General features: G+C 43.5%; 2 long non-coding RNA genes across 2 annotated transcripts; both read left to right on the forward strand.

Moving 5' to 3' along the window:
* Nucleotides 1–3,645: 3,645 nt before the first annotated feature.
* Nucleotides 3,646–39,058, forward strand: LOC140120410 (uncharacterized). Its single transcript, XR_011853770.1, has 4 exons — nucleotides 3,646–3,752; nucleotides 23,161–23,272; nucleotides 29,742–29,811; nucleotides 38,944–39,058. It is a non-coding gene; the product is annotated as an uncharacterized lncRNA (long non-coding RNA).
* Nucleotides 39,059–47,629: 8,571 nt separating this feature from the next.
* On the forward strand, nucleotides 47,630–50,903 carry LOC140120411 (uncharacterized). The gene is made up of 3 exons (XR_011853771.1): nucleotides 47,630–47,662; nucleotides 49,457–49,590; nucleotides 50,339–50,903. It is a non-coding gene; the product is annotated as an uncharacterized lncRNA (long non-coding RNA).
* Nucleotides 50,904–72,089: the final 21,186 nt, after the last annotated feature.

Genomic DNA, 72,089 nt, shown 5'->3' on the forward strand with positions numbered 1-72,089 from the left:
AGGGGCTCTACTGATCAGCTGTTTAAAGTCTTTTCCATGAGTATCTCCACCCATCATATGGCCTCTTTGTAGTATTCAAAGAAATGAAGCTGAGCTGCAATGCCAAACACCAACACTATACAATGAGCAGCGCTGTGCTTAGGAGAGTGTGAAAAGGTCTTTCAGTCTCTTCAAACAGATATGAATACAATATGTAATACCCCTATTAAAGAGATTTTCTATATATATATAAGGAACAAGAGAATGAATGGGTGTCTAGTTCCATCTCCTGATTCCTGCTTTCTTATGGTACTTCTGGATATCTGCACTTCGCCTGGGCAGAATTTCAACTTAAAGGAAAACCAGGCACCCTTTTTGATCCTCCGTGTCCCCACAGACAATAATATAGCTTAGTCCAAAACTTCTGCCATTAGTGGTTAAAACAATAACTTATATTAAAGTTTACCTGACTCCCTGCCAGCTTGTGTCCTGTGTCCCTGGGGAATGTTCAGCGCTAAGAAGCTCCTTCCCACCTAAAATGCTCATTTGTGAGTTTGGGAAAAAAAACTCTCCTCCTCCCAGTCACCTCATGCCACTGTATCTGCAAGAAGAGGAAGCAGAGGTGGGGCAAGAAGTGACTGGGAGGAGGAGTGCTGAACACTCCCCAGGGACACAGAACACAAGCTGGCTTGGAGCCAGGTAAACATATATCTATCATATATCTATCTATCTCATATTTATCTATCTATCCATCTATCTTTCTATCTCATATCTATCTCATATCTATCCCATATCTATCTATCTATCTCATATCTATCTATCTATCTATCTATCTATCTATTTCATATCTATCTATCTATCTATCTATCTATCTATCTCATATCTATCTATCTATCTATCTATCTCATATCTATCTATCTATCTCATATCTATCTATCTCATATCTATCTATCTATCTATCTATCTATCTATCTCATATCTATCTATCTATCTATCTATCTATCTATCTCATATCTATCTATCTCATATCTATCTATCTATCTCATATCTATCTATCTATCTCCTATCTATCTATCTATCTGTCTATCTATCTATCTCATATCTATCTATCTATCTATCTATCTATCTCATATCTATCTCATATCTATCTATCTATCTATCTATCTATCTATCTATCTATTTCATATCTATCTCATATCTATTTATCTTCTATCTCATATCTCTCTATCTATCTCATATCTATCTATCTATCTATCTATCTATCTCATATCTATCTATCTCATATCTATCTATCTCATATCTATCTATCTATCTATCTATCTATCTATCTATCTATCTATCTATCTATCTATTTCATATCTATCTATCTATTTATCTTCTATCTCATATCTATCTATCTATCTCATATCTATCTATCTATCTATCTATCTATCTCATATCTATCTCATATCTATCTCATATCTATCTATCTCATATCTATCTATCTATCTATCTATCTATCTATCTATCTATCTATCTATCTCATATCTATCTATCTATTTATCTTCTATCTCATATCTATCTATCTATCTCATATCTATCTATCCCATATCGATTTATCTCATATCTATCTATGTATCTATCTCTTGATCTCTCTTTCATATGTCTATCTCCATCAGACCTGGTAATATATTCTCTCATCGCACTCTACACATCCATTGACTCTCTGTATCTGAGCAGACATCTCGATTCCCAGGTGCAGGAATTCCTTCAGTCTGAGGATACTGAACGCGCTCAGGGCTATTTATCTCTGATGTGAATTAGAAGTGAACATTGATTTCCAGAGGGGAAGCGATCCACACATTATTTTTCTGAATAACTTTGACATGAAGATTTCTGAAGGACTGTCCTATGCAGCGGATAAAAATTAGACACCATTTAAAAAGGTGCTCCAAGACAAACCCTGGCGGCAGCGTGTAACGGGATGAAAGCCGGAGCCCTCAGCCAGACTGATGTGATATGTTCCTTTGTGTTTGCTCGTGGTTATCACAATACCCTATAGCATGGACGCTGCTTGTTTGTGTTTACCACTGCTAGTAACTGCCCCAAACCGACAAGCGGGGCAGACTCTGTGACCCTACTAATATTGTCTCCTCTGCCAAATATACACAAACATGAAGGACGACCGCGGGAAAGACTTCTTCTCTACTTTAAAGGAAATTGTTGTTAGTTTGTGGTACGAGAATACAATTTTTTTTTAAATAATTAGACAAGATATTGCAGTATTGAATAAAATATATTTTGGGTTACAGCTTAACCAATTACCGTAAGAAAGCAAATATACCCAATCCATTCCAAAATCTTATATTCAATGAACGCTTTCCAAAAAAAAAAATCATTCCCCTGTTCAGACCAGATTTTTGTGCCCCACCTTCCCAGATGTTCATTCTTCACCTCAGTTTTGGATGGTCATCTCATAATGTTTCATTGTATCTCATTATTTAACCGTAAGTTACACATTTTCAAATATCTCGTTAAGGATTCTTTTTGGTTAGGAATGGTTGAATGGGGCTCCTAAAATAATAAAAATGTTACCCTCTTAACCTTGATCCAATATTTATACCAAACTTCCACTTCCCGGTGTCCCCTGATGCACAGGTAGAGTTGAAGATCTACACTTAAGCTGATCAGTATCTATTAAAATTTAATGAAGAAACTAGGAAATGGTGGGTTGTGTCCAGTGGGTTGAAACCACTGTGCCATCCAACCGCTTGACTTTTGGCCACACACTAAGCGTACTATCCCTGGACCTCTCCAGTTTTCACCCTTTCACCCCTATACAGGGACCTGGACTCTGCTGTAGAGATATTACAAGGCCGCTACCTCTTGTGGTGTTTTCGGAATGGATAGCAGCTGATCCGGTGGGCACAGAGACAACGGTGTATAATACCGAGGGATTAGGCAAACAAATAGTCAGTAACAGTCCGTAGTCAGGGCAGGTGGCAAAATAGTAGAATCTAAAAACATGTGGAGGGTCATGGCAGGCAGCACAGGTTCATGAACAAGTTGGGGTCGAACACGGAGTATAAGTGGTCAGAGAGCAAAGTTGGGGTAAAACACAGGAAAGCTTTTGTGATACCAGTGATTCTGTATCAGAATATTTCATGTGAACTCAACCTTAAGGGGACCTACACACATAATAACAGGAATCACTCCCTTACTCTATGACTGACCTTCTGAGCATGTGTGACCACCAGCATGGGATTAGGTGGCCATTCTGGTAGGGTATTCAAAAACAAACCAGGAGGTTCCCTAACAAATGTGTAACAGCAATATTATGATTCCAGTAGGATAGCCATATATTTGAAACACTGATGTAGCATGGCCCCCCACATCAAATCTTGAACCCAGGTACGTATAAGTCATTTGCGGCCTTGATCGAATGAGCAATAAATGTTTTTTGGTTTTAATCATTTCGACTGTAGAAATTCTTATCTTCAAGTTGAAATATTTTCTTTTGTGTTTAATAAGCGAATCGTAGAGTGTTTACTAAAAAAACCATAATGGACTTGTACATGTCAACTTTGTAGAATGACCTGCATTAAGTTTTCTGAAATCAGGTAGATAAAGTTGCCAGTTTTTGTCTAAAAAATGCTAAAAGAGAAATTAGCCCCTTTGGACAGGGAAGAAGTACAAGCCCTGCGCTTCGAACAATCTCTTGCCTACTTGCCAGCCCTGTGCTAAACCGAAGGCGACAACTGGGCAGCAGTCCATACCCTGATTGGACAAAAAATGTAAGTACGTGGCTTTTCATTGTCAGAGCTGGGGGTCAGTGGACCCCCTGGAACACCGCGGGAGATGGTACTAGCCGACACCTGGGACCGGAATCTAAGTGGCACCTGGTCTTCACCAGGTCGTTCCACAGGGGCGACTAGCCCATGGTGGCAGCCAAGGTCGAGGTATAGAATCAGCATCCAGACTTGAGGTCAGGTACAGGCACAAAGTCAGGGCTGGCTCCAGAGATGCAAGGTCACAGGTCTGGTCCGAGATCACAACAGGAATTGAAGCGAAGAAGACGTTATGGGAAACCCGGAAGTGCCAGCGCCAATCAGTGGTGCGCTTGCCCGGCGCACGCTCCCTAGAGAGCGGGTATGCACGTGCGGCGTAGCCAGGACGGGTACAAGCTGGGGGACAGGGCAGGGCTGCTACGAAGAGGGTCACTGGTGTGCCTGCAATCCGAGGTATGGACCGCAGGGACTCCCGTGACATTCATGGAGCTAACTATTGTAGGTTAAAGTTGTTATCTGTTTTCAACACATTGCACATGTCACAGTTGAGGTCAGCCAATGATGTGCTGTAGGTGTAGAGGTCACGGCTAGGAATGAGCTTCAGATGAACCTTGAACAAAAGCTAGGTTTGGGTACCCAAACCCAAAAACACCACTAACACCCAAGTTTGTGTTGGCACCACCATTTACACGAGGATCCTTGCCCCCTGTGGTGTCAGTCTAGGGAAAATAGTGGTGTTCACACATCGCCCGATCTTAACTTCTGCCGGTGGCCAGCCAAATCTGAGCTTCTGGCTGATCAAAACCTGCCATTTTCAGCATGGACCTGAACATTAAAGCTCATCACTAGTCATTGCTGAGGTCAGTGATTGGTTGCATTGGTGACCTTCCTCAACATGCACAAATATTTTAGGACAAGAGTCTCTAACAAGAGCTTTAGGAGATAGCTACAGGCCTCTAGCGATAGAACAACAGAGGCACAAACTGGACAAACCCTTTAACCCACAATCACTTTAAATGCATCTAAGGATGGATATCCATTACAGTTTTCCTTACTTTTTCATGGATTTTGCAATTCAATGACTTTCTGATGCTTCTCGAGTCTGCAGACAACTGTAGGAGGGGGCTGCATGGAGGAGGAGGAGCAAGAATCCCAAGTGCAGCTCTTTCTCCCCTCTCACTGCACAAGTTCATAGGGAGAGAGAGAAGCTTCACTTAAAATAATATATTTCACAAACTTTTATATATAAAAAACTTTATTGACTGCTGCATTATAATCATTGTTTGAAAAAGAATTGGGCAAAATATTTCCGAATTAGTTTGGTAAGTAGCCATTTCCATCGTCGTGCCTATGCTTTTGATCACGACTGGTTTTTATTTGATTCCGAGGGTTTTGCTTTCACGTATTTCCCTAAGGAAAAATTAAGCACTTAGAATGATGAATTATGAAGCACTTCACATCATTATCACACCCCGGCTCTTTGTACTTAAGTCCATGTACATGTTAAATAAATCATAACATCCTGTCCTGCATGCGCTCTCATGGCTGGAGGAAGTAGGGGAATTTGTCACAGTCTCTATTCCCACTCTCACTACTCGTCAATGTGGAAACATTAGGAAATGACAGTGGAGCCGCGGTGCAGGCATACCGGGTAATGCAGCAGGTGAGACACTCTCAAGGCTTATTTTGGCTGCGGATAGATAGTTATTGGAGAAATATCAAAGTGCTACTCACTCTTTCTCAAGACTTCAAAGAAAAGCTGATACAAAGGGGAGGCAAAATATTAGCTCTCGAAATTGGGTTCGCCATGGGGTTTCATATGTGACACAAGAGTGATTAGGAGAAATGATTACATAAGTTCAGTGTTGAAGGGGTTGGACTAAGTTCGAAAAGGGATAATTGTAAAGGAACCAATCAGTGCATGGGCTGTGAAGCCAAGGTGTACATCCTCTGCTTTGTTACAGCCCCACCACTGGGAGCAGGGTTGATAAGTCTGATTTGTTTTTTCTTCTTTTAACTCGGTCAAGATAGCACTGATACAGGGGAAATTAGGGACAATATACCACTGATCCATAAGTGGATGGCTTAAAGCAAATCCGTCACCAGGAACGTAATTTTTAGCCGATCACAGGTTAAATAGTCTATGCTATGCTGATAAAAAATACTTTTGTCAACATTATGAAACATTTCAGTGCTTTATAAAACTTTATTTCACATTACCTGGCTCACTGCCAGCAGGTTTTGGTGAGTCCCAGAAAGAGGCTGCAGCATCCTTTGTGCTTGTGTCTCGGTCCTCTCCTCTACACTGTCAGGCTTGCGGGAAGTGGATCCACTGGACCACTGCAGACGATGACTCAAGCCACTACCTGGGACCGGAGTCTAAGTGGTACCCGGTTTTCACCAGAGCCCGCCGCAAAGCGGGTTAGACAAGCTGCGGCGTGGTACCACCAGGTCGTTCCTCAGGCGTGACTTGTCTGCAGTGGCGGCCAAGGTTGAGGTACAAGAACGGCAATCAATCTCGTGGTCAAAGTCCAGGCACAGGGTCAGGGCAGGCGGCAGAGATGCAATGTCAGAATCCAAACCGAGGTCAGCAACAGGAGGTCCAAGTAGAAGGGTAGGGGAACACAGAACTCACGACAGCAATACGGAGGGACACTGGTACACGGGAACATGGAGGGAGTCAGGCACGCAGGAGACACAGGAACGCAGGAGACACTGGAACGCAAGAGACACTGGAACGCAGGCAAATCGCAACAGAGCTTTCTCTAAGGCTGTGAGGCACAAAAGATCCGGCAAGAGTGTGAGGAAGGTGCATGGTTTTCAAAGGGGAAATGATCAGCCAGTGCACCAATTAGCGGTGCACTGGCCCTTTAAATTTCCTGAAGATACCGCACGCGCGCCCTAGGAGGCGGGGACGCGCGCGGCCGGAACCTGGCAGCGATTCCGGAGCGGGGAGAGGTGAGTCGCGCCGGCACCGCGCCTGTGAGGCTCGGGGGGCACGGGTGAGCCTGCGGCCCGCGATATGGGTCGCGGGACCACCCGTGACACACACCATCCCCCTGCCTCCCCTGCCTGCAGTATGCACATGACAGGAAGAGGGGAGGGGTGGAGGATAGCAAGAATGCATAAAGGAGACTGAGGCACAGGCTGCCAGGACTCACCACATGCTTCTGGCAGGGAGCCGGGTAATGTGAAATAAAGTTTTATAAAGTAGCGGTAGTATTCAGAATGTTGACAAAGGAAATTTTTAAATCTGCATAGCTTAGGCTATTGGAACCTGTCATCAGCTAAAATACTCCCTGGTATGTTACCTTTAAGGTACCCTAACCATCATAATAGGAGGATTCCCGTTCCTCAGTCAAAATGGAGTGACAGACCAGGCCTAAATGTAACTGCTCTATTCCAGGGCCAGTGCAGTTCTCAGCGATCCCACAGATGGAGGACTACTGATTGACCTATTATTCTATTACAATAAGTGGGGGTCTCAGAGGTTGGATCCCCCAAAATGTTTAAATTGCCCATACATGTCCCACAGATATTCCACCATGACCCCCACTTTCCCTACATACTCTTGCACATATTGTACATATTTAGGCAAATTTAATTGAAAGCTAACTAACCCACTAATATGTTTTTGGGTAAACCAGAGTAAATCTACAATCTCCATGAAAATGAAATATGAAATATGAAAAATGGTTTCATATTTCAGATTTGACTCTAGGACACTAGTGTTGTAGGACAACAGTGCTAACAACTACTGCCCTAGTGATGAGGTTAAAAAATAAAATATGCTTCTTGGTGTAAAAATACATTCAAAATATACAAATATTGACTATTAGACTATTAGAAGATGTCCCAAATCCAGAGTTACCGCAGTTTGATTAATGCAGTGTAATGCCTCATATTGCCTCCGGAGGCAATGAAGGGTATAGGAAAACTTGTAGCCAGGCTTGTCCAGCTGAAGACAACTTGGGGGTCATTTTCTAGGGGTCCGAATCGCGCATTCTTGTCGGGTTTACCGAATATTTCCGTTTTGTGCAAAATTGCCCCGGGATTTTGGCGCATGCACATCGGCACTCACATACACTGGGACGAAGAAGGTGAACTCCGGCGGACTTCAGCGCAGCAGCGCCACCTAGTGGATATCAGCGCACGACCTTAGTGAATCCCTGAAAGCTCCGAAATCAACATCGGAGAACGCGCCGTGGGATTGTGAATGGACCTGGTAAGTAATTCTGCCCCCTTGTGTTGATGTTATCATTGGGGGGCCCTTCAAACACAAAATCATTTTTCAGGCAGATGACCAATTTGGACAGTCTAGCTTTACAAAATGAGAAATGAGTTACTTGGCCAAATTTAGAGTTACTAGTCTCCAATGCCACTCTAACAGGCCTCCTTGTATAATGTATAACTTATAGCAGTGATGGCGAACCTTTTAGAGGCCGAGTGCCCAAACTGAAACCCAAAACCCTGCTTATTTATCGCGATGTGCCAACCAAAAATTAAAGCAGTAACTTATTGCTCCCTGTTCAACAACTTTCAATCATATTGGCCTCCTGAGGACAGCAACACAATAGAAAAATTTCATCATTTTAGCTTCTTTCCAGTTTCCCTCTGCACACAGAGAATCGTTGGGCCAGCAGGAGGTCCTTCAAAAATGATTCAACCCTGTCTAATTCTCCCTCTTCCTACAGTCCCAAGTAGCGAAGTCAGTATCAAAATATGACTGAAAGCAGCATCTTTTAAGTTGCTTGGAACTGCAGGAAGATTTTTTGAGTCTTGTCTGTTGTGCTGGGGCAATGGCCCGGGTGCCCACAGAAAGGGCTTTGAGTGCCGCCTCTGGCACCTGTGCCATAGGTTCGCCACCACTGACTTAGGATGGGTCTCTTCGTATGGTGAAGAGACATCCGGAAGGACTCTCTGTGGTCCTACACCCAGAGCTACTCCCTCAGGTTGAGCCCTGGTGCCAAGCTATAAAATGCAACTTACCAATGTCTTCCAATAGAGGGTACAGTGTGGAGCCAAACCCATATTAGCAATTTTTTACAGGAGCCCATTTATTAATACCACATTGAATGGGACAAGTGAATGTTTTCACCTGCAAGAACTTAAAAAATAAAATATTTTATCTCCCACTTTTCTCAGTATAACACATTGTAAATGTTTAGTTCACAATATCCTTCTGTTGTACCGAGGCATCCAGTTCTATAGCTGGCTTCGTATCTGCTGGCATCGCTAGGGAAGACAGAATATACCCACATGGAAGTCAAACAAGAAGAGAGATATTAGTATTTTCCTCAATAATTTCATTGCCAAATTGTAACAAAATCTGCATTGTATGACTACTCGGCTAAATAGGGAAGACTCATATCTGTTCCCCTCGCACAGACTTCAAGAGGTTGAACAAAATGTGTCATCTGTTACATCGCAATAGCAGCAGTTACTGTCAAAACTAAGAATAAAACATTCACAGAAGAGAGAAAAAAAGCAGTGCTAATATAATTATGCTTTAATCATCATTACAACAGAAGCCAAACCTTCGACTTATGTCTGAATATTGACGCAGAATGTGCGATACTGGATGTTCCATGTAAGACGTCTTCATATGTCCTTATAAAGGCAATTTTTGTAGGATCTGTTGGCTCGGTATTTTTTATTCCAGAACTACAACTCTTCTTTGACAGCTCGGTTTTTCCATTCCCATTCCATTTTGGCCATTCCTTATGCCCATAGTTAGATAAGATTTTGAGTAGAGATGTGCAGACCCAATGGTCCGGGATGGGGTTTCAAAGCCTGACCCGGATATATTGTCAATCCATCAAATTGACACACCTAGCGACTAGCCATGGCTATGATTGGCCAGGCGGATTTGATGGCTACTTAGATGACATCAATTTGCCGGATTGGCTGGTTGGCCGAACCTGAACCCGAGAATGAATGGAGGACTACTGCTTGACCTCTTATTCTAATCTGCTAAATGAGAGACTCAAAAGGTTGGAATCCCCCAAAACTTTCAAATTGCCCATAAGTGTCCTACAGATATTCCACCTTGACCCCTACTTTCTCTACATATTCTTGCACATATTGTACATATTTAGGCAAATTTAATTGAAAGCTAACTAACCCAGTAGTATTCTAATCAATTTGCCGGATTGGCTGTTTGGCCGAACCTGAACCCGACCATTGGGTCCGCTCATCTCTAATTTTGAGTCATCCACCCCAAAATCTTGTTATCTTATCATCTTATCTTATTCTCGGTCGGAGTTCCGAACACAGATAAAGAGGATTTTTCACCAGCTTCCTCAACCAAAACTATTTGCATCTTTTAGAGGGGAGAGATGAGGGATTTTTTTGCATTGGGAATTTTCTCTTTAGCCCTCACCATTCCCAAGAAATCACTATCAGTATTTTGGGACCTCTACTGTCACATAGGTGGAATCAGGTTGTCTCCTCCAGCAAAGGACCACCCATCTGACAGTAGAGAGCCTAATAATGGATAGGTTTAGTACCCAATATCCTAATTAGACTCTTAAAGGAAACCTACCATGAGGATTCTACTTTTAGAAGTAGATCTGATGGTAGATTCCTCCTGCCTGCCTATGCATTATCTGTAATTTAATAATCCTGGAATGTAACCATTGCTTGTAAAGCACTTTATTTTGGTAATATGTAAATGAACTGCAGAGGACATGTACTAGCTTGGTCCGGCACTGGGAGGCTACTCCACGCCCCATTAGTTTTTGCAGTTAATTTACATACTACTAAAATAAAGTTTTTAACAAGTTAGGTTACATTCCAGGATTATTAAATTACAGACGAGGGCAGAGGCAGGCAGGAGGAATCTACCATCATATCTGCATAAAGGTTTCCTTTAACTTGCAAATCGGTGGCCCTGGGTTGGAGTAGATGGCTTGGATCTGCTCAACTGTCGGTAGAGATCCAAAAATAGTTACCTTATTGCTCAGAAAGAGTGTGGACTAGAGAGACGATTTCAGAATTAGTGGTTCTGCACCCATTAAAGGATGCGTAGAGTAGTATTTGACAGAGGTGGTGAAAGGTTCTCTGGTGTGGTCACAGTGGTCTTGATGGAACTGAAGAATATAGATGTAGGGTAACTAGTAGAGATGAGCGAACACTAAAATGCTCGGGTACTCGTTATTCGAGACGAACTTTTCCCGATGCTCGAGTGCTCGTCTCGAATAACGAACCCCATTGAAGTCAATGGGAGACTCGAGCATTTTTCAAGGGGACCAAGGCTCTGCACAGGGAAGCTTGGCCAAACACCTGGGAACCTCAGAAAAGGATGGAAACACCACGGAAATGGACAGGAAACAGCAGGGGCAGCATGCATGGATGCCTCTGAGGCTGCATAATCGCAACATTATGCCAAAATTATGGGCAACAGCATGGCCATGACAGAGTGACAGAATGAAGCTAGATAGCATCTAAAACATCCAATAATTGACCCTGACACTATAGGGGACGGCATGCAGAGGCAGCGGCAGCAGGCTAGAGAGTGTCATGGCGACATACCCTAAATGGACTCAGGCTTCAAACCAATGGGTGGCAGAGAGGAACCAAAGGAGGTGAGCAAGAAGCGCTCAAATAATATCGGTACATGATAAAAGTTTGCCAGTATATTTTGTGGATTACACAGCAGGGTGGCGACAAAGTTAACATGGAAGCCATGAAAACAACCCAAAATTCTGCCTGACACAGCTCGTTTGATAAGGGGACCATGTATGGAGGCAGTGAACTAGTAGTAGATTAAAGGTGCTGCAGTTAAAACTATGTTAGTTGGATCTTGGCATGGAGCTGGCGCTCCGCTGCCAGGCGAGCTTTCGCCAATCCAAGCCCCTGTCTCTAGGCTACTCCCCAAACAGCACTTCTAAGAACCTTTTGTATAAGATCAAGTGTAGTAGCGTTCTTATAAGTTTGGGATATGGCGGGTGAGGGGAATGTAAACAGCTGCGCAAGAAGCGCTGAAATAATATCGGTTAATCATAAAAGTTTGCCAGTATATTTTGTGGATAACACAGCAGGGTGGCGACAAAGTTAACAACTTTGATGTGGAATCCATGAAAACAACCCAAATTTCTGCCTGACAAACCTCGTTTGATAAGGGGAGGATGTATGGAGGCAGCTATATGGACGACTTTTGGAGGTAGCAATGGAGACAACGTGTGGAGGCTGCTATGGAGACAATTTAATTTGGATAGTGCCTGTATGTGGCAGTCCCAAAAAGTTTTCAAACCAGAGGAGCAGGTAGGTGTCCCTCCAGAAAAATGGAATAGATTGAGTGCATGTATGTGGCAGTCCCAAAAAGTTTTCAAACCAGAGGAGCAGGTAGGTGGCCCTCCAGAAAAATGGAATAGATTGAGTGCCTGTATGTGGCAGTCCCAAAAAGTTTTCAAACCAGAGGAGCAGGTAGGTGTCCCTCCAGAAAAATGGAATAGATTGAGTGCCTGTATGTGGCAGTCCCAAAAATGTTTCAAACCAGAGGAGCAGGTAGGTGGCCCTCCAGTAAAATGGAATAGATTGAGTGCCTGTATGTGGCAGTCCCAAAAAGTTTTCAAACCAGAGGAGCAGGTAGGTGGCCCTCCAGAAAAATGGAATAGATTGAGTGCCTGTATGTGGCAGTCCCAAAAAGTTTTCGAACCAGAGGAGCAGGTAGGTGTCCCTCCAGTAAAATGGAATAGATTGAGTGCCTGTATGTGGCAGTCCCAAAAATGTTTCAAACCAGAGGAGCAGGTAGGTGGCCCTCCAGTAAAATGGAATAGATTGAGTGCCTGTATGTGGCAGTCCCAAAAAGTTTTCAAACCAGAGGAGCAGGTAGGTGTCCCTCCAGAAAAATGGAATAGATTGAGTGCCTGTATGTGGCAGTCCCAAAAATTTTTCAAACCAGAGGAGCAGGTAGGTGGCCCTCCAGTAAAATGGAATAGATTGAGTGCCTGTATGTGGCAGTCCCAAAAATTTTTTAAAACAGAGGACCGGGTAGGTGGCCCTCCAGAAAAATGGAATAGATTGAGTGCCTGTATGTGGCACTCACAAAAATTGTTTCAAACAGAGGACCGGGTAGGTGGCCCTCCAGAAAAATTAAATGCATAAAGTACTATAGCAAGAGCCAGTGGGCCCTGTCAAAAAATAGCCAGTTTCCTCTGCTTTACTGTACAAAGAGGAGGAGAAGGAGGAAAATGAGGAGGAGGAGGAGTGGATCAATTATTCAGGTTGAGCTTCCTTCACCTGGTGGAGATTGGAAATTATGAGAAATCCAGGCTTTATTCATCTTAATAAGCGTCAGCCTGTCAGCGCTGTCAGTCGACAGGCGTGTACGCTTATCGGTGATGATGCCACCAGCTGCACTGAAAACCCGCTCGGACAAGACGCTAGCGGCAGGGCAGGCAAGAACCTCCAAGGCGTACAGCGCCAGTTCGTGCCACATGTCCAGCTTTGAAACCCAGTAGTTGTAGGGAGCTGTGTGATCATTTAGGACGATGGTATGGTCAGCTACGTACTCCCTCACCATCTTTCTGTAAAGATCAGCCCTACTCTGCCGAGACTGGGGACAGGTGACAGTGTCTTGCTGGGGTGACATAAAGCTGGCAAAAGCCTTGTAAAGCGTACCCTTGCCAGTGCTGGACAAGCTGCCTGCTCGCCTACTCTCCCTCGCTACTTGTCCCGCAGAACTACGCACTCTGCCGCTAGCGCTGTCAGAAGGGAAATACTGTTTCAGCTTGTGCACCAGGGCCTGCTGGTATTCATGCATTCTCACACTCCTTTCCTCTGCAGGGATGAGAGTGGGAAGATTTTGCTTGTACCGTGGGTCCAGGAGAGTGAACACCCAGTAATCGGTGCTGGAATAAATTCTTTGAACGCGAGGGTCACGGGATAGGCAGCCTAGCATGAAATCTGCCATATGCGCCAGAGTACCAACGCGTAAGAATTCACTCCCCTCACTGGCCTGACTGTCCATTTCCTCCTCCTCCAACTCCTCCAACTCCTCTTCTTCTGCCCATACACGCTGAACAGTGAAGGACTCAACAATGGTCCCCTCTTGTGTCTCGCCAACATTCTCCTCCTCTTCCTCCTCATCCTCCTCCACCTCCACCTCCTCCGATATGCGCTGAGAAACAGACCTGAGGGTGCTTTGGCTATCAACAAGGGAATCTTCTTCCCCCGTTTCTTGTGACGAGCGCAAAGCTTCCGACTTCATGCTGATCAGAGAGTTTTTCAACAGGCCAAGCAGCGGGATGGTGAGGCTGATGATGGCGGCATCGCCACTGACCATCTGTGTTGACTCCTCAAAGTTACTCAGCACCTGACAGATATCAGACATCCACGTCCACTCCTCATTGTAGACTTGAGGAAGCTGACTGACTACCACTTCTGGTGGAAGTTGACATCTGGCAGTCTACAATCGCTCTGCGCTGCTGGTAAACTCTGGATAACATGGTCAGTGTTGAATTCCACCTCGTGGGCACGTCGCACAACAGTCGGTGAGCGGGCAGTTGGAGGCGGCGCTGCGCTGCCCTGAGAGTGGCAGCATCTGTGCTGGACTTCCTGAAATGCGCACAGATGCGGCGCACCTTCGTGAGCAAATCTGACAGATTGGGGTATGTCTTGAGGAAACGCTGAACTATCAGATTTAACACATGGGCCAGGCATGGCACATGTGTCAGTCTGCCGAGTTGCAGAGCCGCCACCAGGTTACGGCCGTTGTCACACACAACCATGCCTGGCTTCAGGTTCAGCGGTGCCAGCCACAGATCAGTCTGCGCCGTGATGCCCTGTAATAGCTCTTGGGCGGTGTGCCTTTTGTCGCCTAGGCTCAGCAGTTTGAGCACCGCCTGCTGTCGCTTAGCGACGGCACTGCTGCTGTGCCTAGAGCTACCGACTGATGGCGCCGTGCCCACGGATGGTAGTTCGGAGGAGGAGGTGGAGGAGGGGTGGGAGGAGGAGGAGGCATAGTAGGCCTGAAACACCTGGACCGAGGTAGGCCCCGCAATCCTCGGCGTCGGCAGTATATGACCAGCCCCAGGGTCAGACTCGGTCCCAGCCTCCACCAAGTTAACCCAATGTGCCGTCAGCGATATATAGTGGCCCTGCCCGGCAGCACTCGTCCACGTGTCCGTGGTCAGGTGGACCTTGTCAGAAACGGCGTTGGTCAGGGCACAGGTGATGTTGTCTGACACATGCTGGTGCAGGGCTGGGACGGCACATCGGGAAAAGTAGTGGCGGCTGGGGACCGAATACCGAGGGGCGGCCGCCGCCATGAGGTTGCGAAAGGCCTCGGTCTCTACTAGCCTATAGGGCAGCATCTCCAGGCTAAGCAATCTGGAGATGTGCACATTAAGGGCTTGGGCGTGCGGGTGGGTTGCACTATATTTGCGTTTCCGCTCCAGCGTCTGGGGTATGGAGAGCTGAACGCTGGTGGATGCTGTGGAGGATCGTGGAGGCGATGATGGGGTTTTTGTGGCAGGGTCCTGGGCAGGGGGCTGACTATCAGCTGACACAGGGGAAGGAGCAGTGGTGTGCACGGCCGGAGGTGAACGGGCTTGTTGCCACTGAGTGGGGTGTTTAGCATTCATATGCCTGCGCATACTGGTGGTAGTTAAGCTAGTAGTGGTGGAACCCCTGCTGAGCCTGGTTTGGCAAATGTTGCACACCACAGTCCGTCGGTCATCCGGTGTTTCCAGACTTCTGAAGATCTAGCCCTCGCCGCAAGAGCCCTCACCACGGGAGCTTCACTAGTTGACACATTTGGCGTTGATGCACCAGCTCTGGCCCTGCCTCTCCGTCTGGCCCCACCACTGCCTCTTCCAACCTGTTCTGGTCGAGGACTCTCCTCCGTCTCAGAAGCACTGTGTTCACCCGGCCTCTCAACCCAGCTTGGGTCTGTCACCTCATCATCCTCCGATCCCTCAGTCTGCTCCCCCCTCGGACTTCCTGCCCTGACAACAACTTCCCCACTGTCTGACAACCGTGTCTCCTCATCGTCGGACACCTCTTTACACACTTCCACTACGTCAAGAAGGTCATCATCACCCACAGACTGTGACTGGTGGAAAACCTGGGCATCGGAAAATTGCTCAGCAGCAACCGGACAAGTGGTTTGTGACTGTGGGAAGGGTCCAGAAAACAGTTCCTCAGAGTATGCCGGTTCAAATGCCAAATTTTCCTGGGAGGGGGCAGACTGGGGGGGAGGAGGCTGAGGTGCAGGAGCTGGAGGAGTGGCGATTTCGGTGACATGGGTGGACTGCGTGGAAGACTGACTGGTGGACAAATTGCTCGAAGCATTGTCAGCAATCCACGACATCACCTGTTCGCACTGTTCTGGCCTCAACAGTGCTCTACCACGAGTCCCAGTAACTTCAGACATGAACCTAGGGAGTGTAGCTCTGCGGCGTTCCCCTGCTCCCTCATAAGCAGGTGGTGTCTCACCCCGGCCAGGACCACGGCCTCTGACCCCTGCAGTAGTTGGACGCCCACGTCCCCGCCCTCGTCCTCTACCCCTAGCCCTCGGGTTAAACATTTTTAAAATGAGAGTTATAGCTTTAATTTTTTTTTAACTTTTTTTTGTGTTTTTTTTTTTTTTTTGTGTTTTTGAGTTTTTAAAACCAAACAATGCTATCCTATTGCTATGGCTATTTTCTAGCCAAGTATGAAAGCACACTACTATGCCAGATGAGATGACACTGAGTTATTAAACAAAATAAACGTAAAATAAAAAAGGACAAATGGCAGACTGTGCCTAATTGAAATCCAACCCCTACTAAATTTTCCCACTTTGGTGTTTGAGGTGGATATGTGTGCCACTAAGAGCTAAACACAACGGTAGCAAGTCCCCCTGCTAATTCCTCACAAAATGGTACTAGATGCAAATAAAAAAAAAAAAAGTAGAACGTTATTGTAGCCCTAAGAAGGGCTGTTGGGTTCTTGGAGAATCACTCCTGCCTAACAGTAAGCTAATAGAACACCCTAACGCTTTCCCTGACCAGCAGCAGCTCTCTCCCTAGCGGCATCCAGAGACAGAATGATCCGAGCAGCGCGGCCAGCGGCTAGTCTATCCCAGGGTCACCTGATCTGGCCAGCCAACCACTGCTATCGACGTGTAAGGGTACCACGTCATGCTGGGTGGAGTGCAGAGTCTCCTGGCTTGTGATTGGCTCTGTTTCTGGCCGCCAAAAAGCAAAACGGCGGGAGCTGTCATTTTCTCGAGCGGGCGAAGTATTCGTCCGAGCAACGAGCAGTTTCGAGTACGCTAATGCTCGAACGAGCATCAAGCTCGGACGAGCATGTTCGCTCATCTCTAGTAACTAGTGACTGATGTGTCCTGACGATGCAACCAAACCTCAAAAGTGTAACCATAGCCATATATTGTTCTGAGTGTCATAATTCTTAATTTGCACCTGTCCAAGTAGTAACCAGTGGTAATTGGGCCCAGCAACAATTATCCTGAGATCCAAAAAGAGAACAAAAACCTACAGCTGCCATTTTTTATTATCTGAACCCTGGATCCACCAATCACAATGAGGAATGCCCACATCTCCCCTCATCCCCCTCCCTTCACAGTGACCTTTGCATAGGTCACAGAGCATGCCCACAAACACCCCCATAAATGTCAACAAATTAACAGTTTTTTTTCCTATGGTTCATGTGGCTGATGTACATCATCCTCTGGCTCCCGGTCCCAGTCTTGTGGCAATGTTAGTTCACCAATGCCCAGGTCAAAGAACCTGCTCTGGCAATCCAGTTGCATCACTGGGCACAACATTATTACGTCAGTGGCGTCATTGGACCTAATTGATGTGACACTCAGCTCCAATGACGCCACTGACCATAGCGGGTCCAGTGAATATAACCAGAAGCCATAACAGGGAAAATTAGTTTTGGGGTTTTTTTTTTGCTTCTGCCCTTAGGGGTTCTTCAAAATCTCCTTCAAATAACAATAGTATAATTTATACATAAATATTAATAATAATATAAGAAACAAAATGTGTTAACTTTTTTGGAGATAAGTCATAATGTATAGGCTGCTACATTTAGATGGACCCAATCGTTGGGTCCCATTGGAAGCTGTCGAGTATATGGAGTAGTATAAAATGCACACACAGCGCTAGACGGGTTCACACTGTCCTAAAGGTGAATATTGATCTGCATAATAAATCCTTAATCTCCTAAACGTTACAATTTTGAAGCATAATTCTTTTATTGTTTTCCGCTTCATCGCATTTGTCCACTAAAATTTACCTTGAAGTGAATCTCAGCTGAGAATCTCTCACCTCAAAGACAAATGTTTGGTCTTCTGGGACCGCTCTCTCAGCCATTATAATGAAATGTTCCATCCAAGTGTATCCTCTACGTTCCATCATGGGGATGCGTCCTTGTGCAGATCTCCTGAATAAATCTGCACAGCTGTTCTTTCCAAGTTTCAGGCAAACAACAAATACAGTATTAGTATTCCCAGGTGGACCATGATTTATGCTTGAATTCAGATACAGCATCTTGATTTACATGTCATCTTTTTGTCTGCTGTTTATGCATTTTGTATGAACGAGAACTTAGACTAAGGACTCGGAGGTTGTTCAAAACGTGTGCTCTAGTTTCAGTGATTCAATGAACTGAACTGTCAGATGCCACAACATTTAAAGGGATTTTTCATTCTTTAAGGGAACATTTACCCAGAATTGAGTCTTCGGTTTGGTTATCTTCTTCTAAACTCAGCCGCATGTTGTAGAACAGGAGGGACTGAGAAGATTGGACATAGCATTCTATCCATAAGCACCATGTTATAGGGTAGTAGAAACGGGGCAGATTGTGCATAGAATCCTGTCTGCAGACAACATGATATAGAACATGAGGTAGTGAGCAGATTGGGTCCTATTCGTATGCAACATGTTAAACCCCATCAGAATCTGAGCAGATACACAGGGACAGATTTACTTACCCGGTCCATTCGCGAACCAGCGGCGCCTTCTCTGTGGAGGATTCGGGTCTTCTGGCGATTCACTAAGGTAGTGCGCCCGATGTCCACTAGGTGTCGCTTCTGCGCTGAAGTCCGTCGGAGTTCACTGGAGTTCACCAAGCTATCGTGGGTGCAGGTAACTGCCTGTCAAGCGACACTTTTTTTTTAAAAATGCAGCGGTTTTTCCGAATCCATCGGGTTTTCTTACGGCCACGCCCCCCGATTTCCGTTGCGTGCATGCCGGCGCCGATGCGCCACAATCCGATCGCGTGCGCCAAAAACCCGGGGCAATTCAGGGAAAATCGGTGCAAAACGGTAAAATTTGGGTAACCCGACGGAGAAACGCGTTTCGGGCCCTTAGTAAATGACCCCCATAGTGTCCTATACTGGAAGAATATAATATGAAATCCATCCATTAATTCCAAAACCAAGAAGTGGACGTCCAGGCAGCAAATCTAAGTTAACAAGTTGGCTCATCACAAGGTCTATCAGTTCTCGGGCGACAGTGAAGAGGTTGTGGCTCATATACTTGATAGTGAGATCACAGATGTCCATGCAAGCAACGTACAACGTATATTACACAGATCTGGAATGGTGGCCCAAAAAAAGATTAAGAAACCTAGACTTGAATATCATCAATAATTGATCAGTTAGGAATGTCTGATGATATGGGGTGGTTTAAGAACCCAAACTATTGGATACTTGACCAGGATCAATGCTGAGCCACGTGTGAGTATCCAGTAGCCATGTGTGGAGTTACTTTTCTATATTCAAGTACTTTGGATATCAAAAGCATGGCATCGTGTACCACCAGGACAACAACCTGAAGAAGGCATTAAGGTTGAAAGTAATGGTTAAATTTCAATCAAGTAGAGTTGCTGGATTGGCCCCCACAGTCCCTAGACTTCAAACCAATCGGTGGGTAGAGTTGAAAAAAAAAACTTGATTCTTTCATACAGTTTACACCAATATTGGGATTAGATTTCAATTGAGACATGATTGGATCTGATCAAAAGGATCCAGAGAAGGGTACAGACAGTGTTGAGAGCCAAAGGGGGGATTCACAAAATACTAACAAAGTGAATATAGATAGGGGTATATAACAAATGTAAATATAGATAGGGATGTTTCTAGAAGCCCTGAAATAAGCAGAAAAACCTTGTGATCCGACAGCACTTGTGATTATTTCCCCCTTCACGTCAGCTTCGCACCAAGGGGACATGGAAGGGCGTAAAGGGGGGCCTGCCCGTTGCGGGGTGTCCTTGCATAATGAAAGTTTGCATGCTGCGGAACCATGTGGACCTGGCATTGAAATAAATGCTGGGGCTCCGGCCACCAGGAGTCTCTTAATCATATATGTATGATGTATGTATGAGCCACATTATCATATATGTATGATGTATGTATGTATGTATGCATGATGTATGATGTATGTATGTATGAGCCACATTATCATATATGTATGATGAATAACCCCCTTAGATTACACTTTGTAGTCAAGGCAGATTTCAAGTCCTAGTCTTGCTCTTGACAATATTATCACCCAGTGGAAACTTGATAGACCCTATTATAGTTGAAGATCTTTTTTTAGGGGGGTCATGCTCAGTTAAGATTCAAAATCTTGACTGTGATGTGAACAGATCCATAGTGCGTCTATAAAGAAATCAGTGAGTATACTAAATATTTTCTATAGTTAAAATTCCAGAGTTTAAAGAGATATTTAAAGATTATTTGCCTTGATCACCTTTCCTTTAAAGGGAACCTGTCAAGGGGATTTGGGAAACTAAACCACCCACAGGTCCTTATGGTCTCAAATGTCTATTGATGATTGGGACCAGGGCTGTATTAAAAAAAAAAAATACTCACCTCTTTCCTCCTTCACTTTGGTGCGCGTTATGACAGGTGAAGCCGACGTAGTATCGCTTTTGGTTTGGCACATGCGCAACGAAGCTGGGGCATTATTCCAGCTTCCTTTGCTGAGGAGATGCCGCTCCGGGATCTTCAGACATGAGTCCGATGTGCTTTATTGGACGCACATCTAGGTGAGAATAAAAGTGTTTAAAAAAATATTTTCCCCATGTACAACCCTCATAGAGGTCGATTTGGGACCATAAACCACAGACCGGTAAGGAAATGTAGGTGGTTTCGGGTCCCAAATCGATCTGACAGGTCCTCTTTAAATTGGTGACCACTGTAGACTGGTGGACTGTTCCCAAGTCGTTTGAAGAGGTCTCAGAGTTTGGACCAGTGATGCAATGTCTTCAGTGCTTTTTAAGCAAAGTGCCATACAGTGTGTAGTGGCTGTACTTGATATTGCAAGCCAATCCAATCTACTTGCAATCAACTGAAATGCAAACGGACTCCGGTCTCTGGCTTGTGAAGTTGATCAGTGGGGGGTGTCTTGTGTTGGAAAGCTACAGATCTGATATTGATCACGTATTCTAAGGACAGGGGATTAATGAACAAATCCCAGAATTCCCCTTTAATGATATTTCCATAATTCATATACTCATAAATACTATATATGTTTATCTAACTAGAAATTGAACTTTTTATAGAATTATCCTTTTCACATCCCCCCAGTCCCCAGTGTGAACATTTCATTAATTTCAATTTCAAAGTTGAGTAAGACAATTCCAGAATTCATAGGTTTTGTATTCCATCACAAAAATTGTTATTATTTTTCATAAAGCAAAAACTAACATTTTCCATAAAACCACATCCCAGATTTAGACCTTAGGCACAAATATGTAGTAATTAAAGTAGCGAGTAGTAAAAAAATAATATATAAAGAATAAAAACGTAATAGATTGTGGATGATTTCAAGTCACCATTGCTTGATGTGTGGACATTTGGAATTTTTGGGGAATTTTTTACGTTGAAATTTTAATTTAATCAGAGTAATAAACAAAAATACCTACAGCCATAAACAGAGACGGGGGAACCTGTTTATGTCAGCCATTCACGATCGCAGCCAATTTATCGCAGACCTGTAGTGTTAATCCTCTATGGACAGGTCAGTAGGTAGTCACCGGCAGCCGCTGCCAGAAATACTAGATGTCCGTTTTCACGAGTCCCTCGATAGCCATTGGCCCATCTCATCCGCCAATTTCATAGACGCCTTGAAATCATTTTTGTGGGTAAACTTTTATGTAGATTGTAAGACAGAGACCCGTAACACAAGAACACTTTACTGCCTCCATCTCGAATACCGGTTATTTTATCGTATAAATCAAATGAGAATTTTTTATTTCATCGAAATTAAGCAAAATTATGGCAATATTTATGACTCCTTATAATCTTTATCTAACTCGTCATTACAAATTATTTGACAATACGGATTTACACAGGCAACGGTATACAAGAATAATTTTTTTTAATACAGTTAAAAAAAAACGGCTTAATTAGAATTCGATAAATTTATCGTAATTCGGCCAAAAGTTCCATCTGTAAAAAAAAAAATTGAAATTGATAAAATTGAAATGAAAATAAATTTGACGTCAATTGTTTTTTAATAAAAGAAAAGAACATTTTTAATAAATACGTGTTTGGGTCGCACAAAGGATCTTATATTCATTGTGGTAGTACTTTTTTTTTTTTTTGTACCCATCTGTCTGTCTAAAAAAAATAAAAAAATATATTTTTATAAACCATTTTCTTTGTTTTTAACTTAAACCAGAGAGAATTTTTGTCTGTACCAGAATTTTTTCTAAAAAAAAAAATAAATCAAAAAATATTTTTTATATAAACCATTTTCTTTGCTTTTTAATTAAACGAAAGAGAATTTTTGAACAAAAATGTATATTTTACGCGGGCAATTTTTTATTTCTTCGGAATAATGTATCCCATTTCGCGATCACAAGATGAAATGGTGCATTTTTGGGAGGAAAAAGGTTAAAGTTTGCAACAGATATTCATCAGGAGATGGATATTTAATCTTTAATCTCTTGTGCTAGGCCACTACTTCGGATCTACTCATTATCCCGAATAAACAATGTGTCATTCCCATTATTTATGTTTCACTGCAGCCAAAGTATCTGGACCTCGTTTTAGTAAGCACCATTCATTTCAACCCATTCAGTATTAATCTCCCTGCTAACAACATCTTTCCTGTTCTATGTGCTGTCCCCTGTTTGCTTTTATGTTTTCCGCAGAGTGTTTATAAAGGGATAATCTTTTACAAAGCAGACAAAATTTTTTGTGTATAAACTACTCGGCTTGAATGCCTCATTGATATACCATCTAAAGTGAAGTGTTCAGCAAGATTACTGCCTGCTCGGCCCTAGTCAACTGGGGAAAATAGGAGAGCAGCTTCCTTCTTTATGGTGGAACAAGGGAGACTAATGATCACTTTTGTCTAATCACATTTCTCTGTGAAATGCCGTAACATCAACGACTAAATACAGAAATAATTATCAAATTATTATTTTTTTTTTTTTTTGTCGACAGAAGGAAACTGGTGAGGCTTGAGCTTTCCGCAGTTGTGTTGGCATCGGACACCGTCGAAAGTCTTCTTGAGCAATCCCTCGGTGGTTATGTCTTTGGTGAAAGTCGATAAATAGTTGAGTTGTTTATATTTTTGAAAAGGGACGTCAATTTTTTTTGGAATTGGAAATGTTTAGGGTAGGAAACCAAAAAAGAGCAGATTACTGGAACGCATTTGGGGCTGGAATTGAGATGTCAAAATTTAGGAAAACTGGAGACTGTTCTGGGTTTGTGAGAAATGATTTATCAAGGAAATTAAATATTCCGATCCCTTAGATCAGTGATGGCTAACCTATGGCACGGGTGCCAGAGGTGGCACTCAGAGCCCTTTCTGTGGGCACTCAGGCCATCACCAGAGATGACTCCAGGTATCTTCCTGCAGTCCCAGACAGCCCAGGCCTTGCTGTGCACAGAGCTATTTTAAAGTGACAGCTGTACCTGGGACTATTTTCTGCTTTATTGGTGCCTCAGGTGCTGGTATCAATGAAAGCTGTGACAGAGAAGGGAGCATAAATCACAAATTAAATTTCTGTGTTGGCACTTTGCGATAAATAAGCGGGTCTTTGTTGTAGTTTGGGCACTCGGTCTCTAAAAGGTTCGCCATCACGGCCTTAGATAGTCAGATATATTTCCCCGGTTACCCCTTTAATTGGCATCCGACAAGCGTCAGAACTAAGAAGCTAGGGGGGCGTTAATGGGGAACAGTTGTAGTACTAGTCAAGACAGCAAGCATTGGTGAGAGCTGCATGTATAGCTCAGAGTCTACTCCCTGAGTTTAACTTTAGAGGGGTATTCCCATCAGGGCATTTACATTGAATTAAATTCATTTGCCATATGTAAACATTTCTTCAATTGGATGTTAATAAAAAAAAAAATGTTCCTGTGTGAAGATAATTTCTCATAAATGTAGTCATGTTGACCCTTAGAAAAGAGATGGCTTCCTTGGATACGACCACCTCACACTCTGGCAGCAGTGACCAGACTTGCGCTATAGAGCCCTGCCGGACCACCAGGATTCAGCAATCATTACCACAGGGTGGCTGTGCGACATGTAGTAACTCCCAGACATTTCATATACAAAAACAATTTGTTTCTTTGTGCAATCCCTCCAGCAGAGGTGGTCGTATCCGAGGAAGCCATCTGGTTTCTAAGGGACCATATCACTACATTTATGAGAAATTATCTTCACACAGGAACATTTTTTTTAATAACATCTAATTGAAGAAATGTTTATATATGGCAGATTAATGAAACTGAATGTGAGTGCCCAGTCGAGAATACCCCTTTAAGTACTTATTAAAGGAGTTCCCTGCTATTAACTTGTTAACTACCGTAGGGTCAGTAAGAGACCCTAATAGGGTCCTCCATATCTTACTTACCCTGGTAAGGTTTTGCTGTAGCTGAAATGAGCCACAGGTCATGTGACACGCCATCAGGAGGACTTGGGATGTGGCTCATTGCTGTACATGGATGTACATGACACGTAATGACTCCATGTCCTCCTCCATCTGCTGGAAGCCAACAGGACAAGTGACGTCACAGGAAGTACCGAGTCCTGCTTCGGGTGGTTTGGGTGGGATAAGTACAGTATGAAGACCCTGTTAAAGTTAGTTATTATTGGCAACCCCCTTAAGTATCTGTTAAATTATACATTGATAACATAGTTCAGTGATGGCGTACCTTTTATCTCACCCTGAGGAAACCAATAAAGCAAAAAATAAAAGAAATTTGGATGATCATTGTAGCTTCCCTCCAGGATCCCCTAAACAAGAAGAATTGTCAGGGCCGGAGCTACAATGATAATCCAGATGTGTCCACACCTTCCCACTCCTCCAGTAGTCCCAGGTAGAGCTGTACCCTTTAAAATAACTCTGTGGCAGCAAGTCCTGGACTGTCTGGGACTGCAGGAAGATACCTGGAGTCCTCTCTGGTGATGGCCTGAGTGCCCACAGAAAGGGCTCCGAGTGCCACCTCTGGCACCAGTGCCATAGGTTCGCCACCACTGATATAGTTTATAGTTTTATTAGGTGAACCTTAGGTATTCATACTGTATCACGTGTCAACTGCTCATAATGTATTGTGCACCGACTGTCCGCATGCCCCAGGCAAAGAATTGGGCACCAAGTCCTTCAACACACAGATGGGGGCCCTCTATTTAATTAAATGCTTCCATTATAGAGTAGGCTCTTAAGGCTTGGTAGTGCTTCTACTATATACTCAAACTAGATCTTTACCTTGTGTTTCCATCAACCCTCCCATATAGATTGTAAACCCTCATGGGCAGGGTCCACCTTCCGCTTGTTTCTTGTTTCCTTGCGTTTGTTCTTGTCTTAATGTAATGTATGTGAACCTCTTATTAATTGTACAGAACCATGCAATTAATGCTGCTCTATAAATAAATAATAATGCATCATAAAGATTACATGGGCACTTCACAGAAAAAAACTGTGGGGGATATTTATCATACGCTGGCGCGCGTGCCCCGCCGCTGCAAATTCGCAGCCCGATACATGAAAAGGCTTCTGCCTCTTCATGTATCGGGCTGCCAGTTGCGCAGCGTTTATCGTCGCCGGCAGTAACGCCCCGCGCCGGCCCACTCCCGTCCGGCCCCGCCCCCCGCTCGGCCGGCCGCGCCCCCCCTTGCGGATTGGGGAAATAATCGCAAAAGCTAGCAATAAGCTAGCATTTGCGATTATTTCAGGGCCTCTGCGCCACTGGCGGTGCGCAGAGGTCCTGATAAATATCCCCCTATATATATATATTGCTTTTGTATAGCTCCAAGTACATGTATCAACATGTGTCATTTTTGACTGTTAGAGGACATTTCACCACCTTCATCAACTCCAACTTTGTATATGCTGAACCACTGGTTCGAGTGTTGGAAATCGATTTCTAGACCCAACTGTTACCAAGCAATCAATGTCAATATATTTAGCTCTCTACTGTCAGGTGGGCGGTACCAGGATGTCTACTCCATCCAAGGGACCATCCATCTAAAGGTTGAGTGTATAACATAGCAGAGTTTTAGATTAATTTTCGGCTGTCAGATGGGTGGTCTTACAGTAGAAGACAACATTGGTTGCTCGGAAATAGTGAGGTCTGGAGGGAGAATTCCAACATTGTTTTATATATGTAATTTACACTCCAAAAACAGGAGCAAACTGCAGGACACATAATTTCGTACCTTCTGGTCCTATCTGGACAGTAATCGGGGAGGCACCTTTGGCTGACCATGTGAGTGTCATCAGTGACATCATCACCTGTGACTGCTGAGGCCAGTGATTTTTCTCGCATTCAAAAAAACTAATGTTTTAGAAGGGAAGATAAAAATCATGAAATGGAGCAAAATTGGTGAAGTTTCCCATATAAACCTGACAGGCTCAAGATTTTGTTGGATTTTATGGAGAACTCTTTTAATTTTTCTTTCTCACAAGGTATGATTAGCCCTTCTCCATGTGCTTTACAGATAGAAAGTGTGGGGTCAGCTCATGTAGGAATGGAGGAGTGAGGAAGATGGAAGAAGAGGGGATGAGTGAGGAGGAGGGAGGAAGAGGGGATGAGTGAGGAGGAGGGAGGAAGAAGGGATGAGTGAGAAGGATGCAGGAAAAGAGGATGAGTGAGGAGGAGGGAGGAAGAAGGGATGAGTGAGAAGGATGCAGGAAAAGGGGATGAGTGAGGAGGAGTGAGGAAGAGGGGATGAGTGAGGAGGAGTGAGGAAGAGGGGATGAGTGAGGAGGAGGGAGGAAGAGGGGATGAGTGAGGAGGAGGGAGGAAGAGGGGTGAGTGAGGAGGAGGGAGGAAGAGGGGATGAGTGAGGAGGAGGGAGGAAGAGGGGATGAGTGAGGAGGAGGGAGGAAGAGGAGTGAGTGAGGAGGAGGGAGGAAGAGGGGATGAGTGAGGAGGATGCAGGAAAAGAGGATGAGTGAGGAGGAGGGAGGAAGAAGGGATGAGTGAGAAGGATGCAGGAAAAGGGGATGAGTGAGGAGGAGTGAGGAAGAGGGGATGAGTGAGGAGGAGGGAGGAAGAGGGGATGAGTGAGGAGGAGGGAGGAAGAGGGGTGAGTGAGGAGGAGGGAGGAAGAGGGGATGAGTGAGGAGGAGGGAGGAAGAGGGGATGAGTGAGGAGGAGGGAGGAAGAGGAGTGAGTGAGGAGGAGGGAGGAAGAGGGGATGAGTGAGGAGGAAGGAAGAGGGGATGAGTGAGGAGGATAGAGGAAGAGGGGATAAGTGAGGAGGATGGTTGAAGAGGGTATAAGTGAGGAGGATAGAGGACGAGGGGATGAGTGAGGAGGATGGAGGAAGAGGGGATGAGTGAGGAAAATGGAGGAAGAGGGGATGAGTGAGGAGGAGGGAGGAAGAGGGGAAGAGTGAGGAGGAGAGAGGAGGATGCAGGAAAAAGGGATGAGTGAGGAAGATGGAGGAAGAGGTTATAAGTGAGGAGGATAGAGGAAGAGGGGATGAGTGAGGAGGAGGGAGGAAGAGGGGATGAGTGAGGAGGAGGGAGGAAGAGGGGATGAGTGAGGAGGAGGGAGGAAGAGGGGATGAGTGAGGAGGATAGAGGAAGAGTGGATGAGTGAGGAGGAGGGAGGAAGAGGGGATGAGTGAGGAGGAGGGAGGAAGAGGGGATGAGTGAGGAGGAGGGAAGAAGAGGGGATGAGTGAGGAGGAGGGAGGAAGAGGGGATAAGTGAGGAAGATGGAGGAAGAGGGGATGGGTGAGGAGGATGCAGGAAAAGGGGATGAGTGAGGAGGAGGGAGGAAGAGGGGATGAGTGAGGAGGATGGAGGATGACTTGATGAGACAGTGACTTGGTCAGTTGACTTCCCATGACTCCCTGGAGGTTACCAGCAAGGAGCCAGGTAAACTTTGATATACTTTTAGAACTTGCAGGAACAGTAAAGTTGGGCTGTAAAATCATTTTGCAATCTTTATTACAAAGGACTATTGGATCTTGTTATCCTGATGACAGGTTCCCTTAAAAAGAAATAAATTAGAAATCAGATCTTTAACAAATCTTAATTTTTATTTTGTTTCTTTTAATGATTTTTTTATAATCCGGTGATGACATTGAACTCTTCTATATGTCATGCTTACTCTCAGCCCTCAATCATGTAGTGATCCATACTACATGCTGAGAAATCAAGAGATTAGGCGCATTTAGCCCCAAATACCGACATTCTTGACCTGTCAATGCACCGAGTTAATGTTTTAGTATAAAGAGGAACGTAGAAAATTTTCTGTGAAAACACAGATGTACAAAATAAACTACCTAGGGGCAAGAAGAGCATTTGAAGTACCCTTTCAGCTTCTGCTTCATTCACTCAAGCTCACAGCATGAACTTCATCGACCGTGGGAGTAATTGCCTGAGAACTTGTCGGAATATTTTTACTCTTTCACTGCCAGCCAAGGCTTTTGTGCTGCGCTGCCAGCAGACAGGTTACCCTGGCACTTTGTTGGCAAACATATAGTTAGAAGCTCTTAAGATATTTTTTGCCATGTAAATGTAAAACTGTTACCTACCTTCAGAACTTCTGCAATAACGATAGGTTTTCAAGGATTTCCAGGACAGTTTTTGAATTTTTTTTTAATTATAATCAAGGTAAGATCTCAAACCCCAGGACCATCGACTGGTGCACACATACTTTATCTAGTTTTTCCTATCTGAATGCTTAAAATGTTATTTTTACCATCCAGGTTTATTTGAAGAGCCAGAAAATGAGTTGATCAAGTGCTTTATCACTACTGGAGACCGTAGGGACCAACTCTTGGTACATGGCAGAAAATAATATACCACCAAAGAAATAAAGAATCCTATGATGCTTGAAATACTTTATGGGCTTGAACATGTTATGTTAACATGTCCAGGGTTTTACAGAGTAAGATACACCACTTTTAGATCTTACAGAGTAAGATACGCTACTTGTAGATTTTACAGAGTAATGCTACATTCACACACATGTATGGGAGACGTATATACGGCCGACGTATATACGGCTGATATACGTCCCCCGTACATTTCGATGGGCTCACAGCCCTGTACCGTAGTGGTACGGTGCAGCACACGTGCGGCACCGTACCGCTCCATAGCCCGTGATACGGCGACTTGCGCTGTATCTTCCTATGGAGAGGGGCGGGGTTGAGCAGCGCTCATCCCCTGCTCCTCTCCGCAGTGCCGATGTATGCCCGTCGTACTACGGTACGGCGGGCATACATCGTGTGAATGTAGCCTAAGGAAGATACAGTGCACGTCGCCGTATCACAGGAAAAGATAGGACATGTCCTATCTTTCCCCGGGATACGGAGCGGTACGGTATCGGTACGGTATCGCTCCCGTACAGGGCCGTGAGCCCATAGAAGTGTATGGGGGACGTATATCGGCCGTATATACGTCCCCCATACATGTGTGTGAATGTAGCATAAGATACACCACTTGTAGATCTTACAGAGTAAGATATACTACTTGTACACTCATCGGTCCCTGCTCCCTATTGTCTCCATATATATCATTGACTTCTATAGGACTTCAATGATGCATTTATCCTCCATAGGTAGAAGGAAATAAAACTCTATCACACATCTCTGGACATCGCTTAACTCCCTTTGGAACAAAATGATCAGGTATTGAAATCAGATGTGATTTTCCCTTTTTTTTTGTCCTACACATGTGAAGGTCCTTCTAAAATTCATGCATAGCCATCTTAAAGAAAAAAATCCCATTCCAAGATATGCCATAAAATAGATGTGAGTCTCACCTTTGCACCCCAAAATATCTTATCGTAGAAACTACCTGACATCACTGTACCATCAGGATACAGAAACCTGTAGTTGTGGAAACATGGTTGTTTTTAGAGCTACAGGGTTATGGTGTTACATGGTCTTGGACTACTTCTCCAGTGTAGCAAAAGATCCGGAGGTGGGCCTTGGCTCTATACCATTACTGGACATAAAGTCAAGCTGAAAATAGCCCAATTTAAAGACATCTCGGGTCTTTTAGTAAGTTTTGACACAGGATGGGTTCCGAGAATATTCTTAGCTGATGGCCCAAAAGAACCCCAGTTCAATTCAAAGGGTCCTACAGACACAGTGAAGTACCACCCACTTGGCTATTTCTGTTCGTCCCGCGTATGTGGTTGGGTCATCCATGAATGGCTTACCGTACATAGGTTTACATCTTTAAGTTTTCCCTTAAATATCTCTTTGACTATTTCCTACCATTATTGGCCGACCATAATGCATACCATTGAAGATCAATGTCTGGGGCAACATATCATCTAGTTAAATGATTGCTTCTAATAACAAATGACCTACGGGGAGCCTTAGTATTGGAGCTCACCAATCTGATACTGAGGACCAATCTTTGGATCAACCATCAATATTTGTAGCTGGTAAAAACCCTTAAGAACACATCTACCACCAGAACCCGCTCATTATACAAATGAGAATGAGGGGCTCCGGGTGCCATATACACTCACCGGCCACTTTATTAGGTACACCTGTCCAACTGCTCGTTAACACTTAATTTCTAATCAGCCAATCACATGGCGGCAACTCAGTGCATTTAGGCATGTAGACATGGTCAAGACAATCTCCTGCAGTTCAAACCGAGCATCAGTATGGGGAAGAAAGGTGATTTGAGGCCTTTGAACGTGGCATGGTTGTTGGTGCCCGAAGGGCTGGTCTGAATATTTCAGAAACTGCTGATCTACTGGGATTTTCACGCACAACCATCTCTAGGGTTTACAGAGAATGGTCCGAAAAAGAAAAAACATCCAGTAAGCCGCAGTTCTGTGGGCGGAAATGCCTTGTTGATGCCAGAGGTCAGAGGAGAATGGGCAGACTGGTTCCAGCTGATAGAAAGGCAACAGTGACTCAAATCGCCACCCGTTACAACCAAGGTAGGCAGAAGAGCATCTCTGAATGCACAGTACGTCGAACTTTGAGGCAGATGGGCTACAGCAGCAGAAGACCACACCGGGTGCCACTCCTTTCAGCTAAGAACAGGAAACTGAGGCTACAATTTGCACAAGCTCATCGAAATTGGACAGTAGAAGATTGGAAAAACGTTGCCTGGTCTGATGAGTCTCGATTTCTGCTGCGACATTCGGATGGTAGGGTCAGAATTTGGCGTCAACAACATGAAAGCATGGATCCATCCTGCCTTGTATCAACGGTTCAGGCTGGTGGTGGTGGTGTCATGGTGTGGGGAATATTTTCTTGGCACTCTTTGGGCACCTTGGTACCAATTGAGCATCGTTGCAACGCCACAGCCTACCTGAGTATTGTTGCTGACCATGTCCATCCCTTTATGACCACAATGTACCCTGTAACATCTGATGGCTACTTTCAGCAGGATAATGCGCCATGTCATAAAGCTCGAATCATCTCAGACTGGTTTCTTGAACATGACAATGAGGTCACTGTACTCAAATGACCTCCACAGTCACCAGATCTCAATCCAATAGAGCATCTTTGGGATGTGGTGGAACGGGAGATTCGCATCATGGATGTGCAGCCGACAAATCTGCGGCAACTGTGTGATGCCATCATGTCAATATGGACCAAAATCTCGGAGGAGCTTCCAGCACCTTGTTGAATCTATGCCACGAAGAATTGAGGCAGTTCTGAAGGCAAAAGGGGGTCCAACCCGTTACTAGCATGGTGTACCTAATAAAGTGGCCGGTGAGTGTATATCAATGGAACCTGGAGCCCCTCAGGCTCATTTGCATAATTTTTAAAACCTTTATTTCATAAAAACAAGTGCTTAAGAAGCTGAAAGAATAGTGGATCCTGCCAGAGGGGGCACATACCAGCATGATGGTATACTTAGTTTACAATCCTTCATCCTGATGATAGGTGTCCTTTAATGTGCTATATTGTGTAGCAAGGTCTATTAGGAGACTCCTAATAGGAGATTCCATCAAAATCATAGACCAAAAAGTCTATCTGAGAAATTGAGGAACACTACAACAAATGTTCAGAGTCATTGGGATGTTTCAGGATCTATTTGTGTCCATCGTATGTGGAATCAGTCCTCATTGGAATTATCTATAAATGAACGGAAAAATTGAATTCCGATGTGGTTATAATGCGCATAATAATGTTTATCACACTACATCTGAAAAATATTATTGTATAATCAGTAAATTGAAAAAAACAAGAGCAGAATAGGGGAGAATCAGTGTGAGAAGTTACTGTATATTCCAGCATTGTACGTATTACTATCAGTACCATGGACAGAGAAAACACTGTACAACCTTATCACAGAAAATAAAAGTTCTAAATAATTCAGAAAATAGAATACATGGTCATAATAATTGTATTCATCCCTTTAAAGGACACCTGTCATCAGGTCTCTGCCACTTGTCCTGTCACCTCTACCTGTTGGAGCAGCTCACAAGGATCCCATCCCAGCCTTTATCTAGTTATTTCATACATTAATCATTGTAAAATCATCTATTTTTTATCATGTAAATGAGGCTGGTCACATGGTCAGGGGCACTGATGTCACCCCTGTTACCCCTCCCCTCTCCTCCCCCTGCTCATGTCTGTGTGTAATGTATAGTAAAGCATTGCTAGTGTGTGTGCTGCATCTGCTGACATGCTGCATCCTTCTAATATACAGGTGAGAGACACAGACATCAGCTACACATGTACCTGACATGTTCTGCTATAACATGGCTGCCTGGAGCTGCTGTATCTCTCCTATACACACACAGACTGCAGGGGGCGTGGCCACCAGCACCAGGAAGCACATCATTATACAGCCTCACATCATTATACAGGCTGTCAGTCATGCACTGGGGGTGTGGCTGTACCTCCCACTCATGAATAGAGTGGACAGCTTGAATATGCTAATGCTTCATTGGACATTTCACAGGTCATTTGCATACAGCTTTAGGACCTCATTGCTTAGGTTTACAGGCATGTAGAGGGACAATGAAGGGATAGAGGCAATGCTCTCTAATGGCAGTTTATGAAAATATATTTAGTTTAGGGGGTTATTTTGCATGACGGGTTCTCTTTAAGTCCCTTTAAAGAACTCATAAAAGAACTCAATCGGTAAAAATACAATAAATCAAACAATATAAAATTGCATAAATTGGAAAAAAATTCACCCAGTTTCCAAATAAATTTTGTACCAATTTAGATTACTAGGATCGTAGTTTTCTTTATTTTTATTGTCATGGCGAATTTTCAATTTTTTTTCTATTATATTTTTCAAGCACCTTAAATAATGTTACCGTTAGGTGTTTATGTTTGCTATTGTGTCACCAATATGAAATGCACTTTGATAAGGTGATATATGCGTCCTTTTGACTTTTTTCATTTACAGGCAGTCCCCGCGTTACGTACAAGATAGGTTCTGTAGGTTTGTTCTTAAGTTGAATTTGTCTGTAAGTCAGAACTGGATATTTTATAATTGTAACCCCCAGCCAAAAATGTTTCGGTCTCTGTGACAATTGGATTTTAAAAATGTTGGATTGTCATAAGGACCAGCATTAACAATAAATCTTGATTGCAGACATCTTTGATACCTGTTATAGCTGATCATTGTAGCCTAGGGCTAAAGTACAGTAATTACCAACATCCAGATGTCTGTTTGTAACTAGGGGTCGTCTGTAAGGGGGGGTGTTCTTAAGTAGGGGACCGCCTGTATTAAGTTGTTATTTAAAGGGATAAGTGATTACATGCTGGGTGGAGTGACCCCCATGGATTACAAGAACTGGGGCTCTTTGCATTTGGAAATGAATAGAAGAGGTGGTCGCACATGTGCAGTGCTGCTCTGTCCATCTGTATAGTACGGACAGACACAGCTGAGCTTGGTTATCGCCGTCATTGCCATTGCTTTGATCCAGTCTTGCAACATAATAATAGTATCTCTGAGATTTAATGATATTCAAACCCTTATACAGTTGCTTGGACCCTTAAAGATCATGAGATGTTGCCAATTTTTGCAGATCAGTTTGTTTCAAAAAGCAACCGGTTTGGAGATGTCAACCCATGTGATTTATACTGTATCAGCATCCACAGGCTGCTGATACAGTTGAGCACGCCCCGGCACACGGTTCCCAGGAGGGTAGCTCACGGCTGGGTGGAGAAATGAGGCAGAGTGAGCGTCCATTGAATGCAGTAGTGGATTATAATATTCACGGTTTGGGCTGTAGCCAGGGCCCAAGGCCTCCAGAACCACCCATCAAATTTTATACTGAGAAGCATTTTCCTCTATGAACTCCTCGTACATCTGTTCCTGCTCTCAATACACATGAACACAGGAGCCATTTCAGAACCTTTGAAGGTCCTCCAAAGGTCCTAAAACTGCAGATTGAAAGCAGACAGAAGGAACGCATCCTCCATTCCCCAAGAAACTGATTCTAGCACCAGATGTAGGAAGTGATTCCAGACTTAGGGGCTATAATATTCATAGGGCCCAGGATAGTCTTATCCGCCCCTGATTGGAAGCCGTTAAGACAGCAAAATATAGGATTTGGCCTATATTTTGTGGCGCAGTCGCCGGTTCGCACATGCGAGAGACCCTTTGCTCACCGCACTGTGACCAGGTGCCGTTAGACCTCAATGGGGGCCGTGATATGCCCCGATCATGGGCCCCCATTTGCTTGTGTGCATGAGGCTTAAGGTCCTCTCTACACTGGAGGAGAACTGTGCATTAACTTAACTTTGCTGAGGGCCCCAGAAATGTCAAATCTGCCCCTGGTAACATTCAGTACATCGGAGGCCGCGCTCTACGCACCATCGAAATTGTAGCGATAAACCTTCAAAAGATATTTCTTGGCTTAACTAATTAAGTCTATTGTACTGTATACAGTTGGTCCCCTACTTAAGGACACCCGACTTACAGACGACCCCTAGTTACAGACGGACCTCTCTGCCCACTGTGACCTCTGGTGACCTCTCTGGATGTTACTATAGTCCCAGACTGCAATGATCAGCTGTAAGGTGTCTGTAATGAAGCTTTATTGATAATCCTTGGTCCCGTTACAGCAAAAAAAATTTGAAACTCCCAATTGTCACTGGGGCAAAAAAAAAAAATTTGCCTGGAGCTACAATTATAAAATATACAGTTCCGACTTACATACAAATTCAACTTAAGAACAAACCTATGGAACCTATCTTGTACGTAACCCGGGGACTGCCTGTATTAGCTACTTTTCTTTTATGTATTTTCTAATCAGATCTAATCATCCTTAACATAAACAAACAATTTAGAAAATAAATATAACAAACCAATTTTTTTTAAATTTTTTTTTTATAAAAACTCAACCTTTAAAGTTACAATTATAAATGTTCAAAGATTTACCTCTTCTAAAAATGGATGACAGTAAATTTTAGTCATCACACCCCCGGTGACGGAGACCTGAGATACCAGCCATTCGTTGTATAATCAGGAACGATTTTCTCGTTTTTCGAGCAGCGCAGACGAATTTCCTTATCTTTTTTTTTTTTTTTTTTCTTAAGCAACTGAGAAAACAGCTGGAGGAACACATGGAGTTTCTTGAGCAGCTGCAAGACACAGATGCTGAGCTTTACACTGTAGTTTTTCCTGCGGAGGCTGCGAGCGCCGCTGACTTCTTACATGTCTCTGGGCCATCAGTGACAGGTGGATTTCACAAGACATCTCCGCCACCATTACGCCACTTGTCTGATTTATCTGGTGATTTACTACATGACTGTGAAAACAAAACGTTATAAATTAGTGTTCTAACCGCAAAATAATCTATTTCTATGTGGAAATCAGATATTACAGCTAGGATAAATACGTTTACGTAAAAAAAAAATTAAGTTTTTAAAATGACAGAATTTAGTTTAGTAGCTAAATATTTTATTGCTTATTTAAGTTTATTGTGTTTAAAGGGAACCTGTCACCAGGGACCTTATTTTCACTATAGACAGGTTACAGAAGCCCATTACAGCTGCATTGCACATATGTTTGTCTGCCTTCTCTAAGCATTTGCATTACAATATAATTGGGTGTTATAACTTACTTTGCACCCTGAAAGAATCCTTAGTATAGTCCCAGGGGTAGGGCTTTGGTTTGGATGTGCAAAATCCCTCACCAGGGCCTAGCCTTTTTCGTGGCTTGAGGAAGCTGTGGCCTGAGGTACGTGGCTGGCTGGTTGACCATGGCTTAGCACTTGGCAGTGGTCATGGTGCTTGCTACTAATGAACAGAGGCCTCGTCCACAGCCTGGTGGGTTTCCGGCAGGTGGAAGGTACAAGAAAATGGAAGAAGACACTGAAGGTGTAGTTTTCTAACTGGGGAACCAAGATGTGTAGATAGGGATCCCTGATGATGGACGATGGGGCTCCCTTGTGGTAAGCAGCCTGCACAGGGATCACTCCAATCTATGGTCCCTTATTGGAACTTGGCAAAAGCCACCATAGCAGCAACTTCAGCTGATCAGAGATAGCTTGTTGGATACGGATCCACAGGAGTGCTCTCAGCCTGGTACAGTAGCTTCATGCTAGAGGGAATAGTTGGCTCATTCACAAGCAATGTAAAGCAGACTCCTAAGGGTGGAGGTCTGCTTGGGTCCGGTGTTCTCTCACAGGCCAAGTGTGTCAGAGCAGCGTGCCACAGGCACTTCTGTTTCCAGGAATTCTCTTTATGGACTTCTCCCAAGACAAAAGACCCCAAACTTTTCACTCATAAGGGTCTTTATAAACTCCCCTTGAGAGGTGGCAAGCTTATTAGCACTTGAGACCCCTAGTGAGTTGATCAAGCTCCTTAGAAGCTTTATTGCATTGGCAGGGGTGTTGCAGGTGCATTTCAATAAACAACATGTGACTTGTCTTGGCTGCTCACTCCTCAACTCTCATCCCCCAACTTTGTGCTCCTGTACTGCTCCTCCCTCCTGCTCCTGCACAGTGTGGTGAGCTGATATCAGTGGCGGAGGGAGGAACTGTACAGGAGCACAAAGGTGGGTGCTGAGAGATGGGGAGTGAGCAGCACAGACAAGTCACACGTTGTTCTTTAAAATGAATCCAAACCAGAGCCTAAACCCTGGGACTAAACAGAGTAATCTGCCAGGGTGTAAGGTACACAATTATATTGTATTGCAATGCTTAGAAAAGGCAGAAATAGATGTGCAATGCAGGTGTGATGGGGTCCTGCAGTGAAAACAAGGTCCCTGGTGACAGGTTCCATTTAAAATATGTAAAAATACAAATTAAATACTTGAAGGTTTTTTTTTATTTTATTGGGAGAACCTGGGGCACTAAGAGTTTAATGTAAATAAAATCTACTATTAAAAACCATCATGATAAACCAGGGACATTACTCATAGATCCAGGGACAGGGACTGTTGTAATCTTCTTATATTTGTTATCCTTCCTTCTAAAATCAACTTTTAAAATTATGCTAATGAGTCCAAAGTATGTCACACTTCCCCCTCCCACTGTCTGAAATTACATCAGGCAGTAGGAAGGATGAGTCCGAAGGAAGCATAGGGGAGGGGAGACAGCATATCAGCCTGTGATGCTGTAGCCATGGGGGTGCCCTTCAGACTCACAGTTTGCAGTTTTATAAGTTGATTTTAGTAGTTGCCTGGATCTATGAGTAAGTGTCCCTGGTTTATCATGATTAGAGATGAGCGAGCACTAAAATGCTCGGGTGCTCGTTATTCGGTACGAACTTTTCCCGATGCTCGAGTGCTCGTCTCGAATAACGAGCCCCATTAAAGTCAATGGGAGACCCGAGCATTTTTACACTGACAGAACACATTAAAAGAACAGAACACATTACATATGTATCCAGATGTTTTACTTGCAAGAATACATTGAAATAACACTATTCTTCACATTGCAGGAGTTCGTGCGTGTCTCCCGCTAAGTTCGGAGATGTACACGAACATCTGGAATGTGAAGAATAGTGTTATTTCAATGTGTTCTGCACTTAAATGCTCCTGTGTTCACTGTTTTCACTGTTTTTATTTTATTCTTCACATTCCAGATGTTCGTGCACATCTCCGAACTTAGCGGGAGACACGCGCACACACCTGCAAAGTGAAGAATAGTGTTTTTTCAATGTGTTCTTACAAGCAAAACATCTGTAAACATGTGTAATGTGTTGAAGAACAGTGTAAACACTGTTCTTCACTGTCTTTTATTAATTTAATGCTCGGACTCGAGCCGGCGAGATACTCGTCCGAGTAACCAGCCGGTCCGAGTATGCTAATACTCAAACGAAAAAAACCGAAAAAAAAACCCCACTGGTCATCCGCTGTGAACGGGGGTGTGCGCACTTGCACCGCCGCAGCACTGCATCGTCTAACCAGCTATCTCCTTCAGGATAATTACTGTTATTCCTATACACTACTCCTAGTGAATAAGGGAGATCTTCACTACCCCAGCACTATCTATCAGTGTAGTGCAAGGGACCTTATTATCCCCTGATGAGCCCAAAAGGGTGAAACAGGCCCTGTCGGGATTTGGTTGCGCAATTACCCTTATGACACACTCTTTGCTTTTCGTCTATATAGACGTGCAACTGACTGGGACGTTACTTCTAGACTAGGTCCATTAACAGGGCTAGTTATCTAGGGTAAGGTTCCGGTCGGGGCTCGTGGTCGATTAGGGCCACAACCCCGAGGTTAGGCCAACAGGGTGTTCTAGACCTTCATCTAGGGCATCAACAGGGAGAGTTATAGTCATCTCTGACCCTTGCCTCCCATGTCTAGAATCACAGCACCTTGTTCCTTCCTCCTATTTCTCTCTACACTCTATACGGACTTAGGGTGCCCATAATTATCTTACTGACCCTTCCGCTGTGGCACCTCCATGAATGAATAACCGAATACCTGAGTGTAGACTTTGACTTTTCGCTTATCAAGACGTGCAGCCTACAGAGGTGAGCTTCCTTTTCTCTTGCATGAAAAGTTGCATCAATAACTGTGAACTGTTTTAGGAGGCCACCAGGCTCACACTTGCTTTGTTTTTCTCCCTTTGTTTCACCTTTGGGCACCGTGCGTCCACATAACTTCCTCGAAGCCAGATTACTGTTTGTTCACTTTTAAACGATTCCAGTAAAAGCTATATTTTAACCACTATTTGTATTTTCCTTGCATAATTCATAGTGAGTTTAATCTTTTCTACCTAGTACATCTAGTTGAAATACTTTTGGATATAATACTCAAACGAGCAGTATACTCGGACGAGTATACTCGCTCATCTCTAATCATGATGTATTTTCATGGAAGATTTAAGGATTCCAATGTTAAGTTTTTTCTTCGTTACTAATTGAGTTAATTGTATCTATTCAAGGAATCATAGATTTGTTGCAAATCTACCCCAATTTTTTTTTTGTTCCTGATTAGCTTTGGATGAACCGATGTTGCTTCAGTTGTTCTGGAAATTAGTACATGACCCCCTCTTGTCCTCTAAAACACAGTTTGAACTGACGTCACTGTTGAATATTGCCATTTTGCACTCCGATGACCTCCAAAACTTTGTTAACAAGGAATCCAAGGGCCCTTATCCCGGAACGGATGACTAGTCTCCTCCCCCAGCTCAGGTGTTCTTGGCATATGTACAAGTGGAAAAGGGTTTTAATTCAGAGTTTACTATTGTTATAGCAAATAACCTGTCCATGAATTGCTATTAGCCCACGAAATACATAAATGGCTTTTGTGAAGACTCTACTTCTACAAAAATAATGAAGCCCATTCTGCTCCATGTCAAGGATCTGCCTCTTAGATTGGGCTTTGGGGATGGATCCACATGAAGCCATGGTTAAGGAGGAAGAGGTCAGATGAAAGGAACAGAGAAGAAGCTCCTTCAACTGAACTCTAAAGTATTAGATATTCAGAGCTAACTACAGGAAACCTTGGTGTTTTGATTGAATTTCTAGTATCGGGAGACAATACTCACTTGACTGATATCACATTTCGCTAAATAATGGAAGTCTCCAGAAATTGTACGCAAATAACTATTCTGTGAATGCCAATGCTGAGAGGCTAGGACAGCGCCATCCACCTACTTTGAATACATTGCATCTATAAAAGCAAGAGACCAAGGACGAATCTTAAAGAAAGACTACTTTAGAGGGTGGTCTACTCGCTGAATGGATAATACCACACACCAAGAGTGTGAATGTCACGAAGACTATCCTCCATGCACAATTGTTATTGCAAAGGTGTAAATCAGCCAACAATAAAAATCCAATGCAAAAAAAAAAACTCCTAAATGTCTTCATCACATTGACTGTCCACATTTGAGACCATGAAGCCTAATGATGAATGACTCAACTCTAGTGTCATAGACTCACGATTATCTTTTTAGGCCACATTCACACGACGTTAGCCCGTGGTACCATAACTTGGCGGGCACACGTCGGTGCCGGGGAGAGGAGAAGGAGGTGAGCACTGCTCATCCCCGTCCCTCACCATAGCAATGTATGGCGCATATCGCCATATTCCGGAGAAAGATAGGACATGTCCTATCTTTCTCCTGGCTACGGGCTGGTACGGTGCCACACGTGTGCTTCACCGTACCACTCCCGTATGGCTCAGCACGCCCATTGCCATTCATTGGGGACGTATATACGTCTTATATATGTCGGCCGTACATACGTCCCCCATACGATCGTGTGAATATAGCCTTGGGGTGTTTTTTCACAATTTAAAGGTCTCCGATGGTCACACAGTGCAGTCTAGTAAAGGAAATCTACCATCAAAATCCATCATGATCAACCAGGGACACCTACTCCTTGTTACAGGTGCCGTGACTGTGGTAATCTTCTTATATTTGTGGCCTCCTTACTTCTAAAATTACCATTTAAATGAATGCTAATGAGCCTGAGGGGCTACCCTAGCCCGTCTGGTGTTATAGACAGTTACACTTTTGTCATTGTAACACTCTGATCACATCACAGAGGGAGTTTAAGAGATTGCTGTATATTGCATTATTATTTTTCTAATATTATTATTATTATTCTCTTGAGCTCCCCCTATTAGTGGCTGGAGATAGACATAATGGGGGTCATTTACTAAGGGCCTGATTCGCGTTTTCCCAACGTGCTACCCGAATATTTCCGATTTGTGCCGATTTTCCTTGTATTGCCCCGGGATTTTGGCGCAAGCGATCGGATTGTGGAGCATCGGCGCTGGCATGCACGCAACGGAAATGGGGGGCGTGGCCAGACGAAAACCCGACGGATTTGGAAAAACCACCGTATTAAAAAAAAAAAAAGTGCCGCGAGACTTGCACTTACCTTCACTAGGAATAGGCCAGTGAACTTCAGTGCATTCCAGCGGGCCTCAGGGAACTTCAGCGCAGCAGCGCCACCTGGTGGACATTGGAGGAACTACCTTAGTGAATCCCGGCCGGACCCGAATCCACCGCAGAGAACGCGCCGCTGGATCGCGAATGGACCGGGTAAGTAAATCTGCCCCAATGTAGTCTTTGAATTCTATGTTTTTGTAAGAGTTCTAGAGTCTTAGGGGGTCATTTATCTTATTTCTCCCTTCTCTGAGCTCTTTTTGCGCCTTTTGTAAGTCTATTTTTTGCACCTCATCTTTGTCGTTTTGGCTCTTTGTCAAATGCAGGAGTTTTTTTGTTCCTTTAACAGGCGCAAATTTAAAAAAAAAGCGCAATTTGTTGCGCAAATTATACCATTGCCTTTCCTAAGCATTGTCAGGACTGGCATGTTATTGCGCAAATATTTGCGCCCATATAGGTGCAATAATATAATAAATCTGCAAAGAGGTGCAATGTTAGGACAAATAGGGCGCGGCGAATTGAAGCGTAACACTCAAAGAAAGCACGAAATAAGCCCAAAACAGCTTATTACGCGACAAAAAGGCACAAAAACACCAACGGAAGGAAAAGATAAATGACCCCCATAGAGTCTTAAGGAAATTCCTCCAGTTGGTTTATTGGGAGCATTTGCAATCGGTTGTCTTGTGTCACGAGCAGCAGCGCTAATTGAGTTCCTGATATCTACAGAATTATCAGTCCTAGGTTAACACAGAAAACTGACAAGTTCTCAACATCTCAAGTGTGCTGATCTCATCCTGCTCTCAAGAGGGTGAGAGGAAGGAAATAATCCTGTAGGAATTCCTGGTTGTATTTGATGGAGAGCAGTATGTTCTCTAGGTTCTAACACATTGAAGCAAAGCCTACGTTGTGAGAAAGAAGAAGTCGAAAATGACTTATCGTCTTTCAGTTTTTCTGTTAAGTATCAGAAGTGTCACAAACAGCGATGACAGAGTTGAAATACAAAACCTCCCCCACGAGGCGACAGAGCGGGTCAGGAACGTTAAGAAAAATATCATGGAAAAAAAAAACACATCCCCCCCAATGTATTTTCTTCCAGGATATTTTCATTTCATTTCTCTGATTGTACGGCGTTCCTAAGACAGTCCCTTTAAACAATGTGCCCTTTAAAGTTTTGACAAAACTGACTATGAAAGTTTGATGGCGTAAAAAATAAACGCGGCGCAGGCGCCTGCTGGGTACTTCGAGAGGCTGGAGCACGAGCGCAGGCGTATGATAAATAAATATGTATAAATATCAAACTTTCTGCACCTGTACTGGTGTAAACTACTAACTTCTAATACTAATAAGTCACTAAATACTAATAAGTCACTAAATTCCTACTTTCTCTGACATCTCTGTTTGTGCAGCTGCAAGTTCAGAGCTCAATGGCTCACATTTACTAAAGCTCCTGCAAGTTTTCTGTCTGACGATGCGGGGCAGATTTACTTACCCGGCCCATTCGCGATCCAGCGGCGCGTTCTGTGCGGTGGATTCGGGTCATCCGGTAATTCACTAAGACAGTTCCTCCGCCGTCCACCAGATGTCGCTGCTGCTCTGAAGTTCCCCAAGGTCCGCCGGAATGCACGAGCCTATACCTGGTGAAGGTAAGCGCGAGTCCCGCAACACTTTTTATTAAAAAATGCGGCGGTTTTTCCAAATCCGTCGGGCTTTCGTTCGCCCACGCCCCCCAATTTCCGTTGCGTGCATGCCAGCGCCGATGCACCACAATCCGATCGCGTGCGCCAAAATCCCGGGGCAATACAGGGAAAATCGTCGCAAATCGGAAATATTCGAGTAACACGTCGGGAAAACCGTGAATCGGGCCCTTAGTAAATGACCCCCTGCATGTTCTTTATAGTGCAAATTGTTTGCACATGTATATAAGAAGGGTTTGGGCCACATATGTGGCACGGCTACACTATTCCTTGCGCAACACAAATTCTGAACAAAAAGGGACATTCTGGTGCTCAGACGAACCCTTCACCACATTTATCTGAAATGTGTCACACGGCCCATGTTAAAGGTGCACCAAAAAAGTTGGTGCACTCTGTCGGAGCTGTGCAGGGGACACCAGATTCATGCAGAACGTGCGGCACAACTCCCAAATCTGGCGCCCCCTATACACTACACTATACACTACACTGGCAAACTGCACATATTGCATATATCTGTCTTTCACTTCCTTATCTAAATTATATATCTTGTGTATCCAGTGGTGTAACAAGACCCCAGTGCGCCCCGGTGCGCCTCCCCATATACAGTAACTAAACCCTTGCTACCACCCCATACTGCATGTTATTCATCAGAATACACATATACCATATATACCGTATTTTTCTAACTATAAGGCACACTAAAAATCCTTTGATTTTCTCAGAAATCAAAGGTGCACCTTATAGTCCGGTGCGCCTTATATATGAACCGTACTTACAGACAACAGCTGCCTTAAACTGTGCACAGGTCTGCCACCTGCTGGTCATCCATCCTTATACTCAGGTGCGTCTTATATATGAACCTAGATGTTTAAGCAGGCATTTATTGATGGTGCGCCTTATAGTCCGGAAAAAAAACTTTGCACATACACTTCATATGCATAACACACATATATAAACACTGCACCACATAAACACCTCTACACACACTCCGACACAAGTGCAATCCGCGACCCTTAGCAAATGATTGAGAAATCTGCCCCATTTTGGTGAATTCAGATTGTACACAACGTTTGCTTTCAGTTTGTTACCATATTCCGCATAGCTCTGCACGTGAGCTGTGAACACAAAACAGAAGTCGATTTTTTTTTTTTTTTATCATATTCTCTATCAACAAGCTTTATCTTTTCCTATTATTGGCCATAGTGGCGAAATTGGGGCAGATTTACTTACCCGGTCCATTCGCGATCCAGCGCTGCGTTCTCTGCGGTGGATTCGGGTCCGGCCGGGATTCACTAAGGTAGTTCCTCCGCCGTCCACCAGGTGGCGCTGCTGCGCTGAAGTCCACTGGAATGCACTGAAGTACACCGGCCTATTCCTAGTGAAGGTAAGTGTAAGTCTCGCGACACTTTTTTTTTTTAAAAATGCGTTGGTTTTTCAGAATCCGCCGGGTTTTCGTTCAGCCACGCCACCTCAATTTGCGTCGCGTGTATGCCGGCGCCGATGCGCCACAATCCGATCGCGTGCGCCAAAATCCCGGTGCAATTCAGGGAAAATCGGCGCAAATCGGAAATATTCGGGTAACACGAATCGGGCCCTTAGTAAATGACCCCCATTCTTTGACCAGAGCTCCTCCACTCCGCCTTCCTGGCCAGCTCGTGCTCCGCCAGCCGTCAAATATGTGCTGATTTTCAGATTATAAGGCAAAAAAAAAAAAAAAAAGAGTCAGGATTCATCATCATCATCATAATAATAATAATAATAATAATAATAATAATAATAATAATTAATATAGCTAAGCAGTAATCTGCACATTCAGAGGCTGTCAATGCTTCTTCTTACCTAGAGGCGTCAAGTTCATGTACAAGGTCACGGTAGCATTTTGTTTGCGCGCGTGTGTGTGTATATCGTCTGTATAAGAGGCTGTCTTTTATGCTGCGCTCTTTAACCCTTTCCACATTGGATATGTCTTGCAGGTGCAGCGCCCTTCCCCCCCCTTCCCCCATGATCGGGGAAACGATACACGATGGGGGGGGGGGGCATGCACGTTTGCAGTCACTCGTCCTACCTCCGCTCTACTGTATGTACTTTTAATAATCTCCATAAAAGCTTCATTCTCAATCCCTAGGCTCAAGCTGACAGTGTAAATAAAATCACCCAAATCCACCGGGTACGAGAAATGAAAATGACAAGGATTAAAATTTTGTCAAACCTCTTTCTTTTTTTAAAAAATTCAGCTTCCCTTCCAATTGGATGGCGACCTTGTGTGCGCACAGCTTAGGACCAGACGGTACGCTTTCACTTTTTCTATTGCTCCACAGCTGGCTTACAGTATTTAGTGAAAGTCTGTGAAGAATGTGCACTGTGCAGAGAATTAACGCTGTAATCCCCCCATCGCTGGGGTCAAATGCTGAATAGGGCAGAAGAGGTAGGAAATATGTTACATTCAATGGCATCGAGATGCATCAGCATGCTGTTCTGTTAACTGAGCATTTAACAACGGAGAGACGGTGAGGTCATAGGAAATCAAGAGACGGGGGGGGGGGGGGCCTCAAAGGGCATGGAAGCCCCCCCCCCCCCATCCCGAAGCCGCGTGTTTATAATAATGATAATGTAGACGTATGGAATTCATAGCTGATGAGATGATACATTGTGTGATTATGCATCTTCTTAAAGGGACACTGCAAAAAAAATATTATTAATAATATTAATATTATTAAAAATTATTATTATTAATATTATTATTAATATTATAAAAAAAATAATTACAATAATAATATTAATAATATTTAAAAAAAAAATAACTAAAATAATGATGATAATAATAATAACTAAAACAATCATAACGATAATAATAGAAAAAAATACTACTACTACTACTCATAGTAACATAAAAATAGCCGCAATACTTATAAAATGAATTATGATAACAATAATGAATAAAAAATAAAGAACAATAGAGGCAGTCCCCGGGTTACATACAAGATAGGGTCCGGAGGTTTGTTCTTAAGTTGAGTTTGTATGCAAGTCAAAACTGTATATATTATAATTGAAGTTCTAGACAAATTTTTTTCTTTTGTCCCAGTGACAATTGGAGTTTCAAAATTTTTTGCTGTAATGGGACCAAGGATTATCAATAAAGCTTCATTACAGACACCTTACAGCTGATCATTGCAGCCTGAGAGTATAGTAACATCCAGAGAGGTCACCAGAGGTCACAGGGGGTCCGTCTGTAACTATGGGTTGTCTGTAAGTCGGGTGTCCTTAAGTAGGGGACCACCTGTAATACTACAAGTAGTAATTTAAAAATAACAATAAAACTTACTTTTAACCAAAATAATAAAAACAACAATTATAATAGAAACAAAAACTATACTACTACAACAACATATAGAAATAGTAAGGTATGGATATTTATACCCATCACTAAGGCATGTTAGTGATCAGGAAAGAGTGGGGATGGGAAGGGGGGGGGGGATTTAGCAGAATTTGGACAAGATATATATACATTGGGGCAGATTTACTTACCCGGTCCATTCGCGATCCAGCGGCGCGTTCTCTGCTCTGGATTCGGGTCCGGACAGGATTTATGAAGGTAGTTCTTCCGCCGTCCACCTGGTGGCGCTGCTGCGCTGAAAGTCATCTCATCGCGCCGGAATGCACCACCTCGGACCAGGTGAAGGTAAGCGCTCCCCAAGCGACACTTTTTCGGTTTTTAAATGCGGCGGTTTTTCCGAATACGTCGGGTTTTCGTTCGGCCACGCCCCCCGATTCCCGTCGCGCGCATGCCAGCACCGATGCGCCACAATCCAATCGCATGCGCCACAATCCCGGGGCAATTCAGGTACAATCGGCGCAAATTGGAAATATTCGGGTAACACGTCGGGAAAACGTGAATCGGGCCCTTAGTAAATGACCCCCATTGTATGTTATAATTAAAAAAAAAAACAAGATAAATAAAAATAACAATATTACTTATAAAAATAATAAAAGTTAATAAAGTGAATGATAACAGAAACAAAAACAGCACTACTAATGCTACTACAACTAATGGTAAGATAAAAATAACACTACTAAAGAAATATGATAATAAAAAAAATAGAATTATAATAATAGAGCAAAACAATCCTACTACTATTACTAATAATATAAAAATAATACTAATATTGAAATAAATCATGTAAAATAATATAAAACTGATCATAAAAAGCATGGTGATAATAGAAACAAAAGCAATACAACTACTAATAGAAATACTGTATAAAAATAAAATTAATACTTATAAAAATAATAATGATAATAATAAAAACAAGATTAAATAAGTAATAAAGGCAATAACACTAGTAAAAATAGTAATAAAAAAAGTAATAGGAAATCACGACGAAATACTGAAAATAATAATTTGAGTATTTTAGTAATAGTAACAATAAAAATGAATTCATAAAAATCATTTACAAGTTGTTCGTGTTTGTTTTAGAACTTTTTCATTATGAAGTATTGCTATTATATGTTGCAGAAATTGGAACATATGTGTAATTGTCGCAGGTAAGCCTGATTTTTATTACCACCATAGAGCATAGAATTCATATAAATGCCTCTGGTTGAACTTTGCCCCCAGCTGTAGGGCAAATTAGAGCCAAATACCACAGTAGCAATTGGTCTTATCTGAATAGACTTTCCCTCACAATTCCATAGTGCATCACTTTTCCTATAGTAGATTATCCATTGGCAGCCGTGGCCCTGTGGCTGGGAGGCGCAGTGTGATGACATCATTGAGCCGTCCCACTTCAGAGCTGCTTAATGCAGTGGGAATAGAAAGAAGGAGAGGTTCTGAGGGGGGCAGGAAAGGTCAGTATCATTTTTTAAAATTATTTTAGAGATGGGCACATTGGCTTTTATAAATAGGTGATACACATTAAGAGGAGGGTTACAGAAAGGGATGTATTAAAAGTGCCTAAGGGCCTAAGTGAGATAGGTAAAGTCGAGCATAATTTGGGGGCCACAATGGGGGCATTATACAGTATGGGGACCACAAAGAAGTGTATTAAGCTATGGAGGGGCCAGGACAACAGGGGTGGGGTTATAATATTTGGTTAAGGGGGCATTATACCGTATAGGGTATCACAAAGGGGGGGGGGGGGGGTTGGAGTAGGATATTGTGGAAAGGCTTAAGACATAAGATTTTTTCCTTGTTTGCCCCAGTTTGCATGACACAAAAGTTGGGAGGAATTGAATTCAATGATACATTTGCACTTATAATAACAGAAATATTGTTCTGTGACTTTCATAATTTTTGAAGAAGAGGCCAAGGAATGGCCAGGACGATCCTGTGTAAGGGAATCAGTAATCAGTATCAGTTGTATTAAACTTGCAACACTTCCTTGTAGAATATAAAAAAAGTATAAGTAAAATACAGTATATAAATGTTTTTTTCATTATGTAATTGCGCATTGATAGATATTTAGAGTATAATATGTGAATATCTAGATAAAGCATAAGCTAGATAAAGTCTAATCATTCTATGGTGAAAAAGTTCATAAAACTTTTTTAAAAACTTTGTGTATTATTAAAAGAATTATCTTACGAATCTTAGGTTAGTATCAGCTAGGCTGAGAAAAATGGATTTAAATTCCAATATTGTAACTACTCTGAGCGCACTGGGGACATGTTCTCACCCTGTTATGCCCTTAGTTCTCCGCTTGAAACTACCCCACAGCTCTTCCTCTCTACTCTGAGTAAAAGCTGTAAAAGGGTTAGGGTTAGGCTCAGGGCAAATGAGAGAGGCTGTAGAGGAGTTCAATACAGAGAAATAAGAGCACAGCAATGTGAGGACAGCTCTCCAGTAATCCTGGAATAGAAAACGATATTTCACAGTCCTGCTGCTACTAAAAACACACACAAAGGTATGATCACATATCTCTCCAGGGACAAGACCTAAGACTGGCTTCGGGATCAGAATGTCATAATTTCATGAACTTTCAGGAATTAGTGATAATACAAAGTTACAAGTAAAGATTGGTGTTTTTTTCATATAGGGAATACTATTATTTATTTATTTACTAGTTATTACTATATTAGAAAGTTTGACAAACTTTTTTCTTATTGGATGATTAAACTTTAATTTGATATGACCTTCACCTTAAAAAAATGTATATATTATTTTTCCATCTTGTTGATATAGACGAATGTGTTATTTATCTGTGTATTTTTGGAAGTTTATCGGTTTCTTATTGCCCCCCCCCCCTCTTTGGGCTTAATATTTGGGAACTTTATGGAGGTCAGAGTTGTGTGTATTGTTTTCTTTGAGTTGTTCTGAAATAAAATCAGGGAATTGTAAAGTTCTGCAGGATGTTTGCTGCTGTACAGTGTCCAGGGGCTTCCTGGCTCGGAGTGTTGACCCGTGTCTCTAGTTCCTTTGTCTGATGTACCAGCAGGATATGCAGTTCTGTACCTTCATCTCCCGGAAGACCAAGGTGGGTGCAGATAGAAACTCATTTTCACTTTTCCTGTGGACTCAGGTGTTGTATATTGTTGAGGGTTCACGTGCAATTGCCTAAATCTAGAGTCAAAAACTGAAGATCATAGAGGTCGTGGTCTAGGGCAGACAATAAACAGGATGACCAATATATAGAAGAATCACTTAGCAGAAGAAGTCTGGGTTCTACATTCTTTTCCAAAAAATTCTTACTTCCGCTAATTTTTGGATTTAGAATAATAATGATAATGGAATGCCACGAAAAACCAGAATTATGTATAGAACTTTAGAATCTTTCCATATATATTTTGCATGTTTTCCAATAATTTTAAATTTCAGTGAAAAATTCAATTTTTATTGATATTCAAATGACTTATCATTAGGGCAGGTTCCTATTTTTATGCTACTTATATTGTCAAATCCCCACCCTGTTGCCCAATTATTGACATCACCTATAGAAATAAGAAGCAAATGAAGGAAGTACTTATAACTCCGCCTCTGATGCACCAAGAACCTAACAAATTTTCTCTTCAATTATAGATTTTGGACTGTTAGATGTGTAAAGCAACCTCCCTATTTTAGAGCTGGTAGACCCCCTTTAACTGTGGGGTTCAAACATTTGTTTATAAAATTATTATCTGTCCACTATATCAATCCAGCTACTTAAAGAGCCTTGTTCACAAGATACCATGTGTATGGAAAGTTTTTAGACCCCTTTAAAGTTTTCACTCTTTGTTTAATTGCAGGCAATTGGTCAGATCACAAAAGCTCCCTTTTTGCTCATTAGTGTGCACTCTGCCCCATCTGTGACACTTATATTTCCTTTACATGCTGTCCATTTCCTTCTGATCCTCCTTGATCTGGTTCTACTCTTTCATTGAAGTCCAGCTGTGTTTATTTAAACATATTGGACTTGATTAGGGAAGGCACACACCTGTCTATATAAGAAATCACAGGTCACAGTGCACGTCAGAGCACATGAGAAGCATGAGGTCTAAAGAACTACTCAAGGAGATCAGAGACACATCTGGCTAAGGTTACAAACAAATTTCTACAGCACTCAAGGTTCTGAAGAGCACAGTGGTCTCCATAATCCTTAAATGGAAGGAAGTTTGGGATGACCAACTCTTCCTCAACCTGTCCGTCCATACAAACTAAGCAATTGTGGGAGAAGAACCTTGGTGAGAGAGGTAAGGGAGAACCCCAAGATGTGGCTGAGCTCTAAAAATGCAGTAGGGAAATGGGAGATGTAACCCTCAACAAGTCAGGGCTTTATAGCAGAGTCTGCTAATGGAAACCTTTCCTGTGTAAGACAAATGAATGCGGTGGAGAAAACCAGGCACAGTTCATCACTTGCCAAACACAGTGAAACCTGGTGGTGGCAGCTTTATGCTATGGGGGTGTTTTTCAGCTGCAGGGACAGGACAAATGGTTGCAATTGAAGGAATGTGGCCAAGTATAAAGATATCCTGGATGAAAACCTCAGACTGGGCCGACGGTTCATCTTCCAACATGACAATGACCCTAAAAAAATAACACAGCAGAGGCTTCAGAACATCTCTGTGACCATTCTTGAGCCCTAACCTAAACCCAATTAAGCATTTCTAGTGAGACCTGAAAATGGCGTCCACCAATGTTTATCATCCAACCTGAGGGAACTGAAGAGGATCTTCAAGGAAGAATGGCAGAGAATCCCCAAACCCTGGTATGAAAAACTTGAAAAAAAGAAATTAAGACCTTCTATGAGAATACCCTTGTAAGTCTTGTTTGGTCGATCCCAGGTTCATTCATAATATGGATGACAACATTTCACTCAGTGGTTTCATAAATCCTGGAACTGTGCTGGTTGCTAGAATAGAATATCTTAATGTCCAACCAGCAATATTGGGAGTTTTTGTTTTAAATTCAGTAGAACTGAACCTCCAAAAAGCAAAGTCTGTACTCAAGTTTGGTAGATGAATAATATATGTATTAGTTTCATCACACAGCTTGTGTCTAGTAGTCATGGAAGAGTTCATACTGCCGTTTCTGACAACACTGGATCTCTTTGTCGTCTGTTACCATGGAAACACATATGTAGGCAATGAAACTGTAAACAAACCAATAGGAAAATTTAGTTTGAGATTAATTGTAGTGTTTTGCCTGCTACAAGCACCTCTCAGACGTTGAGTGTTGCACAGTTATTGGTGGGGTAGTAGGTTAAAAATCCATTTTCTGGCGCCAACTGATATTCCAGAAATCTTACTGCCAAAATGGGATAATAACCAAACCAATAGGACTCCCAACAGGGGACAATGCTGTTTTGATGTTATTGCATGTCATCAGTACAGTGTAGAGATTTGGTTTGTCTAGGTGAGAGGCTATAGACCTAGGTCAGGAAGGAAGTCATTCCCCTAGTGGAGTTTACCTTTGCAGGCGTACAGAGTCTTGTAGACCCGATGGGAGTTTCCTCCTGCCTGCCTCATCCCCGCCTCAGCCCATACTGGTTTTGACAAGTCCATTACACTAGACTTTAGACTTTATTAAAACCTTATCTTATATGTATGCAAATTAACTTGAAAGGCTGCTGGGGTGCCAGGTAGCCTTGCCAAGGACCGGGTGCTTAGGCCACTCCACGCCTCTGGACTGCTGCCTTCTTGCGGGTTCCCGTTGCGCACCCGATTCAGCTCACGCATGTGCACTGTCAGAGAGGAAGCATGCAATGCTCTGCATAGGAATCAGTCTATCAGAGTGCACACGCCCATCACATTGATGCAGGAGCTGCTATGCATGCGCACAGGTCAACAGAATTCGCTGCCGCAGGTGGAGCTGGTGCGCATGCGCGAGCTGAATGAGGAGGATACCCACAAGGAGTTGGCATAGGGTCGTGGAGAAGCCTTAGCATAGGCGCTCGGTGAGGCTACTCCTTGCCCCAGTAGCTTTTCAAGTTAATTTGCATACACCTGAGATGTATTTGAGCTAAATTTTGAGTACAATTGCCTAGCAGGGATGAGGCAGGAAGGAGGGAACATCTATATGTAGATTTGCAATGGAAGATTTTGATTGAAGGCTTCAAATCATTGAAAGTAACAATTTGTGTTGTCTTTGGCTTCTTCTAGATTACACGGTTTGCATAGGGAACTTCAAGCTGTGGTGCATGCTGGGATTTGTGAACCTTCCAATACTTCTATCATGTAAATCGCTGTATGGTCAGAGATTTTCAAAGTTACCGCTGCTGCTGCCTTCTTCGAGTGGAGAATCTGAATATCTAATATGGGTCTATACCGGGAGGTCCAGATGGCTATAACATACAGCTGGCAGCTTGTCGATGGCAGAGGACGGGCAGCTGGGGTATTCTGAAATTCTGCAGCTGCTTAGTCAGGTCATTCAGATCAGATTCAGGGCCTGTTGGTGTTTTTGCTCATGTAAGTATTGTAAGCTGTAAAAAGTCTAAACACAAAAAAGTTTTTTGGTCGATAATTGATTTTTCCATTTTGTAAATCAACAATGCACAATGTAATACTTAATTTGGTCTGTGGCGGCGCTGCAGGGAAATTGAGTAGTTTTCGGCAGGTTCTCCTGCAGATTACAGATGACTGCTGGGAGTTTCAGAGTAGGATTCCCTGCGATCAGCTGCCCATCCCAAAATAGTGTTGTTACCCAATCCAGGCAAAACCTAATTCTTTTTCAGACAACTATAGGAGATGCTTAAAGGGAACCTATCAGTGGCTTTGGGGTCACTTAACCACCCACAAGTCCTTTGGGGTTAAGCCTTCACTGCGCATGCACCCAAGATCATACACATGTGCACTGAAGCTGGGGGGGGGGGTACTTTTCTGACTTGTGTAAAAAAAAAAAAAAAATTACAGCCTCAGAAAAATTAAAGCAATAGGGATATTGCTCTGTAAGGAACCGTGGGTGGTTTCATGTCCTGATGTATTCCCTTTCATTGAAGGTATCTCATACTACAGAACTTGGGGTCTGGAAATTCGGTATTATTGTAAAACTGCTTCTTTGGAGACATTTTAATATTAATTTCTTGTCCATGTTGATACCCTCGATGGCTTTACTGAATCGGATATCATCCGGTCATGTCATACACATTGCCCCATAGCGTTTCTTTTGAAACCTTTAAACACATGCATTCTAGGCTTAACCCCATATATATATATATATATATATATATATATATATATATATATATATTCTATAGGAAGAGAGGAGTGAGATGCTCTCTGCATCTCTGATGGTGGCTTATCTCAGGTACAATTAAATCTAAATGACCGCTCCTTTTCTTCCATATTTGCAGGGAATCGGAAAAATTCCTGTTGCTTTTATGTCAAATAAATGACCTTCCTGAAATCTTAATAGCTCTTAATAGCTTAAGTAAGCTTTCAGGACTGCTAAGGTCCTATCACGAGTTGAGGAATTGGAACACGCACATTCCTTGCCTGGCTCTTCAGACATTGATGGGCAATCTAGTTTGGATGCTGAACAGATTTAACGTGAGGTTTTTGCATAGGGTAGTTACCTGGTTATTACCCCTTAACCCTTATATGTAGATGAGGACTTCACAGATGGGAAACCACCAGGAGCCACTACTTGTAGTAGTCTTTGTTCAGTGAAAGATGGTGAATCTAAGGTCAGGGCAGGCAGAGTTTGTACAGTCCAGAATACAGGCATTAGGTCAGGGCAGATAAAAAGAGAATGGCTCAGAGAAAAGGTCTAGATCTTAAGACAGAATAGCTGACACACAAGCTATAAAAGAAGAAATAACAAGCAACTCTCTTTACCCTGCGAAGTTTTGGCTTCTCGGCCCTTCTCAAGCATAGCTAGCTAGAAACCCTATTGCTCAGGCACCTTCATGTTGAGAAAAGTGTCTTGAATAGTCCAAGGTTGAAGAAGTTTAGGAGAGGAAAGAGTTAAGGGGTCAGCACACCAAATAAGCATTTAATTGTAAAGCGCTACGGAATTTGATGGCGCTATATAAATAAAGATTATTGTTTGAGGCATGTGGCCAGGACGGGCTGTAGGAAGGAGAAGAGAGAAGATAGAGAAGAGGCCGCTGGATCACACGGGAGGATCGGGACAACACTGGAGAATTCCTTATAAAGGTAAGTCACAGTAATCATTGTAAACCTGCCCCACAAAAACATTAGATTAAAGTGACCAACCCCTTTAAAAAAACTGAAATGTGCTGATAAAATAGTTGTAAAAAAAATTGCTGCAAAATAGCTGGTTATGAAGCTTCCAAAGATCTAAATGAAGAGTGGACGCTCATGCCCGGTCCAGCAGCAGTAAGGTTGTCAGAAGACCCTTGTTCTGCCAGACAGGGTCAGCTCCAGGTATCAGTAGGCCCCTGGGCGACAGAGCCTCAGTGGGCCCCTTTGCAGTAAACTCACATGGTGGCATTAAAAAGTCTGAAACTAAAGTCTCCTGTTCCCTAAAATATTCCCTAGTTTATCCATCCCAGCCCCCTCATGGTTATTTTATATACAGCCCCCCCTCACCCTTTATGGATTCATTAGCTACAGCCCCCCTCACCCTTTATGGATTCATTAGCTACAGCCCCCCTTATGTACAGCCTTAGGCTACATTCACACTGCCGTTGCCCGCCCGTACCGTACCGTAGCGAGCAACGGCAGTGCACGGGGAGAGGAGGAGGAGGTGAGCGCAGCTCACCCCCGCCCCTCCCCATAGGAACATATGGCGCACAGCGCCGTATTACGGGTAAAGATAGGACACGTCCTATCTATTTCCCGGGTACGAAATGGTACGGTGCCGCACGTGTGCCGCACCGTACCGCTCCCGTAGGGTGCCGTGAGCCCATTGCCGTCTATGGGGGACGTATATCGGCCATATATACGTCGGCCGTATATACGTCCCCCATACGGCAGTGTGAATGTAGCCTTATATGGACCCTTCCAGCAGCTGTGGGCCCCGGCACTTGACCTGCTATGCCCAATACTGGCACCGGCCCTGGTCCTAGATATGGACCAGACATCTATTATGCTTTGTCCTATATTATATATTATGAGTGTGGTTTAGGTAGACCCAAGGCAGGTTAATTCATAATGGACTAAAAGATTTCTTCTTTACTGTTATCTTTAAGACCATATACAAAGCTGTAATCTAAATGAGCTGAAAAAAAAGTGAAGTAAAGTGACCACCTCTCCATTCTGTCGCAGTGAACCTCGTCCGGTTATTGTATCAACATATTTTTCAGAATTCAAGTAAAGAATGTAAATTCCAGATGTTGTGAATAGAAGAATCTAGCTTTTTATCTCAGGCCATCATTGGGTGTAATGAAGTCGTTGCGTATTTGTTGTGTGTCTACAATGGCGGTAACTTTGTGATGAAACCTTTTATGTAAATCTCATTTTGTATAGCAGCGTTGGGAGAACGCGGGGCATCTGTGCATTCTCCACGGAACATTCCTTCTTCTTAAGAGACGCCATAAGCAGCCTCCGCGGCCTTGATGGCGGATAGTAAACTATTTTAAAAGGTTAGGTGTAACGCGCGGCGTTGTGGGGCTCCTTCTTCTGCAGTCACTACAAAATCCGTACACAATGCGTACTGTCATGTTTTACTTCTTCCTTTTAGCCTGTTCTTTATGAAGAGGATTTTGTCAACTCTTTGGCATGTAAGGAGGTTGGCGGCACGAAGCGGGGGAATTGTCACGGAGGCGGCAGCGAAATGTATACAGTAAGTGGAAGGTTGAAGTGTTAAACGGGAGAAAAGAAAATGTAAAGCTTCCAAGTACAAAAAGAACCACTGTGGAAAAGAAGCCGAGATATTGTAAGAGCGCGGAGGGTATTGTCATCATTGTGCTTTATATCACTCCATTAAGAAGAAGAACTAGAGACAGATATTTCCAGAAATACATCACTGCAGAATATTTATCTATCTATCTCATATCTATCCTTCTATCTATCTATCTCATATCTATCTATCTATCTCATATCTATCTATCTATCTATCTCATATCTATCTATCTCATATCTATCTCATATCTATCTATCTCATATCTATCTCATATCTATCTATATCATATCTATCTCATATCTATCCTTCTATCTATCTATCTATCTATCTATCTCATATCTATCTATCTATCTATCTATCTATCTATCTATCTATCTATCTATCTATATCATAAAAATCGATCTCATATCTATCTATCTCTCTATCTATCTATCTCATATCTATCTATCTATCTATCTATCTATCTATCTCATATCTATCTATCTCATATCTATCTATCTATCTATCTATCTATCTATCTCATATCTATCTATCTATCTCATATCTATCTCATATCTATCTATCTATCTGTCTATACCAACATGAGGAGAGAAAAAGAACTGGACCGCACATCCACACATCACACAATGATCTACTGCCGCTAGGCTACATTATATAACGAACTCGAGGTTCTTAGTTACATTTTGATCAAATTGTATAAGCCCACCAACCACTTCAAGGTGACCTCTTTTTGGTGGGTCCCTACGCTATTGTGTGCGGCATCACATGGTGTCCACCATCGCCGCAGCACAGCGCCGGCAGGGACCAAGACCTTGTTGCCCCCCAGCACCCGTACTGGCAGACATAGCCCCCATGGCTCCAGGCCCGGGTCCCCACCTGCAGCGCACAACAGAAGCGGCGGACGCCATGCAATACCGCACCATGTGAACAGGAAAAAGGCTCACCATGTGTGAACAGGTGTTGAATACTCACTGTTCCATGTAGTCTCAGGCACTAGCTGAGAAGAAGTAGGCGGCCCCTATATGCAGTCTCCTGCTAATTTAAAAGCACCTGGGTCGAATGGGGTGGAGAGCTGGTACCAGGCAAAAAACAAAATAAATGAAGGGATAGAATATACTAAACCAACATGAGGAGAGAAAAAGAACTGGACCGCACATCCACACATCATACAATGATCTACTGCCGCTAGGCTACATTATATAACCAACTCAAGGTTCTTAGTTACATTTTTGCGGTATTGCATGGCGTCCACCGCTTCTGTGGTGCGGTGCTGGTGGGAGCCCGGGGCCCGGAGCCATGGGGGCTATGCCTGCCAGTATGGGTGCTGGGGGGCAACCAGGTCTTGGTCCCTGCCGGCGCTGTGCTGCAGCGGTGGTGGACGCCATGAGATGCCGCACATAATAGCGTAGGGACCTGAAGTGGTTGGTGGGCTTATACAATTTGATCAAAATGTAAATAAGAACCTCGAGTTTGTTATATAATGTAGCCTAGTGGCAGTAGATCATTGTATGATGTGTGGATGTGCGGTCCAGTTCTTTTTTTCTCCCCATGTTGGTATATATCTGTCTATCCCTATTCTTTATCTCATATCTATCCATCTCTATCTATGTATATCATAACTTTCTATCTCATATCTATCTATAACTATCCTCTATCTCATATCTATCTATCTATCTATATATCTATCTATCTATCTATCTATCTATCTATCTATCTATCTATCTATCTATCTATCTATCTATCCATCGATCTATCTATCTATCTATCCATCGATCTATTTATTGTTCCAAATGGTGAAAAAGGAAGGGTTTTATTGCAAAACAGGCAAAATCTATTTATCTATTTCATATCTATCTTTCTATCTATCTCATACCGGGGCGTATATACAGCCTTTGAGAGCTTCAGCCTCTCCCTGTTCTCACCATGCTGCCCTCTCACCATATACACAGCTTCCTCTCTATCACTGCTCAAGGCCATCCTTATGGTGTCACCCACTGTGTCTCTCTTCTCGCAGTCAGTCCTAACTGTTAGAGACAGGAAGAGGGGAAGGGAGCAGGAGGAGTCCTGCTGCTGCTCCTCCTATTCAGCAGGGCATAAAAATGTAAACAAAAAAGCACAGACAGTCTGCACACAGTATAGCAGGAATGCTGAATCACTTGACGAACATTCAGGGATTATTCACATGGCCGTAAAGGCACATGACAACTTATGTAAAGGAGGGGCCAACCCCTTTTTATGGTTTCTATGGCGTAAACATTTTTCAATATAATTTTCAAAATTTTTGGCACCAGTTTCATCATTTTCTTATTTTGTTTTTTTTGCTAGGTCTATCACTTGCACCTTATTGAAATTGGGCTACAAGTTTTTCTCCGCACACCTAGACCCATGTTAAATGAGCCAGCAAACGAGTGAAGGGAGACTATGGGGCAGATTTACTTACCCGGCCCATTCGCGATCCAGCGGCGCGTTCTCTGCGCTGGATTCGGGTCCGGCCGGGATTTATGAAGGTAGTTCCTCCGCCGTCCACCAGGTGGCGCTGCTGCGCTGAAAAGCATCTGAACGCACTGGAATTCACCAAGCTGGACCAAGTGAAGGTAAGTGCATCCCAAGCGACACATTTTCCGTTTTTAAATGCGGCGGTATTTCCGAATACGTCGGGTTTTCGTCCGGCCACGCCCCCCGATTTCCGTCGCGCGCATGCCGGCGCTGGTGCGCCACAATCCGATCGCGTGCGCCAAAATCCCGGGGGAATACAGGGGAAATCGGCGCAAATTGGAAATATTCGGGTAACACGTCGGGAAAAGGCGAATCGGACCCTTAGTAAATGACCCCCTATATCTTTTCATTTTAATTCACTCACAATTCCTATAGATTTCTGTAACAATTGTGTTAAAAAGCAAATTCCAGAGTCCAGGAATCCGCAAATATAAATATTCAATTGATAATTCTCACCGGTGCTTTTCGTGGAGCCTCTGTAACATCATGGAGAGTTTTACATTTCGGCATTGTCTCAATGACCGCTCGGAATTGCTATTTTTGAAATGATTTTGGAGAAATTAAAGAAAGGATTATTTCTCAGTTTAGTCGAGTGCGTGGTTTTTGTACTGTCCAAGAGCGTTATTAAATAGACTTGAGAAGCCCTTAATGACCAGCTGCTTCCGTTCTCTTCCCATATGTCAGATATTGTTTCAAGAATCACAATTTTCGGACTGCAAATGCTTATAATTAGAGAGGGATCTTGTGTTTTTTACACATTTTAGGCATTATTCACTTTATCTACTTTATTTTTTAAACACATTACGACGTGAGGACATTTTGTTTCCACTGCACATCGTATTCCACAACCTTTTTTATACTATATATAGAAATATATAGTATCACTAAACCCGTAGATTGTCCATAAATGGGTTGCAATTTTTAGGTCTTATTCTCATGTCTGTATTTCACATGTATGTTCTCAGTCCTCTTGATTTTGGGCCTATAAAAAAAAACAAAGGCATTTCCTATTCCCTATTTGATGGTGTTTCACACATCCTAGACATTGGGGCACATTTACTAAGGGTCCGAAAGCGGCACTTACGTCTGGTTTCCCGAATATTTCCGTTTTGCACTGAATTGCCCCGGGTTTTTGACGCACACGATCGGATTGTGGCACATCGGTGCCGGATTGCACGCAACAGAAATCGGGTGGCCTGGCATTGGATTCGGGAAAAACGCGGAATTTAAAAAACAAATTGTGTCGCAAGATCAGCACTCACATGCACTGGGAAGAAGTAGGTGAACTCCGGCGGACCTCGGCGCAGCAGTGACACCTGTAGGAACTCGGGCGCACGATCTTAGTAAATCACGCCGGACCCGAATCCTCGTCAGACAATGCACCGCGGCATCGCGACAGGACCTGATAAGTAAATCTGCCCCATTGTATTGGATCAGTCATACAGTCATGGACAGAACACATACATAAAAACAATGGGCTATACAGTATTTTTCGGACTATAAGGCGCACCGGATTATAAGACGCATCATCAATAAATGCCTGCTAAAACATCTAGGTTCATATATAAGGCGCACCGGATTATGAGGCGCACCTTTGATTTCTGAGAATCAAAGGATTTTTTGTGCGTCTTATAGTCCAAAAAATACAGTACATTTAGAACAACAAGCTACACAGGTCCACAAGATTTAGGTGAGTGAATACAGCATAAGAGAACTACATTACGAGCAATGCCATAGTAAAATGTTTTTGGCCTGGTCACCCCCAGTGCATCAGGATTAGTACTGAGCAACTGGGTCGTGGACTTATCAGCCCTGGCACCAAATTTATTGGGGCAGACATTTAAAGGGAACCTCTCGCCACATTTTTCATAAATACACCTAGTGGCTGGTTCACATAGAGCCCTAGTTACTAAAGGACACCCTTATTTAAGCTAAAAATTGTTTCCATTACATCTAAATAAAATTAGAGTTATAAACTTGCATGGTATCCAGAACGATTTGGGGGCGTGGTCTAATGTCAGGGAATCAGGGTGACATTATTTCAGGTCCTTTAGCCTCCTAACATTAGTAATCCATGCACATATCTGACCATGCACATATCGGACCATGCACATATCTGACCAAATAAAATCACAGCAGCCTGCATGGACTTCTACTCCACTCCATGTAGGCTGCTGTGATTTCATATGCTCAGATATGTGCATGGTGGTTAGCAATGTTAAGAGGCTAAAGGACCTGTGACCTCTGGTCACATGACATAACTGCTGCATGCTGAGAAAGCACGGGGATGAGATTCTGGATTTAGCCCAAGGAGGCCATGCCCACCTCGACTTGCTATAGATAGATCGACGTGATTGATTTCCTTTAAGTGTAAAAAAAAAAAAAACAATGAGGGGATTTTTTAGGAATTTTGAAGAACTGTGTTCTTACCCCCCCCCCTTCTCCAAAATTAGTTATTTTTAACACTCCAACCATTAAATTTAAATAGTATATTCACATACAATCAGAAAACCTTTGTGCTGTTCTTTTTTTTCCTGTTTTAATATTATCATCTACACAGGCCAATAATTAAGACATTAGTCATATCTGAAGCTAGAGGCTAAAAGCCTTCATGTTCAGAACAATTCTACTGAATCCCACGCGTTTTGTAGATTTATCATGATGGTGTGCCATTATGTAATATAAATCAGATCATGATCTGCCGTGGACCATCTTGTAGATTGATGTTGGCTTGGGATGGACAAGATGTTGTCCATATTTTATTATGGATAGCTTAACCTTTAGAATAGACCATCAATAACTTATTGGGTGGGGTCTCCATCCCCCGTACTTTTCAGCTGTTTGGTCCCAAAACAACACACTCACTTCAATGGAAGCCGATCCTGCAGTAATGGTGCGTGGCCACTACATAGACCACAGAGCCATCTACATCAGATTCTATGCATTGTGTAGTGTCTGGCCCAAAGAACTATGGGCTGGTCAGTTATAAGACCCCCAACGATCAGATAAGTCATGGAAACCCACTTACATTTGGATTGTGTTTTGTTGAAAACGTTAAAAATGTTCATGTTTTTAACTAGATGATTCTCTTTGTTCTAGTAAACATGGTCACGATGCTTCAGTCTTATGTGCCTTACTTAGTCTTCTTTCCTGCACAGACCCCCCCCCCCCCCTCTTGACCCTCATCTTATATACGTTAACTGTAATTAAAAGGGGTTGCCTTTTTTTTCTAAATTTTTGGAGATGTGTGTGTGTGTGTGTGGGGGGGGGGGGGTGCAGGATATTCGGTAAATTACCAATATACATTTACTAATAGATCTGCTCCGCTTTCCTGTCTTTTACCTCATCAGCCAGAGATTCCTGACCATAAAATGGCTGCATATGGAGGGTCATGTGATTTATATCTGTCCATGAGCAATCACCCTGCCAGGACCTTATTTTATTCATACTATACTACTATTTAGGTCCGGGCAGGGCAGTTGAAAGCCAAAAGATGATTCCTATGTCATCTGTAGGCAGCTGAGAATTTTGATAAACCCATAAACCCATACGACTTAGATAATTGGCCAACACATTTAGCTAGACCCCCATAGACGTAGGTCGTAGGTTCTATGTATTATTTGAAGTCTTTCTGATGTGTAACCATCAAGAAAATTGATTTCATCTAATACTCAAATATCATATGAAATATGTTAATTGTAAGAACTTTACATTTTAATACTCAATGCTGGCCATATTATTATTACCACACTTTGGCGGGTATTACCAAAATGGAGCTTACAGGTAGAAATGAGCGGACCAAATTTTAGGTTCCTCTGTTTGGCAGCAACGCCTAACCTGAACATGTTGTTTGAAGAACTACAGAGCAGCCAATCAGGCAACTTTTTCTTTGTGATTGGATACACCTGGCCAATCACGGCCATGCCTAGTTTCTAGGGGTGTATAGCTACATATTGGAATTGTAGAACAGAGGACGCCAGACCTAAAATTGGGGTTTGCTCATCTCTACTTACTGGCTTTAACGTGGGCCTTGTATAAATGTAATGCTGTTGAATTCATACTCTGATGCTTTTTGGAGTTGCTGTATATTATTATTTTCTATTTATACCTATTTTTGTAAAAAAAATACTAAAATTGATGTTTCAAAATGAAATGACCATCCACTGCTTGATTGACCATTCAGAGCTCAGTGCAGACAAATGGTGAACGTCTGAATTTATTACAGTCCTGTGGATATAAATGTAAAGAGGATTTAGCAGATTATGACTTACTATCTATGTCACATATGTGCAATTTATACTGCATAGAACAAGTCCTGTGTGCCATCTTCAGAGCCACAAGAATGGTCCTACAGGCTCACAGGACCGAAAGTTTGAACAGAAAACGACTTTTCGAGATAATCATTTACGCCTGTTTCTTATGTTATGCTATAAGGTAGGGGTCAGGAACCTTTTTGGCTGAGAGAGCCATGAACGCCACATATTTTAAAATGTTATTCCGTAAGAGCCGTACAATATGCACATGCCCCCCCCAGTAGATAGGCAGTCCCAGTGTCACGGGTGCCCCTGCGATCTACGTCTCAGATCGCAGACACACCCCTCCCCCTCTCCGTGGCGGCGCCTCTTTACGAGCTCACTCACCTCTCCATGTTCCCGCTCCTGTCCCGGCTGGCCAGTGCACGCACTCTGGTACTCCCAGATTTAAAGGGCCAGCACTTCCCAGCACTCCCAGATATAAAGACCACCGGCTCCCAGCATTCCCCAACGGATCTTAGTGGTTCATGCCTATAAGGAAGCTTTCCACAGTATTTCCTTCCCAAGTGTTGACCCCGGACCTGTTCTTGATTTTGCTCTTTCGCTGCCAGCCCTGACCTCTTGCTCTGTCCTCGATCTTGCATCATTGCTGCTTGCCTTGACCGTCTGCCTGTTCCTGACCACGAGACTGCCTAGTGATCCTGTACCACGACCTTGGCCACAGTGGACAAGTCGCACCTGTGGAACGACCTGGTGGTACCACGCTGCAGCAAGACCATCCTGCTTTGTGGCGGGCTCTGGTGAGGACCCGTTGCCACTTAGGTGCACATGCCCCCAGCCAGTTCCTCAACACTCCCACGCCCTTCTCTTTGATCCTGGCTTGGCACCTGGATCGTACAAAGGGCGTAGGAAGGGGATAACATCTCTGCCTGTGTCAAGTGATCAGTCTAAGAGACACACAGAGTAGCCATCACTATATATTAAAGATCTGTCTGAGAGCCAGATGCAGCCAACAAAAGAGCCACATGTGGCTCCCGAGCCATAGGTTATGACTTATATTCAGAGGTAATTCCCAAAATTACAATTGTGTTTACAAGTGTTTAGATCAGTGGTTCTTAATCTTGTTTGAGGTACTGAACCCACCAGTTTCATATGCTCATTCACCGAACTCTTCTTTAGTAAAAAAAACAAATATGTGTGTGTCTTGACCTCTGTGGCGGAGGCTCTGCTGAACCCCTGAGACCGAATCACCGAACCCCCGAGGGTTCGATAGAACACCAGTTTAGAACCACTGGTTTAGATGGAGTGTGGACAATAAGTAACATGACATCTGATGGACCTAAAATACTCCGGTTTGATACTTCCTGCAAATCACCCCATACTGATCTTGAGGTTATAATCCTCAGAAAAAATTTTGTAAATAATTTTAATCTTAACATTTATGTAGAGAAGTTGACATTGGGTTTATGGTCCAAACAACCAAAGTAGTGACCTCAACAGACTGGACCACTAGACGGATGATGCAAAACTATTGGATATGAGGAGGACATTTTTCCGTTTTTCCGGCCAACGATTAGAGGGGGTGTCTCACCATCTTAAAGAGGTTGTCCGATCTGGATGAAACCTTCCAGTGGTTCAGGACTTCGAACAAATTGTTACACTGGCAAATTATTATTTTACTTGTATTAGCAAAAACACATCTATTGGAAGCCCATTTCCATCAAAAGATGGGGGTTTTGTTGACGTGGTTTCAATTTCAATACAATAGCTGTCAGAAAAAGCTTGTTTGGCCAACAGCTATTCCTCTTGACTACTAGTGGTGAACAAATCATTCAAGATTTGGTTCGCTTGTAGTTCTGCCGAATTTTTATTAAAAATTTGGGATTGAATCAAATCAATTTGAACACAATTTTGCTCCAGTTCAGGAAATTGCTATATTGCTATACAACCCCCGTCTAGACCTCTTGAACACATGTTTCGTTTTGTTAATTTTCTACGAATTGTTTAATTGGAGTTATTGTTAGGGTTAGGCAATATTCATACAAATGTATGGGGGACGTATATATGGCTGATATACGTCCCCCATACATCGCAAAAGACCGTACCGCTCCGTACCCCGTATAAAGATAGGACATATCTAGAGGTGAGTGAGCACTAAAATGCTCGGGTGCTCGTTATTCGAGACGAACTTTTCCTGATGCTCGAGTGCTCGTCTCGAATAACGAGCCCCATTGAAGTCAATGGGAGACCCGAGCATTTTTCAAAGGGACCATGGTTCGGGAATAAAATGTGTTATTTAATTGAAAAAGAATGTCTTCTCATAAGTTAGCAGATGTATGCAAACATCTGCAATCTATTCTTCACTGTTCCGCGCGTATATTATCTCCCTACAAGTTAGCAGATGTGAAGAACAGTGAAGAATAGAATAAAAACAGTGACCACAGGATCATTTAAGTGAAAAACACAGTGAAAAACACAGTGAAGAATAGATTGCAGATGTTCGGCACATCTGCTTACTTGTCGGGAGATACGCTGTCCTGGGATCCGCTCCTCTTCTTCCACTGAAGTCTCCGTGCTGCCCCGATCTCTCTGCGCTGCTCCCCGATGCCTCTGCGCTGCTCCCCGATGCCTCTGTGCTGCTCCCCGATGCCTCTGCACTGCTCCCCGATGCCTCTGCGCTGCTCCCCGGTGTCTCTGCGCTGCTCCCCGGTGTCTCTGTGCTGCTCCCCGATGTCTCTGCACTGCTCCCCGATGCCTTTGGGCTGCTCCCCGATGCCTCTGCGCTGCTCCCCGATGCCTCTGCGCGGCTCCCCGATCTCTCTGCGCTGCTCCCCGATCTATCTGCGCTGCTCCCCGATGCCTCTGCGCTGCTCCCCGATGCCTCTGTGCTGCTCCCCGATGCCTCTGCACTGCTCCCCGATGCCTCTGCGCTGCTCCCCGGTGTCTCTGTGCTGCTCCCCGGTGTCTCTGTGCTGCTCCCCGATGTCTCCGCACTGCTCACCGATGCCTCTGTGCTGCTCCCCGATGTCTCTGCACTGCTCCCCGATGCCTTTGGGCTGCTCCCCGATGCCTCTGCGCTGCTCCCCGATGCCTTTGCGCTGCTCCCCGATGTCTCTGTGCTGCTCCATGTGTTCTTCAATGTGTTCTTCAAACATATATATTGTTCTTCACATACTATTTTGTTCGCACCGTTCCGCGCGTATCTTCCGACAAGTAAGCAGATGTGCCGAACATCTGTAATCTATTCTTCACTGTGTTTTTCACTTAAATGATCCTGTGTTCCCTGTTTTTATTCTATTCTTCATTGTTCTTCACTGTGTTTTTTTAATTAAATGCTCGATCTCGAACGAGCATCAAACTCGGACGAGTATACTCGCTCATCTCTAAACATGTCCTATCTTTCTCCGGAATACGGCACCATACGCCATATATTCCTGTGGAGAGGGGCGGGTAGGATCGGCACTCTCCCCTTCCTCCTCTCCCCCGGCACTGCAATGTGCCCGCCATGCTACGGTACGGGGGGCAACGGCAATGTGAATATAGCCTAAACCCTAATTCAAACCATAACCCTAATGCCTAATTCCTGGATGATTAAATACAAATGTGTCTTAAGTGAATGAGAAAAAAATTCCAATTTCATTTGTTGTCGCAAAATTTGGAAGATTCCTAATGTACCTACGATTTGACAACTTGATTCGCTCATCTCTACTGATTACCCCCATTTCCTTTCAATTGGTGGCTTATCTCACATGAGAACAAATGATCAATGTTGAAATTCCACCTGCCAATTCTGCTTTTCTTGATGAAGAAGAGTGGTTACACCCCTTTAGTTGACCATTACTCATAACATTATGGTCAGTGGTGCACATTTAGCCACTTTAAGGCCTCATGCACACGAACGTACGAAAATGGGTGTATATACGACCGTATACTGTATATGTGTAGCATACGGTCCCATTCATTACAAAAGGCAATACGGCCATCCATTTTAAAAGCCGTATTGTGCAACGTATCGTGAGCAAGACGTAAAAAAATATAGAGCACGTCCTATTTTCTCATGTATTTTCATTCCATATGCTCCATAAAAGTCTATAGGAACATATAAAATAAAGGTTACATATATGCTACATACATGTGTGTACCGTATGCAGAATTCAGGAAGACCGGAACCAGTGGGAGGAGCATTCTGTCAGCCAGCCAATAGACACCCATTCAACAATTGCCATCCCACTGTATTTTATATGAATACGGTGCCATATGTGCTCATCTGGTTGAAAAACGTCCAGTTTTTACAACCAAAACACAGCTGTATATACAGAACAGGAAAAAACATACGGTCATGTGCATGAAGCCTTTGTCCATGCTTTGTCAAGGACATACATATTGAATCTAATGTAAAGTGAATTTTTGCTTCTACTAGGTGTCAGATTTTTATCATATAATATTTATTTGATGCCGGATGTCCATATTTTTGAAACAAAGGAAACGTGATGTGAAATGTGAATAATACCCGGGTCTTTTCATACAAAACACATTTGATTTGCATTTGTGCACTTGCCGTACAGTTAATATGATTGATATGATTGCAAAATCACAAAAAGAAAGATAATCACCCACAAGACAGTGCTTTACCTGGCTGAATGGGAAGAGAAGGACAAGTTGCTGTCAGAATCCTTTTTTAAAAATTTAGATAACCCCAAAAAACATATACCGTATATATTCTTGAGTATAAGCCGACCCGAGTATAAGCTGAGACCTCTAATTTTACCATCAAAAACTGGGAAAACCTATTGACTCGAGTATAAGTCAATATACTGGGAAATGCATTGGTCACAGACCCCCCCAGTATGTAGCCAGCCCCCAGTAGTATACAGCACTGCCCCAGTAGTATACAGCGTGCCCCCAGTAGTATAGAGCCTGCCCCCAGTAGTATACAGCCTGCCCCCAGTAGTATACAGCACTGCCCCCAGTAGTATACAGCCTGCCCCCAGTAGTATACAGCCTGCCCCCAGTAGTATACACCCTGCCCCCAGTAGTATACAGCCTGCCCCCAGTAGTATACAGCTTGCCCCCAGTAGTATACAGCCAGTCCCCAGTAGTATACACCCTGCCCCCAGTAGTATACAGCTTGCCCCCAGTAGTATACAGCCTGCCCCCAGTAGTATACAGCACTGCCCCCAGTAGTATACAGCCTGCCCCCAGTAGTATACAGCTTTCCCCCAGTAGTCTACAGCTTGCCTCCAGTAGTATACAGCCAGTCCCCAGTAGTATACAGCCTGCCCCCAGTAGTATACAGCCAGTCCCCAGTAGTATACAGCACTGCCCCCAGTAGTATACAGGCTGCCCCCAGTAGTATACAGCACTGCCCCCAGTAGTATACAGCACTGCCCCCAGTAGTATACAGCACAGCCCAGCCTGCCCCCAGTAGTATACCTCACTGCCCTTAGTAGTATACAGCACAGCCCAGCTTGCCCTCAGTAGTATACAGCTTGCCCCCAGTAGTATACAGCCAGTCCCCAGTAGTATACAGCCTGCCCCCAGTAGTATACAGCACTGCCCCCAGTAGTATACAGCACAGCCCAGCCTGCCCCCAGTAGTATACCTCACTGCCCTTAGTAGTATTCAGCACAGCCCAGCTTGCCCTCAGTAGTATACAGCTTGCCCCCAGTAGTATACAGCCAGTCCCCAGTAGTATATAGCCAGTCCCCAGTAGTATACAGCCAGCCCCCAGTAATATACAGCCAGTCCCCAGTAGTATACAGCCAGTCCCGAGTAGTATACAGCACTGCCCCCAGTAGTATACAACACTGCCCCCAGTAGTATACAGCCTGCCCCCAGTAGTATACAGCCTGCCCCCAGTAGTATACAGCACTGCCCCCAGTAGTATACAGCTTGCCCACAGAAATATAAAGCCTGTCCAGCATTAAAAAAAAACAACTTATATACTCACCCTCCGGTGGCCCCGACGAGCAGCGCTGCTCCCCGATGTCCGCGCGGGTCCTCTTCTGGCTTCCGCGGCCGTCTACTGTCTTCTCTAACTTCGTGCTGGGCGCCGCCATTCTCCCCCGGTTGGCGTCTAGTATGACGCACCGCTGCTGACGTCATACTAGACGCCGCCTGGGAGGAAAACATGGCGGCGCCCAGCACGAAGTTAGAGAAGACAGAAGACGGGCGCGGAAGCCAGAAGAGGACCCGCGTGGACATCGGGGGAGCAGTGCTGCACGTCGGGGCCAACGGAGGGTGAGTATATAAGTTTATTATTTTTTTTATATTTTTTAATTATATGTATGTATTGACTTGTGTATAAGCCGAGGGGACGTTTTTCAGCACATTTTTTGTGCTGAAAAACTCGGCTTATACACGAGTATATACGGTAAGTTGAATTCATGTTGAAATTCAAAATGTTCAGTTGTTTTCTCCCCAACATGTTTATTGGGCTCTCTACTATCAGGGGTGGGGCATATCAGGTGCCAAATGTCATGTCACTTATTACTCAGGAATAGGGGGGTCTAGAGAAAAATATCCAACTATTGGAGATGGAGGAGGTGGTGAAAATGTCCCTTTAAAAATCAAGATGTTAGGGCAGTTAGGTACACTACAAAATCCTTTTTCCACGACAAGGTCTTGGAATGGGCATATCCTACCAAAGCTCCCTCCATATTTTCCTGATGTCATCTTGTCTCTTTGAGGTGGTTGTCTCAACAAAAAGAACACTTGAGAATACAGTTGGGCATCCTGGCACATGGATGGTATCTACTGAGTAGGAGAAGTGTGTGTGTGGGGGGGTTATTTGGTGCTAAATGTAATGGCACTGATTGCTCGGGAATATAGAAAATATCCAGCTACTTGTGAATTTTCTCTTTAAATCAAGATGTTAGACACACTGTAAAATCCTTTCCTCTACCAGGTCTTGGAACGGGCATCCTGTTGTTCTTCTACTGCTGCCTCCATGTTATTCTAGATATCATCTAGTACTTTTTGTCTTAACAGAACCAACCCTTTTCAGAATGTAGCTTAGCCCTCTGGGAAATAGCTGATTTTGGCAGGGATAGCTTTGGAGGCATCTACTCAGTAGGAGACATGCTCAATTGTTTTATCAGCGACATTCTAATTGAGCTTTCGACTGTGAGGTGGTGGCATATTGGGTTCCACACGTAATGGGACTGAATGCCCAGGTGGGTCTAGCTGAAAAAATCAAACTACTGGAGATGGCGGTGGTCATGAAAGGTTCCCGTTAAATCAAGATATTAGGAACACTGTAAAGTTCTTTCCTCTACCAGGTCTTGGAATGGGCATATCCTGTTGTTCTTCTACTGCTGCCTCCATGTTTATCTAGATATCATCTAGTACTTTTTGTCTCAACAGAACCAACCCTTTTCAGAATGCAGCTTAACTCTCTGGGAAATTGATAATTTTGGCAGGGATAGCTTTGGAGGCATCTGCTCAGTAGGAGACATGCTCAATTGTTTTATCAACATGTTTATTGGACTTTCTACTGTCAGGTGGTGGCATATTGGGGCAAATTTACTTACCTAGTCCTGACGCGATCCCCGATTCGGACGGTTCGACGAAGATGAAGTCCGGCGTGATTCATGTAGCTCGTGCGCCCGAGTTCCTGCATCCGTCGCTTCCCCGCCAAGGTCCGCCGGAGTTCAACTTCTTCTTCCCGGTGTAAGTGCATGGCTTGCGACACAATTCAAAATGTTAAATCCCGCGCGTAGTCCGAATCCGGCCTGCCCCCCCGATTTGTGTCGCATGCAAGCCGGCGCCGATGCGCCAAAATCCGTTCACGTGCTCCAAAATCCCCTGTTAAATGCACCACAAAAAGGAAATCGTTGGGAAACCTGACGAAAATGCGCTCTGCGGACCCTTAGTAAACGAGTCCCATTGAGTTCCACACGAAATGGGACTGAATGGGTCTAGAGCAGTGATGGCGAACCTTTTAGAGACCGAGTGCCCAAACTACAACAAAGACCTGCCTATTTATCACAAAGTGCCAACACAGAAATTTAATTTGTGATTTATACTCCCATCTCTGTCACAGTTTTCATTGATACCAGCACTCTGAGGACACCAATAAAGCAGAAAATAGTCCCAGGTATAGCTGTCACTTTAAAATACCTCTATGCACAGCAAGTCCTGGACTGTCTGGGACTGCAGGAAGATACCTGGAGTCATCTCTGGTGATGGCCTGAGTGCCCACAGAAAGGGCTCTGAGTGCCACCTCTGGCACCCGTGCCATAGGTTAGCCATCACTGGTCTAGAGGAAAAAATCCGACTACTGGAGATGGAGGAGGTGGTGAAAGGTTACCGTTAAATCAAGATGTGAGGAACACTGTAAAATTCTTTCCTCGACCAGTTCTTGGAAGGGGCATATCCTGCTATTCTTCCACCGATGCCTCCATGTTTTTCAAATATCATCTAGTGCTTTTTAACGGGGTTTCATCCAAAGCAAGACTTTTCAGAATACAGCTTGGCACCCCGGGAAATAGCTGATTTTGGCAGGGAAAGCTTTGGTGGTCTAGGCATCTACTGTGTAGGAGACATGCAGTCTTATCTCTCAGTAGAGGAAGAATGGCTGAAGTCCACCAGAACTGGAGCTACTCCTACAGAGAGGGTCTTTGTTCTCCTTCGTAAAGGGGGGGGGGGGCTTCTTGAGCAAGAAAATCCACCTCCCTCATGTCCATATGGCCCTTGTTTTAAGAATTTTTTCTTCGATAAAAACATCTTAATGTCCTTGTCTACCCTGACGAAAAAAAATGTTAACATGATTCCGATGTAAAAGACCATTTACATGGTGTTTGGTAAAGAAATTCCATTCAGTCGATGGGCGGGAGGGGAGAATTCGGCTGTTTTGCAACAGTTTTTGTTTAAGCCTGAATTCCCAACGACTTATTTATGTGTAAGCAATGACAGCTGTAATCATGTTTTAAGTCTTGCTTTGTATCCTTAGCAATAATGTTGTTCAATTAATATTCAGTATAATGGAAGTGATGCACCCCCT

This window comes from Engystomops pustulosus, chromosome 3, assembly GCF_040894005.1.
Source record: "Engystomops pustulosus chromosome 3, aEngPut4.maternal, whole genome shotgun sequence".
In the NCBI taxonomy this organism is placed as follows: Eukaryota; Metazoa; Chordata; class Amphibia; order Anura; family Leptodactylidae; genus Engystomops; species Engystomops pustulosus.